This window comes from Notamacropus eugenii, chromosome 4 (assembly GCF_028372415.1).
Source record: "Notamacropus eugenii isolate mMacEug1 chromosome 4, mMacEug1.pri_v2, whole genome shotgun sequence".
Classification (NCBI taxonomy): Eukaryota; Metazoa; Chordata; class Mammalia; order Diprotodontia; family Macropodidae; genus Notamacropus; species Notamacropus eugenii.
The window spans coordinates 336,810,616-336,882,704 of NC_092875.1; positions in this window are offsets into that span (position 1 = coordinate 336,810,616).

Consider the following 72,089-nt stretch of genomic DNA (forward strand, 5'->3'; position numbering starts at 1 on the left):
CCTCGTCAAGCCTGACTGATATTCTACATTTTTCTTTTTTTTTTTGTCTTTCTCCCTATTTTTTTCTTCTGCAGAATCATGATGATGATGATGATGATGATGATGATGATGATGATGATGGTGATGGTGATGATTCATAATAATAATAATAATAATAATAATAATAATAATAATAATAGCATTTGGGAAAAGATCAGATGCATTTACTAGTACATGATGCCAAGAGGAAAGGTGGAAGAGAAAGGTCAGGTTTTTTACATCTGAATATAAATTAAAATAATAAAATCTCTCCATGAGCTCATCGTATATGATGCAATCAGTAGATTTTTTTAATAGGCTGGGTTTTTTTTTTTTTTGGTTTTTTTTTTTGGTTTTTATATTTGAAAGTAAAAAGTGCCAGTGAGTTGATAGCTTTGGAGACTAATATTCCCTATAAATTCATATAAACGTCAGAATTATGTAGGGTTCTCTCTGATTAATACAGACTTCATCTTCAAGGCACTTTCTGAGGACATGAGAATACATTTTAGTTTCTTTTGCTTTTGTTTGTTTTTAAGATAAAGCCTATCACAGTGACATGCATCCAGTAGGCAATATCTCTTGATGACCATGACAACGTGAGACTCCTTTACTCATAAGGTCTTTTTTTTTTTCGGTTGCTGTTGTTGCTCCTTTGTTTTTAACTATGTTTGGTCCTCTGGCCCATCAGATAAGGGAATCCAGTCAATAAGTTCTTGTTTTTTCCCTCCACAAACAAGACACTGGGCAGCTTTCTGACTGGAATAACTTCCAGTCACAACCAATTTATATCAGATTCGACCTGCTGAACTGGAAATCAAATGAGATGTGCCCCATTCCTGAAACCCAGAGTCCTACTCCAGGCCTGGGCAGAGGGTGAGAAATGAATTGATGAAATACAATGGTGTAGACAGGCCCTCTAGAAAACTAACAAATTATAATGCCTACTACATGTAATAAAGACATACTTTGCAATATAAGAGATATGATGGTTATTTTTAAAAGGTATCTGCTGCAAAGGATTTAAAACTATCTGGTTAGCTACAGTCAAAATATATTTTTAAAAGATAAATTAATAATACAAAGTTAAACCTATATATTGCACAGAGGACAGGGTGTTGGACTTGGTGTTGGGAAGACATTATTTCAAATTCCACTTCATTTATTAGCTGTGGGACTTTGGGTGAGTCATTTAACTTTACTGATCCCCACTTTCCTCATATGTAAAATTTAGGTGATGATATCACCTAACATAATGATTTGTTTTAAAGATCAAATATGATTATCTATCCACCTATCTCCCTCTCTCTCTCTCTTTCTCTCTCTCTCTCTCTCCCTCTCTCTCTCTCTCTCTCTCTCTCTCTCTCTGTCTGTCTGTCTATCTATCTATCTATACAGAGAGATAGATAACCACCCTCTGAGATTATCTCTCCATTGCATTGACTAGATTTCTAAAATAGTGATATCAAAGACAGATAGCAACAGGGCCACTAAACTTCACACAAAGACTGAATATTTACTTAGAAAACCACATATTAACATTATCCATACTCCAAGATGTTTTTCTTTATTTGGTCAAATATTTCCCAATTTTATTTTAATCTAGTTCCGGATGCAGGGGAGTGTTAGGCTGCTACATAGTTGTTGGATGCATGTTTGACACCTTTGCTCTCAAGGACAGTTACTACCATCATTTACATGTATACTTTGGCTCTCTCTATTATAATCATAGCTCATGAGGCCCTAATTGGTTTATTTACCTTTAACAGTTAGATAATAGATGTAATTAGCTCAAAGGAAAGGCACTTCCTTAGGTGGACAGTAAGATAAGTAGCTACAAAATATTTCTTCCATAACATGGGTTCTATGCTCTTACACATATTCCATTTGTAATAGGGAAGAGTGTTCAGTCTTTAGAGTACCATCTTACAAATGAGACATACTTCTAGGGAAAATAGGAGGCCAAGAAAATGTAAACCTCCACCACTGCACATGACCAAATGATGTCTATTCTCTCTTTATGGTATCTGTACCATATGGTGGATGCAATATTTCTGTAAGGCCAGTTGTTTATCTGGCCTTTCTGAATTTTCTCTTCTCCAAAATTCTACTCTTGACCATCAAGTCTCTCTTGCATCCATATTTGGTTTTCTCAATCTTCAGTCATAGTTGATCAGTTCCTCAATCTTCCCACTCAGGATCAATGCCCTTTGGGAAAGACAGAAATTAATTTTGAGTGGTAGTTTTAGTCAAAGGTAGAGTTGGGGAAATCTTGAAAAACAGGGACAATAAATGAAGGGATTGTGAAAACCTAAAGAGAACATCAGGAAAAAAAATCACGGGATGTCAAGTATGTAATCTTTCATACTATACTATCTCCCAATCTGCCAGCAGAGCCCATGACCCCAGATGTGGCTGTATGAAAGGGAAGAAGAAAGAGTGGCATTCAAAAATCACATTGCTGAGACAAAACAGTTGGGAGGGAGAGGGCGAGGAAGAAAAATTTGCCACATAAAACAACAAACTTCTGAGTTTAGACTTTAAAGCCCCCATAGTTGGAAGTGTTCTAGACTTCAATTGGCAACGTATTCCAAAGAACACTCTTTGCTGCCTTTGATGAATGTGTAGAATTGTCTTCTCTTCCACTCATTACCACTTAAAAAAAACAAAAACAGGAAGATCTGACAATCCAAGCAATCGTCTTTAGCTTCTGTTGTATTCCATTAGCAACGGGAGCATATTCTTTTAGTAAAACACAAAAGCTGGTATAGTGGGCTACCGCTGCGCTGTGCACCACTCAAGACTGATTCCCACATTTGGAGAGGAGCTCCAAAAGGTGATTAGAGACTGTTTTAGCACTTTATTTTTCCCAATTATCTACTCCTGCCTATTAGGGTGAATGGAACATCATGACATTGTTTATCACATGCTTTCTATTCTCTAATAACACTGTTGTTTATTACTACAAACATGCTGTATGCAGTTACCTCTGCTTCTGTAAGGCCTTCTCTATTAATCCCTACTGCTGTCCCATTCTGCCTTCGTGTTTGCCTTATGTTTATTTTGCTTTATAATCTATTTTTTTTTTTGTACACAACAAAGTAGATTCCACTGAACCAAGCCATAGTATAATGTTTGAAAGATGCTTTCTCAAATCAGCCTTCAGGTTGGGTACTGCTAGGTGGACGACTAAGGAAGATATCATATGGAGGTGATACTTGTGGGAAGAAATTACCTTCCAATTATAATACAAATGCAAGTATGTGCCTGTGTGTTTCTTTCTGGGCTCTTCATGATGGAACTGAAGGAATGTTATAATCTTTCTAGATAAGGGCAGGAAGTGGTTATCCGTCAGATTTATCTAGACTCCCCTAAGTTTTCTTTTTCACATATCCTACCTGAATACATCTAAAGATACCACATACAGCTAAATTGTCCTGCCATTGAGGCTATAGAAAAGATAAGATAAAAACGATAAAAAGAAAAGATAACATTATTTTGCTATTTTCTCAGGCTGAGATGGACTGATAGGTTCACACTGTATTCTCATATTAAGCATACACAGCATTCATATACAATTAAAAGACAATTATCTCCCTTTTGACACTTGAAAATCTGTAATAAAAACCTAATCAGACATAGACTAATCTAAGCTTACATACAATAATGCCTTGAAGATTCAGAGAATCACAGAGTTTTGTAAATAGAATGTTCCTTAGAACATATAGTTCATTTCTCTTATATAGATAAGAAACTCAAGGGCCGAAGAAGTCAAATGACTTCTTGCTCATTGATCACACATTTTCTTGCTTCAAATGTTCTCCCCAAGATCACTAACAATTGCGCACAGTTAGAAAGAAAACTCAGCTCTCTGTACTATGTCTAATGGGGTACTATGATACCATGCTGTTTTCCATCTTCTTCTTTCTCCCCTTCAAACACAGAAGAAAATATATTCTACTATTCTATATTATAAAACCAATTAGTCATTTTAAAGGGGAGGGAAAGGAGCAGGCTACCAGTACCATTCATTTTATTGTTGGATCAAGAGGGTCCAGAGAAGTCAAAAGATAAAAATCAGGTTACACAGACCATCAATGAAAAAGTAAATTCAGAAAAGTCAATGACTATTAAGGTTAGAGTTTGGAGTGGCAATATCCCTCGATCTAATTTACCCATGGAGAATAAAGATATTCTCTGCATTGGATCTAGGTTGTATTGAGGATTTCACTGCCATAGTGAGCTCCCCAAAGAGGAAATTCTCTTTACTAATTCAAGTCAGCATCTACTCTGAAGTTTATAGTCATAGAGGGTGACAAGATCATGATCACACAGCCTGGATGTATCAGAAGCAGGAACAAAATCCAGGACCTCCTGGCTCTGAAGTCAGTTTTTGATTTACTAAATGATACTTCCTCTCATTCTTTGCAAAACAAAAAACAAAAAACAAAAAAACTTTATGGAGTTCATTTTCATAATTCTCTGGTTTGTCTCTTCCAGTGACTATTCTGGGTGGATGGGTTTACTGGGGCCCTTTAGTTCAATAGCTTCATTCTCCTAATTATTTGAATATTCAAAGACAGCATGTCCAACACAATCCATGAACCACACTGCTGCAAAGAATGAAATGTTTTCTTTAGTCTTTCTGCATGTGTGTGAAGTATAGGTGGAAGACCATAGGGCATAGGGGAAGTGAAGCCCTGAAAGGGGTTCAGGAAAATGATTCCAGTATATACAATGTTTTCTTCACAACAATAATGTGAGCTGGGAGTGCAAGATTACTATATTCACTTTAAAGATGAGGAAACTCTGAGATACAGGGAGTTTGTGTCTTCACCAAGATCACATAAAAAGTAAATGCCATCTATGCGATTCTAACCAAGACCTCTTGCCTATGACTCTTATTGTCTCACTGCTACATCACCTTGTTCTGTCAAGTTATCAAATAAAGTCAAGATCCTACCATGCACCAGCCAATTTTGCTAAGGGCTGGACATACAAAGAAAGGAAAAAGACAATCCCTGTTCACAAGGAGCTTAAAGTCTAATGGGGAAGACAACATGCAAACAATTATGTAGAAATAATATATGCATATACATATATATATGTGTGTGTGTGTATATATATATGTGTGTGTGTATATGTGTATGTATGTATATATACATATATAGGAGATAATCACAGAGGAAAGGAACTAGCAATAAGGAGGAACAAGTTGGGTTAAATTATTAGGCCTGAAGGGGTTGGACTAGGTTATTACTAATATCTATTTTAGTTCTTTAAAAAAAGTAGTTTAATGAAAAGTTGCCCTAGAGGTTGGAATTTTGGAAGGATTTTACAGCACAGCGTGGCACTGGAAAAGATGCTGATAATAGGTGAAGTTCAGAGACTCAGTTTCCACATCTATAAAATGGGGTTAATTACATTTGTTCTATTTATCTCCTGCAGCAGTGAGGAAAATATTTTCTTCATTACAAAACACTTTATAGTTTGTTTTGTTTTGTTTTTTTCCCAAAAAGCTTTCATCTATTTTTAAATTTGGCCACACATAGCACTAGCCTATGCAGAAAGGGGTATATTATGTCCTATGTACATAGGCAGGGTTCAAAATTTAATCAATTCCTGATTTACTGAGTGACTGTGGTGAGGTAGTTAGGAAAGACACTGTTGTAAATATTCCTGGATGGGATAATTAAGATGAATAGAAGCTAAATTGTCTTATAGCCACTCAGTGATAGTTAAAGGTATTTTAAAGTTAAAAAGTAGTACCTTTCCAGGAACAGAAATTTAGGAATCATCACTTTAGGAAACTCCACATTAAAATTTAGAAATAGTGATCCCTGTGGTTGTAAATATATTGTGTTGTTTGTTTCTTTCTTATTAGCAATTTGGTCACAGATTTATAGTTAGAATATACCTTTGAAAGCAACTAACCTAACCCTCTCATTATACAGGACAAGAAACTGAGGCCCAGGAAGGTAAAAAAAATAATATTGTCTCAAGAAACACAAATAGAAAGTGGTATAGCTCCAAAATTAACCCAGCCCCTATCAAACACACTTTTCATTTTATCTAACACTATTAAGGTGTGTAAATTGAGCCAAAAGATCTGTGGGTTATGAGACCACCCAAGAGGTTTTCCATCTTTTCATGCCCTCAGAAGAGAAAAATTTCATCAAGGTGGGGGTATTTTAAGGGGCTAAATCACAAAGTTCTTAAGGTAAATGTGTGAATTAATTTATCAGGTCCATTCCTGTGAGAAGATTTTCATAGTGTGCTGAGATCATGACTACTTACCTGAGGGAGAGGAGAAGTCCACCATTAAGAGTAAGGAAGTTTCTGATTAATAATTTTTTAGCTATTAGACGCCAATTTTAGGCCTTCCTAATTTTTAATTTGGCCAGCTAAATAGCACAGTGTGCAGTCTGAAGTAAGGAGGAACTGGGTTTAGATTTGACATTACATACCATCTGGGTGACCTTGGGCAAGGCAATGAACTTTGTTTGCCTCAGTTTCCTTGTCTTCAAAATGAGCTGGAGGAGGAAATGACAAACTAGTATTTTTGCCAAGGCCTCAAAGAGTTCACAAAGAGTTGGACAGGACTGAAAAACAACTAAACACTTTTTTCTTAGGTCTAGCACTGTCAAGTATAGTTATGTTATAAATATAAACTCTACATCTATTTATAAAGGACTGAAAGATAAATGTAGACAGGCTACTAGGCTATGGGTAATAATACATTTATCTTTCCTTAACGAGTGCCTTACAAGGTGTCAGTAGATAGGACCCTAAGCCTGGAAACAGAAAGACCTCTCTTCAAATTATACTTCCCATTTTTACTAGCTGGGTGACCCTGTAAATGTCACTTATATTAATATTACCTTAGTTTCATCAACTATAAAATGGGAATAATAGTAGTACCCAATTCCCAGGGTTGTTCTGAGAATCAAATGAGATATTATTTATAAAAACTCTCAGCATAGTTCTTGGGATGAAGTAGTTGTTATATAAATCACTTATTCCTTCCCTTCATTACCTTCATCGCTTCACTTGAACAAAGACATTTCCCCTGTCCCAGCTTTTGATCTATCATAACAATGAAGATGACTTCTCTGCTAGAAGAAAGTAGTATATCTAAAATCATTTTAATAGGTAAATTAATATTATATGAGATTTTGTCTCCATTTGTATCCTACAGTCATGCTGGTGACCCAGAAAGCCTAAACCTGGGTTTGGTGAAGAGCAGTTCTGTCATCACTACCTGTGTGACCTTAGGCAAGCTACTTAATCAATTTGGGTCTCACTTGCTGTATCTATGATATGAAGGGAGTGGAATAGATGACTCTCTGAGGAGACTTCTGGCTACAAATCTAAGCTCTCATGTTATGATCCAATGAGAAAGCAACAGAGACATAGAATTTGGGAAACACACACACACACAATGAAAGGGGAGATAAAGGACTTGGGTATTTTTGTTGTTGTTTTGTTTTTTGTTTGTTAATTTAATAATAAGAACAAAGAGAGATAAGTCTGCAAAGAAGCCTAGCTCCACTTTCATTTCAAGGAAGGTCAGGAAGTTGTATCTCAAGCTTGTTAAGATTTCTTAAAGATACTTTATGATCCTGCTCCCTTCCCTTTTTTTAATTTTAAAATCTGACCTGAAATAATGATTCTACCTAAATTAGTTTACCAATCAAACTACCAGAAAATTATTTTCTAGAGCTAGAAAAAATAATATCAAAACTCATCTGGAAGAACAAATGGTCCAAAATGTCAAGGGAATTAATGAAAAGAAATGCTAGGGAAGAGGGCCTAGCCATACCAGATCTCATATTGTATTATAAAACAGCAATCCTCAAAACCACTTAGCCCTGGATAAGAAATAGAAGGGTAGATCAGTGGAATATGTTAGGTACTTAAGACATAGTAGTCAATGAACATGGCAGTCTACTGTTTGATAAACCAAAGGAAACTCCAGCTTCTAGGAGAAGAAATCACTGTTTATCAAAAACTGCTGGGAAAAATGGATAACAGTGTGATAGAAACTGGGCATAGACCAATGCCTGACAACGTACCCAAGAATAAAGTCCAAATGGGTACATGATCTAGGTATAAAAGCTGATAGTGTAAAAAAATTATGGGAGCAAGGCATAGTCTATTTGTCAGGTTTATGGAGAATGGAGAAATTTATGATCCAACAAGATGTAGAGAATGGATAATTTTGATTACATTAAATTGAAAATATTTTGCTGAAACAAAGCCAATGCAACCAAGATTAGGAGAGAAATGAATAACTAGAAAAGAAACTTTACAATTAGTGTCTGTGATAAAGGCCTCATCTCTAAAATGTATGGAGAACTGAGTCAGATTTACAACAATATAAGTCATTCCCCAATTGACAAATGGTCAAAGGATATGAACAGGGAGCTTTCAGAGGAAGTTATCTAAAGTCATATGAAAAAATGCTCTAAATCACTATTGATGAGAGAGATGCAAATCAGCACTACTCTGATGTACCACATCACACCTATCAGATTGAATAACATGACAAAAGAGGAAAATGATAAATGTTAGAGAAGATGTGGGAGACTTAGAACACTAATTCATTGTTGGTAGAGCTGTGAGCTGATCCAATCATTATGGAGAGTAATTTGGAACTATGCTCATAGGGCTACAAAAATGTTCATACATTTAATTCAGCAATACTACTTCTAGGGCTATATCCCAAAGAGATCATAAAAATATGAAAAGATCTCACATGTACAGAAATTAAGTGGTAATAGAGGGAATATCCATCAATTGGGGAATGGCTGAACAAGTTGTGGTATATGAATGTAATGGAATACTATTGTACTATCAGAAAAGGTATACTTCAGAAAAACCTGAAAGACTTATATGAACTAATTCTGAGTGTAATGAGCAGAACCAGGAGAACATTATATATAATAACACCCACAGTGATTGCTTCTGATGGACTTAGCCCTTCACAGCAATGCAAGAACCTGACACATTCCCAAAAGACTCTTGAGGCAAAATGTCATCCACATCCAGAGAAAGAACTATGGAATCACAACGCAGAATGAAACAGACTATTTTCTCTTCTGTTATGTTTTGGTTTGGTCTGATTTTTCTCATGTTTTTTCCCATTCATTTTAATTCTTCTATGCAATATCACTAGTGTGAAAATGTGTTTAATAAAAATGTAAAGGTATTATCCATATAAGACTGCATGCTGTCTTGGAGAGGGAGGGGTAGAAAATTTAAAACTTATGGAAGTTATTGTTGAAAACTGAAAACAAATTAAGAACATTTAAAAAATGAAATCTGGCCTATTTCCCTATAGCTAATTATAAATTCTAGAAAGTCCTAAGAATCTAAACAAAGTTTGTATTCTATTTTCAAACACATCTGAAAGTGTTAAGGATATTCTGGTTCTTCACTGGACCTGTATGAGCAGAATTCAGGTGAAACAATCACTGCGGTCTTTCTCAGGCTATGAAAGAGAAATAATAAAGTTCACATTTGCATGCTGTCTTACTCCAAAAATAGTTACACCCTTGAAGGCTTTGACTGACTTACTAGTACCTGATCCTCAGTTTCCTCATCCCTGAAATAAGGAGATTATTACTTTATCTTTAAACTATGATCCAACAAAAGTTTTCATTAATTAATGGCTGAATGCATAAATTTCTCATTTTGATTGAGTGATGCAGATCTAGCCTTCTACATCTTAAAAACCAGGAACAAACCTAGAAAAACCCAACTTCTCTGGTCTTTTCAACTTTTATATCATCCACCAGCTGGGTCTCCATTTTCATTCTGGGAGATTCTAATTTTACTGAATTGCCATTTTGAGTTGCTTAATTCAGCACAATTATCAATTAATTTACTAAAAAGGTTCTTTGTATCATCTTTTACCTTAAATACAATAACATTCAAATGTAGATTGTATGCACTACCCAAAGGAAAATAGCCCAGATAACAATGATTATTCATCAAGTTACCATGAAATATGGAGTAGATTTTACAATTACTAATGTAACTCCATTTATCTACATGGTAATTCTCAGCAATGCTAAGTTCTATTGACCATTTTTAGGTTGATACAGTTATATAGTACTAACAGATGTTAAATTAGTTTATAAAAAAAACACCTAGGAACAACTGTAGCAGCAGATTGTTTGTAAGTAATAGGCAAGATTATAACATTCAGATAACACAAAATGTAATAGGTTTACCAACAGACAAAGAAGAAATACATATAAATAACCAAGACAAGGCAGGAAATGGATCAAATTAAGATAATACTGCAACAAATGGATTCAGTATAATGTTAATAACACTAATAATGAAGAACTTTCCAGTTCTGTTTTCTTCTCAGGGACTTTTATGCATATTCCATCTATTCTGGGAGCCCTTAATGTTACAGGTTCCTTGAAAACTGGAGATAAGGTTTTATATATGTATGTTCCATGCAAATGCCATATGGATAGATATAGATATTCAATATATATCATACATACACACATACCTATCTATCTATCTATAGATAGATAGAGACAGACAAAAATAGAGAGACAGAGACAGATAGAGAGACAGACAGAAATACAGATATCATTATTTGTTCCATAAGCATTCCATATATAAGTGGAAAAAATCAATAATGGGGTGACTGTGTCACTTTTGTCTAGACTAGTAAGAGCAAAATATAAAACCCCCAAATTTATCCTAAATTCTTTTAATAAGCAGGCAACTGAAATCAGTAAAATGGAGAGGTTCTATTATGATGGAAACATAGATTTACCCTTAACTACATCTGCACCAGCCTGTGGTAAATAATGAGGCTTGATTCACTCATTGCTTTTCTTTTCTTTAGGGATTGGATTATGTAACAAAAACAAAAATCTCCCCCCCCAAATTTGAGAAAATGGAAATCCCCTTTAAAGGCTTCTTTCAATTCAAGTTAGCCCCAAATCAGACCAGAACAAGCTTCGCTCATGATCAACAGCCTATTGAGGATATAGACTCTAACAGGTTTTTGGAAGAGGAGCTAAATGATATTCTATTGAAAGGAAACATCAGACTTCTGAACAGGAAGAAATAAATCCTTACTGAAACAAGTGATTAATGAGAAGTTCTAAAGCTAGAATTTACAGCAGAAATGGGGGACTGTGCTTTTGGGGGACCTTGTAAAAATATACATAGAATTGATTTTAAACAGCATCTTAACTCAGGCTTGTAAAATCACTTATTACCACAGCTACAAAAGAACTAGCCCTGTTGACTCCCAGGGCTTTTAATGCATTGTGACTAGCATTACAATGAGTGACGCAACCCAATGAACAAGGGGAAAAACTACTTTTTTCTTTCTCTCTCTCTCTCTCTCCCACCAACTAATCAATATGCTTGAAGAAAATGTCACAGACTCCATTGAAGGTAATAGGTTTAGATCACCATTACACTTTCCATTCAATGAGCTGAGTCTGTTTGGGCCATTTCTGCTGGAAAATTCACCTGTTTGAAAAGATTCATTTTCTTCAATGCAGTTGAACAAAACAGCAGGGCAGTGATGCCTGTTATACCTCGGGCTCTCCTCTGCCTTCGCCCTGCTGCACCTCCCTGGCAGTCCCAGCCATGAAGCCAACACTAATTGAAATATATGGAAACCTTAGAACCAGGGCCCTTGGCAAAACAGTGAAATAGGTAAAGTTCTGCTTTATAGTATCAAAAGCTGGAAGGAAATTTAGAGAATCAGTCCAACCTCATTTCAATGGAAAGGACTGAGACTCAGAAGGGGACTTCTGCAAGATCAAATAAAAAAATGCATTACTCCGGATTTGAATTCAGGTCTTCTGACTCCAAATTCCTTGCATTTCATGAGGCCCTGCCTTTCTAACTTTCGTGGTATACTTCTTTCTTCCATTTTATAATCACACCAACTCCCCAATCACTCTTTACAACTAGATACACAAAGTCTGTACACCTTTACCTAGATACCAGTATATAAGGCCTTATCTGGATCTGCTCTCCATGGACATGTCCAAAGCTGGTCATATCCCTTATTTCATTCAAATAAAGTGCTTCTTGGGACCCTGTTAGGTTCTAACAGTCTAATAATGACTAAGAGAAAAGGTTTGAATTTCCCCAGGTCCCTCCTGTATGGTATAGATTTAGGGGTACCAGGAAAATAGCTCCATATTTTGTTTTCTTGTCTCAAGCTTAAACTTCTTCCATGAGTTGTTAATCCCTTCAGATTTAACATTAATTTTGTATTAAAATGGAATTACCCTCAGGAAGGATAACAGTTTGTCATTTATACCTTAGCCATTTTTGAGGCAACATATTCTTCAATACTTTAGGAAGATAAGACAACTAGAGAATAGGGAACAGAAGGGGGATGTTAAATCCTTAGGAAGAATAAAGTGGAAAGTCCAGTTTCCTGTCTCCCCCTCAACCCCAGGAGTGGAACACAAGGTTATTTTTCTACTAAACATGAAACTTAACTTGAGAGCTGGTTATAAAAACAACTTTGGCTTTATCATCAGGTATGTGATGTGTATGGTAGTTAAAGGATCAAGGAAAGTTAGAATTCCAAGGGTAGGGACAGAATTGGGGCCTTAAGTCATTTAGACCTGCAAAGAGAATTCTCATGCTAATGAGGGCTAAAAATTGGATTCCCCAGTTTACAGAGGATACCAAACTGAACAAAATTGTCAGCATAACATTTAAATTACTTTTTTGATAAGCTTGGCTATTTACAAATCATCAGACAATTACATCTTCCAAAAACTATTTAGCATCAATTCACTCTGCTTTTTCAACAGTGCACTTGACTAATTCCAAATAAATTGAAAAAAATTACCTTGCCGATTGCAAGAAACTGACCAAAAACAATCCCTGGAGTTTTAAATTGTATATTTTTAAGCTTACTCTGCAAAAGAGTTTTCCTTTGCTTTATCTTCCATGCATATTAAGCCACTGTAAATGTGAGATGCAAGCAATGAAAAGGGCCCTTGTAAAAATGAACCTCAGTCCTAATAAATATTTCCAGGGATCTGAGTTACTGAAAGCAATGGAGGGTGCTCAGTCCATTGATTTGGTCTGAATCCATCCTCTCTCATGCCTCTAATCCAAAAGACCAAGTCTTTACTGTAGTTCCTTAGAAGACTCAATAAGTTCATTAAATGTAAAGAAATAAAGTATAAGCCAATCGTAAATTTGAAGGTGCCCTTTGACCTTCTCCCCAGTTCTATCCCAATTCTCTTCTTAGAGGAGCCCTTTCCCACGGTACTCAGGCACATAGCATCCATGTATTCCTTCATATTTTCCTTCTCCACCTGTTCATTAAGATAATATTAGGACAGGATTTATTCAAACCATTCTTAATAATATTTACATAATTGAAATGGTTTATTATACTGCTACTTCTAAAGGTTCAAAAGAGGCCAAAGCAATGGTTCTTTACTGGTCAAAATTTCCCATGATTCAAACAGGGAAGGTAGCAATTTAGTGTTGCTAGGATATCAGATAGGCAGGCATCATTCAGGTGAAAACTTTACTCAAAAAGTGAAGAGTTCACAGGAGTCTTGTCTCCATGGCACCACGGAGCAATCAAATTTCTCAAGCAGCCTCACATGTTCTATGTGTGGCACATTTGTTAACCAAAACTATGTTTACTCCTGCTACCCAGTTTTGTGAGTTACATCCACATCCCAGCTCCCCACACTCAATAGCCTACTTGTGTCCAAAGAAAGTAAACTTTAAAAATATATATAAACTACACCTGTGCTTAATACAGAAGATAAAGATGGTAGAAAAAATACAAAAAAAAAAAATACAGGAACAGTGAGAAGTATCAGTTTTACTTATGTTTAGTAAGGAAGATAAAATTTGCTTCCCAAAATACAACCCAAAATATGAATTAGTTTTGAATTACCTATTATTTTTGGATTCTTACTTCTACCATCATTTGTATGCATGTGGTGGCGGGGGCGGGGGGGGAAGAGGGAAAGAGAGGGAGAAAATTCAATATACATGAAAGCTGAGATACCTAGACTGACCTGAAACAACCAAGTAAAGCCCCTCTTTATTTATGCACCAGGAGAAAGCAGTGCTCAGGAAAAGAAAAATACTTTTTATTCTAAATTCTTATATTTTTTGGTTTTGTTGCTCTTCTAAAGGAAAAAAAAAAGTGTTTGAACAGGGAGCAATTGGTCTTGACCATTCTGACACATGATTTGACCCTGTAAATAGTTGTCTACTGTGGAGTGTGACAGAAGGTGAAAAGATTGCACTTCCCCCATTTCACCTCTTTCATCTGGGGGAAAATATTATAGGACAGTGATTAAGTAAAGAGGTATTAACAGTCCAGTGACCAAAAAATTCTCCACAGAGGATTTTTTTTTTTTGGGGGCAAAAGTAATTAGTTTGATTTACAACAGCTACTAGTCCTGGAATCCACTTGAGTCTCCTGTCTCTACATTACTGTTAAAAGAACTGAAGATAGGGATGGACAAAAAGAGACAGTAAGAAGCTGAGGGAGATATTCATTCACTACTTATGTTACTTAAGAGGATAGTCACTTGTGCTATCCCAGGGCAATTTCTGACCATAAATGATCCCATGTTCAATCTCATTCGAAAATCGTAATTATCTCAGCAAAAATAGCTTATTATTGATCATTAATTCCATATGGAGACAGGAAGTAAAGATACCAACTAAATTTCAGTTGGTTACTTTTCTTAAACTAGAAATAATAAAATCTGAATTTCAAATTTAATGAACCAAGAAGAAGGGGAAGGGTTGCATTTTACTACTAATCTCCATGCTTTTGATCTTATGCATGCTATACTGTCTTCCCTTTAGACTCCACCTTCTACCTGACCACATTCTCCTGTCCCTGAGGCCCTACTCTCCAGAACAAAGACTCCCTTGTGTCCTTTCCAACTCTAGCTCCAACAGCATCAGTCAAATAAAAAGTAAGATTCCAGTAAGGGGACATTCCAATTTTTTGTGCTACGACTTCAGTCATCGTACCTGCTCATTCCACTGTCCCATACACTTTTCCCTGACCACTGCTTTCTTATGTTCGTCATTAGAATCTAAATTCTCTGAAGGTAGAGATTGTCTTGCTTATATTTGTATGTCAAGTCATTAGCACAATTCTCAGTAACATTTCTTTTCCTTCTTTCCTTCCTTCCTTCCTTCCTTCCTTCCTTCCTTCCTTCCTTCCTTCCTTCCTTCCTTCCTTCCTTCCTTCCTTCCTTCCTTCCTTCTTTCCTTCCTTCCTTCCTTCCTTCCTTATTTCCCTTTCTCTCTTTCACATATAGTCGAAGATTTCACTTTGGTTAAACAGATAAAAAGAGTTAACAGGAATGATGAAGAATCTAATAGCTAATATCCCTCCTGACATCCACAGTATCAAAAATTGCAATTTGTTTTGTAATGACCACACCCACCATAGAACGTCTTTGTTTCTTGCCGTTTTCCCATAATGTCCTGTCTCTCCTGTCCAATGTGAGCCACAGGTCAAGTCTATAGATTGATTCACCTAGAATATAAGAGAATCCTTTCTTACAATGAGAACTATTCAAAAGGAAAATGGGCTTACTGAAGGTGAGTTCTATCCACTAGAGAGAGAACACTAAAAAGCCAGCTGAGAGAATGAAGGCTCTTTAAAGTCAGTCCTCAGAGGGCTCGATGATCGCCTGCTGGCAATGTTTTAAAATAGATTCCTGATCAGTTATAGTTGACTAGATGGCGTATGAAGCCCTTTCAGAGTCAGAGATGCTGTGAGTTCAGTGTTAATGATTTATAATCTCAAAGATTTAAAAAAATCCTTTATTTTACATAGCCACTTTTCTGTAGCCTGAGAGTCTTCATTCTGATAAATTATTTACCAGAGCCAGATGTGAAGTTTAGACTTCAAGAAAATTAATTGAGTGCATATGATATGACAAATATGCCCTAGGTGATAGAAGGGAATTGACCCTATGATAGAAAAGAATGACCCTAATCTTAAGAAGTTTATGACATTATAGGAGAGAAAATGAATATGCATGTGAAATAACACAAGGTTAAAGGATGACTTGTTGCAAAGACCCCAGCCTTGTGGGTAAACTTTGAAATCCTAACTCTCATATTGCCTAGCCATGTATATATTGGCACATTTCTTTTCTATGAGGATCTACATCATCATCTGTAAATGAAAAGCTGTAAAACATCATAAAGTGTTGGGTTTCATTAAGATCATATATGATGGAATGTAAAAAAAAAATAGGCCATCAGGTCTAATAGAATTTTGCAAAATGAAAAATTAAAGAAAGCTAGAACATCTGGGATGAGTATCCTCAAAGATGTAGTTTAGGATGCGAGATCAAGAGGCATTTGTGTCCATTTCTTTTTCTTTTTGATATCTGTAAAAGAGTACAATGATTTGAACAATGGTTCTCTTATTCAGCTTTAATTAACCTTTCCTCATTTTTATCCTATTACAATACATTGTGCTAAACCTGTATCTCTTCCTGATTTTCTCACCTTTCAGATATTAAAATATGTTATTATATTCCCTCTTAATTATCATTTTTGCTGAGATGATCCTATTTAGTTTTCTTAATCCTCTATCATATTCCTTTAATAATTTGTGCAAGACTTCCTCAAATATACTGCCATTTTTCTACTCCTTCTCTGCCCCAGCCAATTGAAGGATCTTAGAAACTGCATAATAAGGGCATTATCATTTTCCACAGAAGTTCTACCCTAAGTCTCTTCTGCAGGAAATGCTACTGGGTCCAAGAATCCCCATGTCAACTAGCTGTGGCTTATTCCTAGCTGCCATTTTGTATTTAAACTTCCCTCATTTGTATGCTGAGCAGGTAGCTTATTCTCACCATGGTCTTTTAATTAAAGACAATTAAAAGTTCCCAAGTATCCATGGGGATAACTGATTACCCATCGGGATTCCATTTGAGAAGATGGGACCTGGTTATTGCTCTTGCATAAGAAACAAGAGCCTCAGGTTTTGCTATTCCACTCTCACAGTACTGGCATTTCCTGGGGATGAAAATCAAGGCCCAGCTCCTTGGAAGAGTTTTCTAAAATCATTAAAGAAAATTTCCTCAATATTGTTCTTTATATTCCCCTTCAATGATTGGCTATAATATCACTAAACTTAGTTGCCACTTGAGTTACACTGTTAACTTGTCTTGAGTTATGTTCTTAACACATTCTCACTTCTACTCTACCTCCCAAATATATGCGATTTAAGATACAGCAGGCTCTGTTTGGCCTGTACTCTGATCTGTGTCTAGGGTTTGATGCCTAGGAAAGAAAGAGATGCTAAACCTTCGCTTTTATATTACCTGTCCCTAGACTAGGTATAGGTACTTGTTCTATGCCAGTGGTTCTGAAAGTGGCTTGGGAAACCCAGAGGATAACTAGATTCTTTCAGAGAATCATCAAGATCAATTTGTTTTTCATAAAACACTAAGATCTTTTCATTTCTAATATGGTGAATTTTGATAGTTATAGATTATATAATTTTGCCTTGAAATTCTGGAGATTGAATAGGGTAAATATAAGAGAAAAGCAAAGTTGAGAGAGGTTATCTAAACCAGTCTATATCATTATGCTTGACCTAAATCCATTCCCAGTCCCTGAATCATGTTTGGTGATTCTGCTACACTGCTGTACAGTAGATTATTTTCAAAACCCACCCCTCACCCTGCTAAGTTTCCTGAGAAGGTAATGGAGGAAGGGAAGGAAAGAGAAGGAAATATTTATCTAGTACCTACTATGTTTTCCAACTATTGTGCTAAGCACTTCTCTCAAATAATATCTCATTTGACTCTCTTCACAACCCTGGGAGGTAGGCACCATTCTTCTTCGTGTTTTAGAGATCTCCATATTTTACCCAAGCTGAAAGTAAAATGGCCACTCATGGACCTCATTCCAACTATGATCAGCACGGAGACTTAAATCTGCTATTTTTTTCCAAATTGTTTCAGTTCATCTCTCCTTAGGCTACCTAGTGGCTCTCAAGTGTCAAATATTCATCATTTTGGATTCTGACTCACTGTGAAACTGATCAGCTCTAGTTCAACTGCAACTCAGAACTCCCAAACTGAAGTGATACAACAACCTCAATCTGTGCTAAGTGTGCACCACCAAACCTGATTCCGCTTTATACATCTTTGATGGATCTTGCTTGTCTAATCCCATGCTTATAAGGATCCATCATTTCAGAGTTGGAAAGCACCTTAAAAACCCTCTATCTCCTTTAGGAATTGAAAAATCCTCCAAAACTTAGACCCATCCTACCAAGTTTAATGCAGCTGCCATTGTCCTCTATCACAAACCTTCCACACCAATAAGATAGATCTGGCCACTGTTCTAAATATGATACACTCCTGGAAATGAGCTTATTAATCAAAACATCATTCCCCTCTCTTCAATATCTTAGCACTGTATCCATTAATTGTGAACAGAGCAGACACAGTGGGTGTCTTGAATGGCATTTCCAACATTAGTTAGTGGTTTATTTTAATTGCTATAAGCCAACTCATAGTTCTAGGTACTTCCAATATATGAATTTCAACTTTATCATATTGAAGCTAAATAATGGATTCAATCAGTATTATTATTGCTCTTGGTTGGTTTTTTTATTATTACTTCTTATCTACTTTACCTTAAATACATTTTGAAAAACTTCTTTCCTGAGTAAAATAAGTTTTGTATTTTGTATGATTTATTGTAATCCTTTTTGCTTTCTGGGTAAGAGTAATTTTATTTAAGCATAACCATGTGTAGCCTCAAAAATGTTCTCATCAAAAATGCTAGATTTTTTTCTTATTATTTCTACATAAGGTCTTCTCTCCATCTCTCCCATGTACTCTTTAGGCTAGGACCTCTCAAAATTACTCATGCCTTCTGGACATTGTCACCAACTCATAAAATCACTAACTGATCATGATTTTGTAGTGCCAATACAATATTCACAGTGTCTATGGTGGCCATGGATATCCCGACAAAATTCTGAATAGCACAATATAACCGACTCTCCACATGGAAGACAGAACCAAAATATTTACTCAGAATCCAGAAAACCAAATCCATCATAGTAACAAATATCTATATACAATATCAATGTAGAAAACAACACCATCCCCAAGCCTTCCCACTGTGAGGATTCTCACAAACCAGTTCCATTTAACAAATCACAAACTAACTTTTTCACTCATAGCTGCCTGCATCCTTCCTAGCTCTGACTGCTCTCTCCCTAATTTCCTCTCAGCTCTGTGCTAGCTCTGCGTCTTCCTGTTCCACCCTTCCTGTTCCACCCTTTCAACAAACTCTTCACACCACAGGCTCCATGTGACTCAGACTCATGTGACTTAGGCTTCCATATGACTTGAGCAAGTCACATGGGCCTAGTAATGAATATAAAAGATCTCCCCATTTAAATTACCATTCGATGTGTCCCCAAGATCTTTCATATTCATTGCATAGGTCAGTGGTGCAACTGGTATCAATAGAACTTAAACAGGGATAACAGAAAAATGAGCATACCAATGAGAGTATCTTAGGTAGCTGCTGTCAACAAAACTTTACGACAATGTAACAGGGATCACACAAAATTAGCACACAAAACAATATCCCAGGTTGGGGCATGAGCACAAGCACTGCATCATCCCCTTCTTGATAAGTGGGAAAGGTGCAAAGGTCTCTTCTTCCGTAGCTACTTCTGCTGAGATGGGACATAGAGCTGTCCCTGCCCCAAGAAGTCTCATTTGAGGGGTTCAGTTGTTTAGCTGGCTTTCAGAGCTTGGTCAATGCCAGGTCCAGAGGTGACACATCACAGTCATGGGCAGGGGGTGCCATCTGACTTAAGCAATCAGGCATCTGCAGGTGGAAACAAGTCTGACAAACAAGGTGAACAGACAAAAAGCCAAAAAGAAACAAGGTGACAGTAACCAAAAGCGGGTAGACATAAGGTCAGCCATGCTTCTAGAGTCCATGAACCCACTATCATAGCCTTACTCACTGTTGTTTACTCTTTTCTAATTTGCAGTTTTGGGGTCATCATTTTGGTTAGAGGGGTACTTTCTTTCATCTGAGCTGGGGGGGCACAATCCCTCATTCTCCCTGCAGGTGTGACACACCTGGATAAAATGTTTCAGGAGGATCTGCAGGGGCAGTTCTTATCTCCCTGCTCAGGCTAAAATCAAGTCTCTTTCCTTGATGCATTTTATATAGTTCACTAGTTGGAATGCCATCTATTCTTCCAAAATATACCCATCCTCTCAATATAGCACTAAACAATTATTTTCTTGTCAATCTATTCTAACTTTGTATCCCCTTGTTATTTATTCTTTTCTCTTGAGAAAATTTATCTTTTTCACTGATTCTCACCATCCAAGATACCAATGATTCTCCTGTTCTTTGGGTGAACCAACTCAAAATATCTGTGACCTCCTATTGAGTGAAATCCTCAATTACCCCCCCCAACACTGTGGGGGCCCCTGATTCTCCTGTTTCCTTCTTAATACTGGCCAATCCTCAATGTCCTCATTTGTTTCATTCTCCTCCCACACAACCTCCTGGCCTGTGCAAGGGCTGCCTTCACTTTCCTATTGTTAACTTTTCACTTCCTGTGAGACAAACCAACAACAACTTTTTCTTTCACCACCTGAAACATTCTAGCTTCCTCTCCTAAAAGACAGTTTGAATGCTGCTGGGTAAAAAGTTTCTCATGCAAACCAGCCAACTCCCTTCCTTCTGAGCATTCTCCTCCAACAGCTTGTCTCTGTTTTCACACAATTCAGTAGCTTGTTAGCAAGGCCCAACCTCTCCTACACATTCCAGACATTTCCTTCCCTGGTTCTATTGGTATTCCTTGCAAACATCTTCCTACATCTTTGAGTTCTCTCTTCTGAAGCCTTGGTTCTCAGGTTTCAGAAAACCCTATGCTTTCAGCCCATTCTTTTACCAAGAAGGAATAAAGCAAATCATCCCACCCTAGGACATTCATTTCTTCCTCTGTCTCCTCTGCCTTTTTGTCTCCAAATAGAAGTCTTATATTTCATGATCCCATCCCTGTTGCCATTTGTAGTGCCAATATAATGTTCACAGCATCTATGGCAGTCATGAATATCTTGGTGCAATTCTGAATCATGAAATACCACAGACTCTCCACATGGAAGGCAGAACCAGAGCATTGATTCAGACCGCAGAAAGCCAAATCCATCATAGTAAGAAAAATCTATATGCAATAACAATGCAGGGAACAACGTCCCCAAGCCTTTCCCCTACTGGGCTTCCCACAAACCAGCTCCATTAACAAAATCACAAATGATCACAAAATCACTCACGCCAGCCAGCAGCCTGCAGCCTTCCTAGCTCTGAACACTCTCAAGACGAACTTCCTCTCAGTTCTGCTCTAACTCTGCCTCTCTCTGTTCCACCCCTTCAGCAAACTCCTCCCACCACAAGCTTCCATGTGACCCAGGCAGGTCACATGGGTCTATTAATGAATGTAAAAGATCTCCCCATTTAAATTACCATTACAGATTTTGGGGGGGAGTTAATTATGAGAACCAGTACCTCAGAGGTTCCCTGAATCATGAGGCATTTATATCTAAGTCTACTGGGAATCAGGAGTATGTGCTAAGGCAAAAGACAAAATATGAGGATGGAAAAACTGCCCGTGAGCTCAGGCAAAGTTTAGCCCATTTAAATCTCTGAGGACATTTGATAAGTAGAGCATCACTGATAAACATTGCCATTCAACACAGAACTATTTTTCACTGTATAGGAAGAGACAATCTAGCTTTGAAAGCCATTGCTGAAAGACTCATTTTGTGGCATTTTCATGGATGCTGATACTTGTATATATGTGGGAAGGAGCATAAAAATGTGTAAGGGTTTGGAGGAGTATACCTTTCTTCTGCAAGTACTTGAGGGATCTGTGGACAACATTAGTAATCCCAGATCTTGCTAATCATCTGAGATTCATCTGGCTATAATTCATCACTGTAATGACAAATATACTTCAACAAATACCACCAAAATAGAATGAATTTTGCTTTTACTTTTAAGTGTTGGGGGAGTAATTTTTACTGCATAACTGTTCATTTAGAGAAAATTGCCTCCTAAATTCTGTGAAAAGTGCAGGGGAGTCCAATCACCTCTCTGACCCTTAGAATAAAATGTAAAATATTAGGGAACCAAAACAGCTGACTAAAAAGAGCCATACTCCCCTGGTCCCCTGGAATGCTTACTAGCCACGGTACACCTCAGAAAATAGTAGAAGTGGCTAAAAACTTGATTCTTACCTACAAACACTTTGATCATTTCTTCTTGTCCCCTTTCCCCAATTTTCCAGTTTAGGACTTGAATATTAAATTGATATTCTAGTTTCATTGTTGCCTGTCTTGACTCTTGATTCTGCATTTCCAGCCTATAGCTATGAGGTATTGGATTCTGATTTGAGAAAAATGTTTTCTATCCAAATAGCCTCTTAACTAATTCATTCTAAGAGATCCCTCACTTGCTATTTAATAGGTCCTGGATAATGCTTCCTGCACCTCACCCCCAAATGTCTAACAAGGAAGAATTCTTTGAGTATTAAAGTTATAGTTCCTTAAGTTTCAGACTTTGACAAATCTTTCATTCTTGCCTAGAGTATTCCATTCTCTAACCACCGATAGCCTCCTTTTCTCTCACTTGACTTTGCCTATTTTATCAAGAAGATATCAACCATTTTTTATCTCATCTTTCTTGCTTTGCACGCAGCTGATTTGCCTTTTACAGGCACAAAAATATAGATTTTATTTTCCATTCCAAAATTATAATCTATTTAGGATATTTGTGTGCCTATCACACGAGCTCAATTTAAAGCCTAGCCTTCTCTCAGAACTGAGATTCACTTGTTAGAGCCTTGACTGAAAAAATAATTAAAAATAAAATTAAAATGGAGAGACTTGTTTTAAAAGCTTTCTTCTTATGTATTAAATTCTGGACACCACAGATAAAATTTTCCTCATGTGATGGGAATATAATAGGTGTGGAAAGATAGCCATTTGGATTTTGTTTATGGTAAAGAAAGGGTCACCTCTGGAACCACCTATCCTGCACACATCCATGCAACAGCCATGTCGCAGGCAGTCCCGCAGTAAGGTTTTTCACACTGTGCTCTCAGCATGGTGCCAACCTGACCCAGAGAGACCACCTCTGAGAGAGTGTATTAGTTCACTCTCCCAGATCAGTTCTGTCCTTGATCTTGATGCTGTGACTGACATCAAGGTGGCCAATTAGTGGGGACTGTGATGGTATTTTCTGTGATGTTGTAAGAGCACAGGGGTCATAGGCAATCCAAAGCCCAGCTGAATCCCACAAGGCTACACAAATCCATGCCTCAGAAGTCTGACTTCAACATGACATTCTACAAATGAAGGTAGGTCTCTGCCATTGAACTTCCTTGGGAGCCTGCTAACTGAGCACTAGCGTGAAATGCAGGTGCCAGGGGATTTTTTAAAGCTGGGGCATGCATTGATAGATAACTGAAAACTCCAATTTGCACTTGGACAAGGTAAACCAGGTTGGTCTCAGCAGGAAGAAAAGTTCAGGACTAGGTAGCACATCAAGGCAGCTCTTATCTAGGGTCATAGGTCCCATGAGGACAAGTCCATAAATTGTTCTCAAATCTCATTTATTGTAGTAGAGTTGTGGACGAGGAGTCAGGAAGCCCTGAGTTTAAATCGTGCCTCAAATACTTACTAGATCTGTGACTGAAATCTCTTAATGCATCATATGTTCTCTTTTTTGTCAGAAGTTGGCCACTCTGAGGTTTTTAGGCTAACTTTGTTCCTAAATGAGGCCTGGTATAGGAAAGGCAGGGAACTATTTATTAGTCCTGACCCACAAGGACCACACATAGACTTAGAGTAGAAAGGAAATGGACATTTAATCTGAACCTCTCCTTTACAGATCAACAAACTAAGGCTAAAGTAGTTAAATGACTTCTCCAAGGCCAGTCGTGCTAATTGATAAAGAGTGGATACAATTTCAGAATTTTAATTCCTTTGTTTTCCTTTTCATTAAAAAGTATTCTATAATCATTTTCCCTCTGAACTCTTTCCCTCAATTGAACAATAAAAGAAAAGAGAAGATAAAGAAAAAAGGAAGAAAAAGAAAGACCTTATCACAAATATTCATGATCTAGCAAAACAAATTCCAACACTGTCATTTGTGTTCAGTTTTTTAGTCATGGTTGACACTTTATGACATCATTGACCAGAGCATACCAGGCCCTTCTGTCCTCTGTTATCTCTCAAAGTCTGTCCAAGTTCATTCTTGTTATTTTCATGACTATTTATCCATCTCAGTCTCTACCATCCCCTTTGTCTTTTGCCTTTACTCTTTCCCATTAAGGTCTTTTCCAATGAGGCCTGTCTTTTCATTATATGACCAAAGTATTTAAGCTTCCATTTCAGTATCTGACCTTTTTGTGAATAGCCTGGTTTAATTTCTTTAAATATTGATTGATTTGACTTTGTTTTCCAAGGGACTCTCAAAAATTTACAACACCACAGTGCAAAATTGTTGATTCTGCAGTGCTCAGCTTAATTTAAAATATAACCCTTAGGGTCATACATTGCTACTGGAAAAAGAAAACAAACAAACAAATGAACAAAAATACAACTTTGACTATGTGGAATTTTGTTGGCAAGGTGATGTCTCTGCTTTTTAGTATGCAATCCAGATTTACCATAGCTTTCTTTCCAAGGAGCAAGGATGTTTTAATTTCATGGCTGCAGTCACTATGTGCAGTGATCTTCAAGTTCAAGAATTTAAATGTGACACTGCTTCCATTTCTTCTCCCTCCATTTGCCTGGAAGTAACAGGACCAGTTGCCAAGATCTTGGTTTTTTAAAAATATTAATCTTCAAGCCAGCTTTTACACTCTTCTTTTCCCCTCGTCAAGGGTCTTCTTATTCTTCTTCACTTTCTCCCATGAGAGTAGTATCTTCTACATATCCAAGATTATAAGTATGTCTTCTGCAACTTCAATTTGAGCTTTTGATCCATTCAACCTGATATTTCACAAGGTGTACTCTGCATATAACTCAAATGAGATGACAATATACAGTCTTGCTATACTCTTTTTGAGTCTTAAAATAATTGATTTTTCTATGGTCTGTTCTAACTGTTGCTTCTAGGCCCACATGTAGGTTCCTCAGGAGACAAGTAGGAAGATTTGGAACTCCCATCACATTGTGGACTTCACTACATTTTGTGGTGATCCACACAGACAAAGGCTTTAATGTAGGCAATGAACCAGAAGTATTTTTTTTTTTTCTGGAATTCCTTTGCTTTCTTCAAAATAGAGTGAATATTGGCAATTTGATCTTCAGGTTTCTCTACTTCTTTGAAAAGCAGCTACTCTTCTAGTAATTTTCAGGTCACATATTGCCAAAGCCTAACTTAATAGAATCTTAAGTATAACCTTGTTGGTATATGAAATGAGCACAATTGTTTGATTATTTGAGCATCCCTTAGCATTTCCCTTCTTTAAGACTGAAATGTAAACTCATCTTTTCTAATCCAATAACCATTCTTGTGTCTTCCAAATTTACTGGCATATTAAATGGAACATTTTAACAGCATCATCTCTTAGTGTTTTAAATAGCTCAGTTGGAATTATATTACCTCCACTAGCTTTATTGTTAACAATGCTTCCTAGGACTCACTTGACTTTACTCTTCAAGAAGTCTGGCGCTAGGTCAGCAAACACACCACTGTGGTTACTGGTGATACAAAGGTCTTTCTTGTATAGTTATTTTGGGTATTCTTGCCTCTTGTTCCTAATCTCTTTGACTTCTGTTAAGTTCCTACCATTTTTGTCTTTTATCATGCCCATTTTTTGTTCATGCTCCCAAATATCTCATTTTGCATTTTTAATTCGTCAGCTCACTGTCAGGAGATGAATAGAGTGTTTACTCTTCAGTCCTTTTGATGAACAATTCATCATTGTATTAAACAGAGCTCGAAAGTCCTTCAAAGTTTTTGTTTTTTCTTCTTATGATGCTGTTATTGAGTGCATTGTTTCCCCAGTTTTGCTCATTTAACACAGCACCAGTTCATGGATATATTTCCAGTTGACTTTAAAATTATCCATTTAATAATTTCTTAGGCACAGTTATATTACATCATTCAAATATACCACTCATTATTTAGCCATTTCTCAGTAGGCACACATTCCCTTACTTTCCCTTACTATGCAAATCTGCTAAGATGTTTTTCGTATATATGCTTCTGTTTTTCTTTCACAGCTTACCTAGTACTGGTATATCTTCTACAAAAGGAATACGCAATTTACTAGTTTTCAGAGCCTAAAAAAAAAGCTCAAGCATATCAGAATGAGTTAATTTGCTTCTATCTGCTGTACACATGAACCTCTTTATTTTTTTAAGTAGTAGCAAATCATTTTAATTATTACCAGTTTAAACAATAGTTTGATATCTGGTATTGATTAGACTTTTTATTTTCCCCTTTTCCCATCATGTTTCTCAAGAGTGTTTTTTTTTTAAAATATGAATACTATTGAGTTCTTTTTCCCTTACTATGAAAACAATCTTTTGATTGTATGATGTAAACAAACTGAATATATTAATTAATGTGCTCTTGTCATATTTCATATATTATTTCAACATACCAATTAACTATTAATATGTATGCAATTATTTGCATTTATTTATTATTGCAGCAATGTTTTATACTTGAATTTACACAGTTTCTAGAAGTATCTTTGTAGATATACTCCAAATGTTTCATAGATTTTTAGTTATTTTGAATGGCATTTCTTTTTCTAGGTCATTCTGCTTGGTTCTAACAGTAGTATACAGAGGTGCTGATGGTTTGTATGTGTTTATTTTTATTTTCAAACTGTTGAATTTAATAATTGTTTCAATTAATTTTTACTTGGTCCTTTAGGGTTTTCTAAGTAAATCAACACATCATCCGTAAAACACAAGAATTTTATTTTTTCTTTGCCTAAACTAATTCTCTCATTTTTATTTCTTATCTCATTGCTATTAAGTTAGCATTTCTACCTATGTTTAATGAGTAGCCATTATAATGGGCATTCTTGATTTACCATTGATCTTACTGTAAAATCCACTAACTTTTCTCAGTTTCATATAATGTATCTTTTTTGATTTACTTAGATATTATTTAATATATTAAAGAATGGTCCATTTTCTGCCATTCTTTCCAGTGTTCTTAAGGGAAACAAGCCAGATTTTGACAAAAGTCGTTTAGGATAAAATTGTCCTAATCATATGGCTTGAGTGTTTATATTATCAATATTATATTATAGCTGTAGTCCTTCCTTCTATTTTACCAATCCAGTATTTATTGTATAAATCCAATCTGTTATGGGGTATAATCATTCTAGCATATTGTTTTAGCCCATTTGCTAATTTAAAAAAAATGCATCATTATTTATTAGGTAGGGATAATGGTCTCTAGTTTACTTTCTCTATTTTGTCACTCTTTCTCTTTAGTAAATGATATTTTTTTTCCAATTACACATAAAGATAGTTTTCAACATTTATTTTTATGAGATGTTGAGTTCCAAATATTTCTTCCTTCCTCTCTTTTTTAAACCTTCCAAAGATGCCAAGCAATCTCATATAATTTATATATGTTCATCATGTAACATTTCCACATTAGTCATGCTGTGAAATAAGAAATAGAGCAAAATGGAAAAGTCACAAAAAAGTGAAAATTTTATTCTTTGATCTGCATTCAGACCCCATAGTTCTTTCTCTGGATGTGGATAGTATTTTCTGTCTTGGGTCTTTTGGAATTGTTTTGGATCATTGTATTGCTGAGAAGAGCTAAATCTTTTATAGTTCATCATCGCACTTTGTTGCTATTAATGTTCTCCTGGTTCTGCTCACTTCACTCAGCATCAATTCATGTAAGTCTTTCCATTTTTTTCTCCTGAAATATACCTGTTCATTATTTCTTATAAGCACAATTTCTTTCAAGTATTATGTTACTGTGATAAACCACAACTTGTTTATACTTTGTCTCTTCTTGATCAAGATAAGAAGAATGTATTATTATGATGGAAAGAGAATGGACAAGTACTTCATTTTCCCATTCAGTAATAGCCAGACATTTATAATTTCTAACTTTTCCAAATTTCTATACAGGTCCTTAACTTCCTTCCTGATTAACTTTTGTTTTGATTTGTCCAAATTTGAAAGAGGAACAATGAGGTCACCTAATATTATGCATTTACTATCCATCTCTCTTCCTATTTGATTAACTTTTTCTTTGAATGTTTAAATGATATGTAATGTTATGTAGGGTTTTGATATTAATTTATTATCTATGCTATCTGTAAGCATAAATTTCTCTGTTTAATTTCATTGTGTTCATATTTACCATAGCCTTATTTGATATCATGTTTGTTCCCCTTGCTTTCTTTGAGTTCAGTTAAAGTATAATTCATTTTTTTTCCAGCCCTTCTTTTAATTCCCTGTGATTCTTTGCTTCAAGTTATTATTGCTATTGTTGTTATTATTATTATAGACAAGTAATTATTGCATAATGTTTTCTCTTTTGATTTTGGATGAAGTTATCCCCTTCGTATATTTAGCTAATTGCATATTCTCCTTCATCATGTTTCCCTGTAATTTTTCCCATCTTTACTCCTATACTCTTGTATAAAAATAGGATCATGATAAAAGAGAATGAATTTGTCTGACTCTTATGATTTAAAAACTGAATGAACCTCTTTCATTTTACTGTATTTGTATTCCACTTGCCGCACCAAAAATTGGAGTTTTTCTTATTTCTACCTTTTATTTTAACCTCTGCTCTAAATTCTCTTCAGTGCTAGAGTTTGTTTTGTTTATAACAATTCCATTACCTTTTCTGTGATGCACCTTAAACTACTCTCTCTCTCTCTCTCTCTCTCTCTCTCTCTCTCTCTCTCTCTCTCTCTCTTTCTCTCTCTCTCTCTCTCTCTCTCCCCCCCCCTCTGTCTGCCTGTCTCTCTCTCTCTCTCTCTCTCTCTCATCCTTGTCCCAGCTTATTTTCTTTTTGAGTTTCATGCATTTCCACACTAAGATTTTTGTGTATGTGTATATTATTCTGTTGAATCTTCCTTTATCCAGTTCAAATAAATGTTAGGTTCATGAGATGAAATTCTCTCTCCTCTATGAATAAATACCATTCATCTTATTATGACATATTATGACAGTAATTTTTCTTTGTCCCTCTTTCTTCCCTAGTATCATATCCTGTCTATCTCATTTTTATCTTCTAAGACCATCAAATATAGCTAGATGGCTCAGTGAATAGAGCACTGGGTTTCGAGTCAAGACCTGAGTTCAAATCTGGCTTCAGAAATTTACTGTGTGTCTCTGGGCTGGTCACTTAACCAGTGTTCTTAATCCACTGGAAAAGGAAATGGAAAGTCACTCCAGAATCTTTGCTAAGAAAACCCTTTACAAAGTTACAAAGAGTTAGACATGAGTGAACAAGAACATCACCAAAAAAAGATAATAATGACCCAAAGGTCCCTTGCTACATTAAATTTTCTGTATGACTAAAAATATTGAGGTTCTAAGCAGGAATCTTTTTCTTTATCTTGCTAATAGCATGCACCTAATTTATTCTTTCATATTCTTTTCTAATTAATCAAATGTATACCTTTCTATGTCTTTCATGTATTCCCATTTTTAAATCTCTACCAAGTCCTGGCACTTTTATGAGGAGTGTGTAGAAAAACCTCTCTTTCAATAAAGCTCCATTTTTCTATCTTTTACAAACATATTATTTTTGCCTAATAGGTTATTCTTGATTGTAAGTGATTTATTGTTAGCCTTTTGGTTTATTTTATCCCATGCTCACCCTTCCTTTACAGTGGCAAATGCCAAGACTCCTTTAATTCTTCTTGTGGCTCTTGAATACTTTCTTTTTGCCCAATTTAAACCTTTTCCCCACTTCTAGATAGAAATTTAGAATTTTTGTTCTGGATATTCTGGGAATTCTCGTTTTGTATTTTACTTCTGTAGATGACTAGAATTCTTTTTTTCTCCCCAATTAGTTTCCTGTCCTTAGAGTTCTGTTAGTTTTAATTTGCAAGTTATTGAAAAATGTTATCCAGAGAATTTCTCTATTGATTTTCTCTGATTTTTAAAATATTTCTTGTAAATTCTTCTATTTGTCCATTATTTGTATTTTGTTTTATTATTTTATTGTCTCAATTAGGCCATTACTTTCTGTTTGGTCTATTTAAATTTTCAAGGAGTTCATTCCTTGGGTGGATTTTCCATCATCTATTCTAAGATGTGAATTATCTTTACCATTTTTTCCTCCCTACCTGTTCCATTGTGAATCTCTTGTTCTATTTTGTTTTGTTTTTCAGTCAGTATTGTAATCCTTGTGAGTAGGACACTTCTCCCTTTGGACATTTCATAAAGATCACTGTTCTTTGGGACTTAGGCCCAAGGAACATCCGAATTCAATAAATTTCTTCATGTTAGTATACATTTTTCTTGGTTTGCTAAACTCAGTGACTTCAATAACTACACTGAAAGGGGTGAGGTTGTGCTACCTCTCTCTTGCATTCCTGTTTGGTTCTGAGTGTAAAGGTGAACAAAAGTTCCCTCCTTCAAGAGACTCTCGGCCTACTTTGGTTCTAGGCTTTTCCCAAGAATTTCTATTAATTCCCAAAGGATACCTATTATCAAGAACTCTAGTTCATATCCCCTTATTAGGCTTTACCTAGGACCCTTCTTTTTTGTTGATAGGTTCAGGGACTGCTCTTACAATTTTCTTTAGCCACAGGTCTTTGTTTATGATCTGTCTCTTGTCACGGTACTTGGAACTCAACCAGCTGGGTTCAATGCTGGATCTATTCCATTTTCTTAGGGCTACTTTGTTTCTTGCTTTCTTTCTACCCTGGTTTGTCGTTAGGGCCTCTGGAGGATTCTGGCAGTCTTTCTGTATATGCCCAGGATGAGGGGTAGTCTATATATGACTATCCTTATTTTTTCTTACTTTTTACTGGTATATTTTTAAGTTTTGCTGGTAGGGGTGATTGTGGAGGATCTTACTTCCTGTAGACCCTAGCATAACACCATTTTCCTATAATGCCCCTGTAGCTTCTAATTACAAAGCCAGCATTGCTTCCCTCTCACAATGGTATATCTGTCAGTTGACTACTTGACTCCTCTTCTCTCTGTCCTTGGCAAAATAAATATCAGTGAAGTCATCAAAATTTAGTCACTAGTAGGAAAATAAATAAAACAAACATCCTGATTAATTTAAGAAGTGCATAGTTAGTAGTTGTGTGATATAATGAAGAACATCTTGAATTCAAAGTCTGGGGTCCTGTATGCATATGCTGTATCTGCAACTTAAATTCTGGGTGAACTTAGATAAAATTCAACCTCTCTAGGTCTTGTTTTGCTAAAGCTTATAGACTCTAGAGCATTTTGACTAGATGACCTCTCAAATCCTTGCAGACTAAAATCTACTCTTTTAGTCTATGAATAATTGTATGTTTTTTTGTTTGTTTGTTCAAAATGCTGTTTGTCAAGCTGTCACCTGCCTAGTAATATCATCGAGTAAAATATAGTCAAACCTCAATCAATAAAAATGAAGTAATATTGTTACCAGCTAACTTCCTTAGGAATAGAAGTTTATTCTCTGAAGTCACCCTTGGTCTTTATTTCTCTAGTTGCTCCTCATTTATCTAGGCAATTTTCACTTGACTTCCATTCTGTGACGAGTGCACTTATAACATTACTAAGGGTGAAGCCCCTCCTCTACCCCTATCTGACAACACTCCAACCAGAGGAGCAGTAATCAGACTGGTGATAATATGAAAGTTACTTCATGCTTTTCCTATGAGAGGGGCTATAAAATGTGTAAATGCCAAGTGTCATTATCATCACAGAGCTCGTCTTTATAATGAAGCCCATAATTTCTCAGACATTTAAGCAGGTCTTCCTATGCGCTCCCCCCCCCCATTCCCTTCCCCATGGAGATAAGTTATAATTAGATGCAACCATTGACCATGTTCCCTGAGCCAGACTCAAAGGCAGCATAGATAGATAAAGAGATGTTTGATAGACAGATAGACAGACAGATAGATAGATAGATAGATAGAGAGATAGAGAGAGATGGATAGATGTATGGATGGATAGGTATAGATAGATGAATATCTATGTTTCTCTACATATACATAACTAAATATGAAAGAAAGAAAGAAAGCAGCATTAGTCATTTTTCTCTTCTTTCTGGTCATAATTGGGGCATGGGACATAAAATAAATGTCTCATGTTACTGTATGTAACTTTGGTGATGTGACATTTGAATCTAGCTGTGGAGAGGCTCCCTGATTAGCTGTTGTTAAGACAAAGGAATAACACTTTGGAACTAAGATTTTCTTTTTTTTTTTAACTCCCCCCTTCTTTTTTCTCCCTTTTCCCTTTATTCCAGTCTGCCTTCTTTTCTCATTAACCTGTCTTTTCTCTCCACTTCTTCCCCCATCATCTTTCTCCCCTCCTTACCCATTTCTTTATTCTTTTTACTCCCTACTTTTTTGTTTTCTCTCTCTCTCTCTCTGTCTCTGTCTCTGTCTGTCTCTCTCTCTGTCACTCTCTGTCTCTCTGTCTCTGTCTGTCTCTGTCTCTCTGTGTCTCTGTCTCTCTCTTTCTCCGTCTCTCTCTGTCTCTCTCTCTCTGTCTCTCTGTCTCTGTCTCTCTGTCTCTCTGTCTCTCTCTGTCTCTCTCTGTCTCTCTCTGTCTCTCTCTGTCTCTCTCTCTCTCTCTCTCTCTCTCTCTCTCTCTCTCCTGTATTTTTCAATGGCATCATAATCATAGGGTCAGATGGGGTGGCTCATTGAGAGAGAAAAATGGCATTGTAAGTTTTCCAAGCTGTAGTTTATTTTCAGTCAAGGCTATCTTTGGAAGATTTTCAAATTGTATTTACAAAAAGGGGCAAAACTAGCCCATTAATCTCTATTGTCTTCCCATCCCAGCCTGCTTCTAACTCTATTTCTTCAAACTTATTCTTTCCTTAATCCCAGACTCCCACTTCATTCATTTTCTAAAATAGACTTTGGTGCCAATGAAAGGAATCTGAACTAGGCTTTGTCCACTGAAATCCTTTAACATTAAGAGGACTGGTATGATTCCTGCCCTGTTTGACTCCCTTTCAAGACCTATGGCCTTGGATGGAACTCCTTTGTAGGTGACTCGAAAACTTAGCACTGAAATACCAGTCTGAAAGTTAACATCTAGAAACTACTGGATTTCATTTTTTGAATTCAGGAAAACTCTCATAAGAGGAGAAAAGAATTTATTAATTACTGCATGTTCTTCTCCCCTCATCCAAAGTAAATTTCAATGCTAATGCATTACCATGAAGTAGAACTGACTTCAGTTTCTCAAAAACTATGCCAGCATTGTTAGATAACTTGACCTAGTGGATAGACAGAGAGCCTAATACAGAGTTTGGAAGTCGTGCTTTTGATATAGTCTAGGTGTGTGAGTAAAGATATGTCACTTAGCCTCTCAGTGTCCCAGGCATATCCCTAAGTCTGTAAGTTCTGTAAGTTCAAGTTGGTGAAGGTTGTGACACCAGGCAAGGTACTTAATCTCTTTTATCTAATTTAAAGTGGAATAATAATAAACCTGTCTCACAGAGTTGGTTGAGAATCAAATGATATAACACACATAAAACAGTTAGCAAAACTCAAGGCAATATATAAATGTTATCTTTTACTTTTATTATTAGTAGCAGTTTACAAAGACCAAAAACTAAATCAACATAGCCATTGAAGTTTTGAAGTAACTATTTGCTTAGGCCTCTAATAGGCAAGTCAGAACTACAAAGAAAATTAAGACATAATCCCTGCTTTCAATATACATGGAGTAAGATAACTCACAAAATGAATAATAAAATGAGGTATAGGAAGAATAGATTTAATAACAGTTGGTTAATGCAGCAATATGGTGCAATAGGATACGATCAAAACAAACTTTCTGATAACAGGTTAACCCTTTTTCTCACCCACCCTCATGTTTAAAAGACAAAACATTTTATTTTATGATTTAATTTTTTTAATGGGAATCTTAGTAAAATCTAATACATGGATTCCTAATCTATGAATCAGAGGACACAGATTATGGAAAAAACAAAAACAAAAATCTTCTCTTGTTTTCTCAGGTCCATTATTAGAAAGATCAATTATTATAACTGTTTTCTTTCATTGCAACAAAGTGATACTCCCCAAAATTGTTAAGAGCCCCTAGGGTTGACTGTCCTTGCAATAAAAGGATCCAATGGTTCCTAATTCTTTGTTTCCACTTAAAAAAATGTTTAGATGCTCAGGCTTTCCACTGTTACTGGTTGCTGTTTTCAGCATGCTTTATGTCAGTAGCAAATTTGCTTCTAGCATGTTGCTTCTACTCTGCAGTGGTCTAGGAAGCAAGATAATCAAGCTTGTAAAAATTGTGCATAAAATTAGAGCAAACAGACAAAATTAGAGCAAAGGATTCAGATTCTCCCCTGTGACCTATCTTCCATGCTTTTTGGTGGGTTATGAGCTTTTGCAAAACCTAAAATACTGTGTAAATATCAATAATGGCTGCCATTGCAACTATTGCTACTACCACCACTGCTAAGTTCTCAACAGTGTTAGAGAAAATTGAAGTTTCAAGGGAAGTGAACTGAAAAAAAAAAAAAAAGTAGAGTTGGTAATATGGGAAAGACGATTTTGAATTGGAATTAAAGGCTACAAAGCCTAGGGTTCCCATATCATCTTGGTAACAATGGGATATTGGGCAAATCATTTCACCTTTTGGGACCTCAGTTTCCCCTTCTGTTTGGATTAGAGGACATTAGGGTCCCTAACAATTCTAAAACCTGTGATTCTAAAGCATGAGCATGCACAGAGAGGGGCTGGACATGCCCAGGCCTCCTAGTATACCCAGCCCAATCACTATGCATGCCCAAGATTCTAAGTGCTAGTGTGTATCATTCCCTTTCCTCCTCTGCCTCAATTGTCCCACAAAGTCTCTTAAACGGATGCCAGCAAATTACTTACTCTTGCAGGTCTCACCAAGTTGGAAAGGCTTTGATTACATTACTCAATTAGAATAATTCAATTTCAGTTGAGTTCAATTCATACTTATTAAGCTTTTATATATGCAAGACATTGTGCTAGGTCTAGAAGAAATAAAGAGAAATGAGAAAAAAACCCTGTCTTCCAAGACATTTCAGTATACAATATAGCTGTTATGCTGGTTGTCTAAGGACCAGTCTAACTGCCTCTGAAGAAGTTTGACACCAACTACCTGCCATCCATTTAAGAGACCTTTTGGTAATTTAGTTTTATTATTTTAATTATATGCAATTTAATAATTATGCAATTTAATTAATTATACAATATATATTTTATGGAATGGAGGGAAGTGCTACTTAAGTCAGTGAAAAAAGTGTCCACCCACTAGAATTAAAAGAATCATGCTTATACTAACAGTGTATGGGCGCAGAGCATCTAGAATGACTGAGTGCTGGGACAACAATACTCATAGGAGAAACCATTCCATTATTGCCTAATTTTCCATCTCTTCATCCCTTTTCCCTTCTCTCAGAGGTGGCCAAACAGGAACCATGAAGGTGGGTGAACCAAGTCAGTTCAATAGCTACAATGCTATATTATTTCTTCATTTGTTATGATAATTTTGGCAAAGCTTTTCCATATTTTTGATTTATTGACCTTTACCCATTTTAAACTTTCAGTGCCCTTAGGATAGCTTTCCTTAGTTGGGTGACCTGTCACGATTTCTTTAAACTGTTTTTGTCTTTCTGCTTTTCTTTGATCTTTGAGAAGATACTGCTCATAATCCTTCATTATTTTAGATCTTATATATGAGTATGCATTCTAAACCAGTGCTATTTTTTGCAGCCATCTCTCAACATTCAGCAAGTAGACCAGATATTAACTGATCAAGGTACTTTCTGGGCTCTCTTGACTTCTTTGTTGTGACAATTAAATTTCTATTCAAGATAATCATAACTACGTTCAGAGCTATTTCTCTTGTCTACTTACATTTTTATTGCCAATTATTCATTCAAATAGTTTAGGATTTAGTTGATTCAAATGTAGTCTATATATTCATTTTATTGTTATACTCTTTCTTGTTTTTCTTTTTTTTTTTTTTTTTACTAAGTCTGATATCTGCTCTGGCACTGTGATAGAATGATTATCTACAGAAAATATATTCTTTTCCATGAAAATATACTTTAATGTTATATAATAACAACCAGGTGCTTTATTGAAGAAAACATTTGTGTTATGAAGACTTTTTTGTAATCAACCAGTCTTTGGTTATACTTTTTTCTATACTTTGCCATATTTTTTTCTCAGCTTCACAGTTTCCTATCTTTGCATTTAGATGACTAAATATCAGAATTAATGTTGACAATTTCCAAGTTATTATTCAGTTCATCATAGCATTTTTTTACTTCATCCTTAGCAAACAATATTGACATATAAAATGAAACTATTTTCATAATGGTCTTTCTAAGGAAATGATTGTGATGACTATTGTGATATATAGTGACTAGATATTCATTTAAATATTATTTCTTGTGACCTTTTGGACAACCCTTTAAAGAAAGAAAAATAATCTTAAAATATTATTTTTCTTAATTTTATTTTTTTTATATTTCAAGATATAGACCAAGGACAATCTTTTATTTATCATTTATCATGAATGTCAATTTCCTCAGAGCAACAAATCCTCAGATTATTGTTTGATACTTGCTTCATTATTCTATAAGTAAATACTTCAAGGTAATATCCTCCTCTGGTTCAGACATCTGTAAATTAGTCAAATGCTTTTGAAGAAGATTAGCATCTATCTCTTGGATTAGACTGTGAGCTTCCTGAGAGCAGGTACCTTAATTGCATACTTATAAATATGTGTGTGTGTGTGTGTGTGTATCTGGTGTTGTTGCTGCTAAAAGTAATACAAAGAATGATGAATATAAAAAAAAGAAAAAAGCAGCACCTGTATACCCTTTACCCTATAAATAAACCCTCTACCCTAGAACAATAAATGGATGAATGAAGAGATTAGATAAAAAGGAGTGCTCATTCCTGATTACTTTGTGTTCTTATTTGGCTCTGAGAATAAATGGGACATTTCTAATGAGTGCTCATCATTTTGGCAGCCAAATAGTGCACAGATGATGGCAGCCGCTAACCACAAGGGATAATGTTTGCCCAGATGTGACTCTATTTTATTCTACAAAGCATTGTAAATGTCAAACCCCTGGTTGGTCTGCGTTTCTCCATTTACCATCCAAAAAGCCTGCTGGGGAACAAAAGTTGCCAGATACGGATGTGTAAATCATTATAATGGGACCAACTGATCAGCAGCATCCCCTCTCAGCAATAGGATAGCCTCAGGTCATGCGTTTTGAATCATCAAACTCTTTTGAAAAGGCCCCTCTCTGAACACTTTTTTTTATATATATTTTTTGTTTGTTTTTCTTCAGGCACATGGGCTCTTTTGTAATTAAAATTCTATTGATTTTGTATTTTGGGGGGAGAAAAAGATTATTAAAAGATAAGTCTAGGCCACAACAAAGGCATAAGTGTGGTAAACTGTAAGAGAAGTAACAGTTCAGTGATGTTTCTATAATGATTTTCACGTTGCTGGGCTCCAAAGATGAAATGCACCTAGTTTCATTTAAAATATTGCTTTTACAGAAGAGCTATTTTTTTATGTTTACTTTCTTTGTGTGGCTGGGCCATTGGTTCTAGCAGTCATGATTACATTGGTTAAAACTTTCAGTATTCAAATCACAATGTATATAATGTGTTTTTCATTGTCTGTAATCCTTTGCGACCACAGCTCTCTAATCATGGCTTCACAGAGAGTTGCTCCAGGTCCATCAACTCCATGGTAAATGATAATCAAGGGGAACAAAGGCAGAAAAGCGTATTACTTCTTCTTCAGTAATATACTTTTCTGCCTTTGTTCCTCTTGATTATATACTGAAGAAGAAGAAGAAGAAGAAGAAGAAGAAGAAGAAGAAGAAGAAGAAGAAGAAGAAGAAGAAAATGATATACAGTATTTCAAGGTTTACAAAGTTTTTCATAAGATATTTAATCCTGATAACAACTTTATGAGGTAGATGCTATTTCTTCCTTTATAGATGAGGAAACAGAGATAGGTGGAAGATGGCTTATTCAGAGTCATAAAAATAGTTAGTGCTACAGGACAGTTTTGAACTCAGGTCTTCTGGACTTCAGGACTAGCATTCTATTAAATGTACCACCTAGATGACTCTGTTGAGACAGCAACATAGTGATATATATGATGACTTTATTATCATTTTTATATTGATGACTGTCTTTATAGTGGTTGGGGAGTAAAGGGTGAACATTTGAGGCTCCCTATTATTCCTAGTGGCCATCTTTTTCCTTCTCCTTCTTTCACACTTTTGCCTAAACTTTCCATTCCATTCCAAGGGATTCAGCACTACTGACCACTAAAATAATCATTACAAGGTCCTTGGAGACAGGGATTCTTTAAGAAAAAAGCTTTTTTGTCTATTTTTCAACTCCATAAACATTTATTAAGTGCTTCTTATATACTAGGAACTATCTATGCACTGGAGATACAAAGACAAAAATGAAAGAGCTCCTGACCTCAAGGAGCTTACATTTTAAATAACCAACCAACTCATAAATAAGCATTTATTAAGCACTTGCTATTTGTCATGCATTCAAGTGTTTGGGATAAAAAGTAAAAGTAAAACAACCCCTACTCTCCAATAACTTACATTGTGATGGGGAATATAGAATTACTAGACTGCCAGATTTTGAGTCAAGAACACCTGGACTGATAGCCTTCTTTGACATTTAGTCACTGTATGACCATGGACAGGTCACCTATAACTCTCTGAACCTCATTTTCCTTATTTGTAAAATGAGGAGCTTGAACTGCAATGACTTCTATGATCTCCAAGTTTATTTGATGATATGTATCTGAGCATATATGAACAAGATACATATAGTATAGTAGGAAGGTAACCTTAGGGGAAGAGATACTAATGGGGAACTTGGAAAGGTCTTCTGGCATTATCTTTGTCTTTACATCCCATATGGGTACCACAGTACCTTATAGTAGCTTCATTTAATAGACATTTAGTGAATTAAATTGTTAAAGTGACTTGAATAGTGGGACTAGGGAGAAGAAAAAAAATAGGATATGGGCAATAGAGATAATCACTCTATCTTGGTCTTTCTTTCTCTTGTTAAAATAAGATATTAGAAGAAGTTTAAATCACATTCTAAATAGTATTTCCCCTTATAACATCTGCAAATTGCAGGGAAATGTATTTCAGGAATGTCATAGAAGGAATTTTTATTCAGGTATGGATTGTACTTAATGGTTTCTGAAGTCTCTTCCAGTCCTGGAATTCAAAAATTTGCTACAAGAGTAGCAGTAGTAGTGACAACAAAAATGACAATGGTTTAGAGTACTTAATATATGTCATGCATAGTGCTAAGTGTTATACAAATATTTTTCATTAGATCATCACAACAACCGGGGATATGTGTACAGATATTGTCCCCAATTTACAGATGAGGAAAAAGAGGCAGATATAGGTTAAGTGACTTGCCCTAGGTGACACAGCTAATAAATATCTGAGGTTAGATCTGAATGCAGTTCTTTCTGACTTTAAGGTCAGCACTCCATCCACTGAGTAATCTAGATGGGTTATTTATGGGAGTAGGTTTCCACTTTTGCTTTTGTATGAAGATGCCTTTTTGTACGTTTAATAATTTTGCAGACTCCTCCATGATACTAGCTGTATTATTAGTACTCACTAATAAAGAAACTACAGTAAGACAAAAAGCTTCATCAAATCAGTAACACTTTTAAATGATTGTGTGTTGTAGACATCATATCAGCACTCACATATATTTAAAAATAGCAGTATATATGATGGAAAAGGAAATAGCAAACTACTCCAGCATTTTGACCAAGAAAACCCCAAATGTGATCACAAAGAATTAGACATGACTGAAACGAATAAATAACAAAAGTATAGATATGTGAGATGTATCATTTAATCAGTCTACCTAAAGGATGTTTTATTATGATATCATGATGAGTTGTTCTGCATATTTTGGGGAACTAAAGCTCAAAATAAGAATATCTGGTACTCATTGAGTACATCATAATAATATCAGAGTCACCTGGGTTACTCAGACCCTGAGTAAAGGTTGTGAACCACTGATCTATGGTTTTCATGTGTCTATGTAACATGAGGTAGCCTGGATAATTTAGATGTGGCTGTTCTGACTGAACAAATAAGTGAAATAAGTAAACCAAAATAAGAAATATCGACTTAGTAAAGAGAACACTGATTTTGGAATCTGGAGACTTGAGTTGCACTCTGAATTCTGCCTCTCCTTGGATGTGTGTACATAAGAAAATCACTTTACCTTTCTGGGCCTATCTTTTTCATTTGTAAAATGTGAGATTTGAACAAAATGAAGCATTTCCCCCGCCAGATTGATGTTTCCATGATCCTAAGAATTCTTCAAATATTTTCTGTTATCCTCTAAGGGTACATTTCCAGTGATAACCATGATCCCCTCCTGCTAAACATCCTGCCACAGCCTTAATAAAAATAACATAACAACTAAACCAATACTCAAATGTTTATTGAATACCTACTATGAATAAAGCACTGTGTTATATGTTTTAGGAAATCAAAATAGTATATTAATTCACATTTCTATAGAATTTTAATTCTGTAAAATGTGTTTTCTTTGACAACAACTTTATGATATAGATAGTGGTAACATTATCCCCATTTTATATATAAAGTCAGTGAGTCCCAGAGAAGGGAAGGACTTGCTTAGCCATGGGGACACAGCTAACATGAGAAGCGAGGGACCAAGTGAAGAATAAACCGCTTTTTTTCTACACAAATTTATGATCTGCTTGAGGATATGATTCATACATGTATGAACACTTAAATAATAATATAGTTGAATAGATGTTTCAAACAATCCCTGACCTAACCAAATTCAAAGGTAATTAGGAAATATTTAACAAAACAAATAAAAACATAATAAAATATAGATAGCATTATATTTAATATGTGGCCTGCAGAGATGCATATGCATATATTACTGACCCTCAATTCCATATGAGTTTGATTCCACTGTAGTGAAGTATATAATAGAAGCCACCTCCAAATATTTGGAAAAGTGAGTGGTCATTTTTTGCGCTTGATTGGTCATGGAAGACCTAACATAGAGAGTAAAACTTTAAATGGGATGTGAAAGATGGATAAAGTTTAGTGGAGTGAGAAAGACGAGAAGATGAAACCAATTGAGGGAAAAGAGCAGACAAAGCTGTGGGATCTGCAAGGGATTTGACAAGTGGCAAACAGATTATTCTGGTTGGAGTAGAGAGGAAAGCTTAAGAAAATGAGAAAATTTACTTTGGAGAAATTAGTTGTCACTAGATTGTGGAGAGCTTTGAATGAAAAGCTGATATACTTTAACTTTGTTCTACAGACAATGGGTAACCTCTGGAAGTATTTTTTAAACAAATGATGAGATCCTTTCTGAGTAGCTGTACTTAGAAGGCAAAGGTTTTCCCCCGAAGTCCATTTATGATTAGCCTTTAAACTTGGAGAGAATCTTCTAAAATATGACCACAAACACAGAGGAATGATATAATCAGAATATTTGCAAACAATATCACTGAATGCATGTTTAGGAAACTTCATGGGGGGCCTCTTCTCTGGCAGAGGGAGACTAAGAAACAAACATGAACATAAACTCTGCATTCAGTTTGTGCCTTTAAGCCATTGGCATTAATTAAGATTCTATGGCTTCCAAACAATTATGACATAATTAAAGTAAGATTCTTTCTACAGTAAAACGATAAGAAATGACTTTTAGAAACCGTGGGAACCATTAAAACTGCACATCAGTATCAAAATGAGCAATATTTACTAGTATTAACACTATTAAAATGCCTTTTGAAGACAAACTTGGGCAATTATTACTCAGAAAAACCTCACATTTGGAGATATAGAGCAGTGATAATTAAATCCCAGTCTCTATATATCTCTCTTTTTGGTGTTTGACAGAACGCAGTCTTTAAGAGAATCTATTTTAATGGTACTGAATTAGCAAGATTCTAACAGAGTGAGGGCACTTAGCAGGAGGTTGATACTCTGGGAACTACTGTTAACATTATTATTATTGCTATTTTTATTATTTTTCCTACTCTTTCAAAAATGCCATGGTGTCATTTAAAAAGTCAGGAGATAAACAGATAAGTTATACTAACCCATAAGCTTTCTCTAGTGGGTGAATCATCCCCTTAATTAAAATAGACAATGAGTGCCTAAGCTGGATGATTATGTGCATTTAATGGATGAAGCACTTAATGGGCTCTGGTCATTGATTTGAATTATATGGTGATACTGAATCTGCTTGATCAAAATTCTTTCTGTGAACTAAGTCCAGGGCCTCAGGTGAGTTTCTCTGCTCAGGGGGTTGATGTAGCATGAATATCATTTCTTTTAAAGAAAGTCTTAGCAGAGGCCAAGGACTTCTTGTTTCCTTCTAGCAGGTGTGAATCTGAGCAAATAGAGGGGAAAAAATAGAAAAGTTTGATTCAAGAGGGAATTAGAAAGGATAAATTTAGGATTAGATGGTCTCCACTTAAACAGATTAGGGGCTGAACTGCAGGATTCAATCATGGTGGTCCTCCTTAGGAAGGATTTAACAGAAAAGAAAGGGGATGACTAGGTTAGACTCAAATCGTGCAGCCTTCAATGCTAGCAGATAAAATAAAGGTAAATATGGGATGTTCTGAAACAGAAAATTCAGTTCCTTTAAAAATGCTGATAGACTAAAGCAGATGCAAAACACAAGAAATAAGCAAGAAGGCTGAGAAGGGACCAGAAAGAAGAATCATATAATAAAATTTGAGGTAGATCCTAAAAGAAAAAAACAATAAGCAGAAAATCTAAGTTGAGATTGTTTCAATGCCACTTGGGATTTCAGATTTTAAGGTGGTATAAGCTTAAAAGACTAGTATGCATATTGCCTATTTCAAATGGTTATGCATATAAAAATATGATAGAAGACATAAGCAACATGGTGGGAAGGGTGCTGGAATGGAACTCAATGTACCTAGGTTCTAGTACCTGGAGATGATCTAGATCCACCTCCTTAGTTTACAAATGAGGTAACTGAGGCTTACAAAGATTAAGTAACTTGTCCAAATTCACACAGTGAGATGTAGCATAGCCAAATCCTTTGACTTCAAACCAAGAGCTCATTCTAGTTCAACAGAGTTCTTATGTAAGTGACTTTAAAAAGTTTATGTTGTTTTCTTCTAGGTCTTAGCATCTGCAACTATAAGACTTGAGGGCAAGGAACTGTTTCATATGTGTCTTTATATCTTTTAGCAGTAAGCACATTGTCTACAATATAATACTTGGTTAAACATTTATTGCATGGAATTAAATTGTCATATGTATTACACCTTTCATAGAGTATCAACTCATTTTTTTAAATTTTTGGTGTTTAGCTCAGTATTTTACTAATATATACAAAAATTTGTCTCTGCATGAGTCCTAAATGATATTTGTTATGCTTATCCATATGGGCTAGATTTTATGATTTTATGATCAACTTGGTCATCTCTCAAAGTAGTGTGTATATGACTTAAGTCATGTGAATGGTATAGGTCTAACATGAATATTATTCATTTAAAAGAAAATTTTAGCAGAGGCCAAGTACTTCTTGTTTCCTTCTAGCAGATGTGAATCTGAGGAAACAGAAAGGGAAAAATAGAAAAAGAATTCAAGTGGTGATTAGAAAGGATAAATTCAGGATTAGATGTCTCCACTTAAATTTTTACAACCCTGTTTTTTCTAATGCTTTTCCCCTCTTTTATTCTATAGCCTTGTTTTGTTTTTCCTGCTCCTGTTTAGTTCAATTCTTACTATGCTCACTATACACACTATATTTATCTGTGTACAGTAATCATGTCTATGTGGGTGGGTATTGATAATGTATTTTTGTTTTAGTATAATCAAGTGCCTCTGATTGAATAATGTGATTAAAGAAGATCTTCCCCACCCTGGGAAGATTTGTAGGAAGGCCCACACCATTTGCTAATGAGGCACTGATTCTCAGGGGTTGTGATGCTCTCTGACTTTGAAAAATGTATAAATACTTGGAGGTAAGGTTTTACACTGGGCTTAGTTTTTCGAAGAAGGGTTGTATGCTAGATGAGACTCTGGGAGGCTGCTAAGGAGTCCCCCAACTTTGAAAAATTCAGATGTTGGTGCTTCTCTCTCTGGTAACTATGTATGTATGGTCAGAAAGTTATCTGTCTGTTGATTTATGATGTATGCATTGCTTACTGTCAGACAGTTAGAAGTCCTGTGAATTGATTTTGATTCCTCTGTATTTTCTCTGAAGCTCAGGATGCTGATTTGTTCCCCTGAATTGAGTGAATGATACATGTGCTTGATTAAAGTGATTGGTGACCCCCTCAAAAGTTGCCTTTCCTTTTAGAAAAGCAGATCAAAGAAACTGTGTATGTCAGGGTGCTTGCTTTTACAGGGGATTAGAATACATGTTTACAACAGCCCACCACATTATTCTATACCTTGCTTTGGGACATGAGTAACCAACCCATTACCTCAATTATCCTTAGTAGGAAAGAAATGAGGGCTTCATTATAATTTGAAATAGCTTGTAATAGATTAGTTGATGGGTATAAGGATTCCAAGCAATGTTGTAATAATTATACTTCAAAGATTATTAATAAAACTACTAACTACAGTTCTACTAGTAACTATTAGTAATAAATACCATACCACCACAAATACTACCACTACTACTATTACCACTAGGGTGTGTGTGTGTGTGTGTGTGTGTGTGTGTGTATGTGTGTGTTTGTCCTTTGTTGTTGAAGAAGATCATGCCATCAGAGAAATAATGACATGACATGCACTTGACTTTGTTTTGAGTGAAGGAGAGCAGTGCAGGCCACCAACTTCACTTCTCCTCCAGAGCCATCTAAATCCAGTGACCAGATATTCATCAGGATGACTGGAGATAACCCAGGATGACGCAATTGGGGTTAAGTGACTTGCCCAAGGTCACACAGCTAGTGAGTGTCAAGTGTCTGAGGTGAGATTTGAACTCTGTTCCTCCTGACTCCTGCACTGGTGCACTATCCACTACACCACCTATTACTACTACCTTGGAGAGCCAATATATTTGGGATCTCAAATAGTTTTACAAACCAAATCCAGAGCCTTCTATCACTCATTTTGACTCTTGGGAAAGATGCAATTTCACTCCTCAGATTATTTCTTCTTCCTGAGGCTTCTTAATGGTAATCTTTATCATAACCATCTCCTATTTAACTAACCTTGATCTATATTTTCTCTGACTAAATTTTCCAAATGGGAAGAAAATTTTGAAAATTAGTGGTCTCCTTGGTAATTTGGGTAAGGATTGCCCTCCCTGTATCATTGCCAAATTGAAATCTACTACTCTCAATTGAAAGACTACTGTTAAAAATGCAATGCTATTATTCTTTGGAATTATATCTTTATACCATTTCTTCCTATCAAATCTATATTCCTTCATTCTAAGTATTTTCACTAAAAAAATCTTTGGGTTGTTATTTCACTGCATTGAGCCAGTGTCTCTTCTTCTGGGCAATTATTGGGATCATGCATTTGAACAAAGGACTGAAGTATGTTTTTGTTTCTCTAGATTTGGTAATAGGTTCCAAAAAATATATATATATATCAGGTAAGCATCTATGAATTTCAAGCAAAAGAAAAAGAACTGGAAAATTTCTTTCCCTTCCCCATCTCAATACCACTCTATACTCAGGAATGCCTGATGAGAGTAATGGTATTAGTCATCATAATTCATTTGTGGTTCTCTTGCTAGTATGAAAGTAATTAGTTTTGAAAAGAGAAAGAATTGTTGCAACATCATCAAAATTTCTTTGCCAGACCAAGACCTAAAGTCACAAAATGGGCTATCATAATTTTAACAGGACAAAACTTTCTCAGCTCTTGATTTTTGTTAAATGCCATATATGCTACTATTGCACATATCAGAACTCAACATTCTCAAGTGGTCTCATATCCTACCATGTGAGTAAGGAACCTTCTGTTGAGAAACAGTACAAACTAGTTACTTAGTCAAGAGGTACATGTGCTTACTTTTATGGAGATATTTACTCAATCTTCCCAGAAATTTCCATCCACCTGCCTGGTACTAAAATTCGGAGACATAAAGCAGCATACCTTGACATCATCTCTTAGTGTCTTCTCCTGAATTATTGATTTAGCAGCTATAATATACTTTTTACTTGGATTCAAACTCAGATCAAATAAAAATTCTAGTCACAAGAAATTCTACCTCATACAGCTAGTTCTATTACTTATAACTTAAAGCAGTGTACTGTTATTTTTGTAGACTATGTTCCCCATCAGTTGCATAATTCACTACATTTATTGAAAACAATCATCTTTTACATACATTTACCTCACCAAAGAAAATTTCTAAAAACTTGCAGCTCCTTTCCTCTCTACTTTAACACATTCTGGTTTAAACATCAATGGTCATATAAATAAAACAATCACATTTTATGATTTTACATTGAAAGTGAATATGTGGCAATCCTCCCAACAATAGAACAGCATTGGATACAGTAAGCCTAGTTGGCTTAATGTAATACATATCAATTTCTGGGGGAAAAGTCTTTAAATTGGGCTCTGTGGCTCAATAGATAAAAATCCTGATATGTAGCAGCCATGCACATTCATGGTCTAGGGTCTCCAGTGAGACCTTTTCCTTAGCAAACTTCAGGGCTATTTCTCTCCTTGATGCCCTGAAGTGATGAGTAATTCTGGGAATGAGAACCTTTTTACAGAACATCAAAGTCTTACAGTAACTGAAAAACTCATCATATTCACACTATTGTGAATGGTCAGCTATTTCTTTACATTGCCCGTTTTACACATTATATAACATAGCTATAGCAGTAAGAAACTCAAATGTATAACAGTTTATAATCAGTCCAGGTTTTGGCCATTCATTGCACAATAATAAGCAATTCATATAATCAGTAGTAAGAAAATGAACCATATAAAAATTTCAATACTATAAAAGCAAACTTTCCAAGTCATTCCCTAAAAGAATTGTGACAGAATTATCATCCTTTCATTAGGTAGAGGTAGGAGGATCTGTGAATGTGTGTGCATGTATCCAAGCATGTGTGTGTGACCTTATATCCTCTGTAAGACAATTTCTTAATGACTTTGGTTTTAGGTAAAAGATTCACAAAGGTTTTCCTTACATACATTCCTATATTTTTTTCTTTCACGGAGCTGATAAAGTTTTGAGAACTATCCAGTGTTGAAAATTTAGAGATGTTGGACAAGTCTGAAGGACTTTGATGCTTGTCCATATAACCAAGTTAATTTTAATGCATAAAAGGCTAGATATATGGATAGATAAATAGATACATAGATAAATCAATAGATAGAATTGTATTTTTTTCTTGAAGACTAGGTCTCTCTATCTTGCCCAAATGGTAAGAACAGAAGCCATTCACAGGGTGATCCTAATGATAATTGGCATAGAAAATCAGTCTGCTATTTTTTTGTTTGTTTGTTTTTGGTCTGGGCTGTTTCACTTCTGTGTAGACAGCTTGACGATCCTCTGCTCCACGGGTTCACCATATGGGTACCAGACAGTGCTAACACACAATCATCTTTAGTCCTAACTTCAGGTATCGAGATGATGAAAGTGACTGACGTCACATAAACAAAGGTATATGAAAATCAAACAAACAAAAAGGGTTTACTTAGTTGGTAAGGTTATAGTTGCCAAAATGTAGAGCAATGATCCACAGACAATTATAACCAGAGGATGGACTCCCTGTGTCTGTCTCTCTCTGTTCCCCTCAGTGAGGTTCATAGGTCCCTATTGCAGTATCTAGTATGAGGTGAAGGGCATTACTAAGTAAGAGAAGTAAAGAACCCATTCTCAGTGTTTGCTTTTATCTGTATATGCTGTATTTTGCATCAGCCAAGGAGTTTCTTTGGCAATTTAAAGAAAGGTAAGGAAACATATTTGTTTTACCTCTCGCAGCCTTGCTTTTCTTTCTTTCCCCACTGACTGTCTACTTTACAATCTTGTTTTCCATGGTACTACATGGCTAAATTCTTACTACACCTACCAATCTCAAAATACTTACTTTTGCACATCAATCAGTCTAGGAAGCAGGGTGTGGCCCAAACCAATCACACCTCCTCTCATGTTCCCATTGCTTTTCAGTATAGTTATCCATATGTCCCCCATTCACAATATTCTGATTCTTACTTAAGAGAATTATCTTTCAGTATACAATGCTATTATCCATTTTCTTCAAATCAAACCTCCCCACTATTCAATATCATGGTCAAGTCTCATATTCTCCATGATGCCTTCTAGTCTACACGGATCTCTCATTTTTCCTAAATTCCTACAGTCACACAAATTGTAACTTGATCATGTTCTTTTTTGATCTTTCTTCTAATAGGCTCATATGTTGATGTTTTATCTAATTGATAGAAACATAAGATCTTTGAAAGAGGAAATATCTTTACTTCTTGTATTTAAAATATTACAATATTGTAAGGTCTGTAAATAAAAAAACACTAAATGCATAATTGATGATTTATCTTTTGGTAACTGTTTTTAAGCAATATTTGCACGTATAGAAAGTTATACCAAACAATGGAAGACAATTTACATCCACTGAATGACATGAGTCACAGAATCTTAGAGTTGGGAGGACAGATAGCCATCCAATCTGATGTGTAACTGACCAAAAATCCATTCTACAATATTCCCAACAAGTGATCATGTTCCAGTGAATGGGAAACCGCTCTTTCCTGAGCTAACCATTCATGAATGTATAGTTCAAAGTGCTTGGATTTTTGTTTATGCCAGAGCAGGTGAGAAGATCACAAAGAAAGAGGGAAATGGAGAATCACTACATTGAATTAGTATATTGAAATACAATGCTAGGAGAGACTATATAAATTATTTAGTCCAACTTTTTTTCCCCAATGGAAGAATTCTTCTACTGTAGCTCTGCTATGAGAAGTGAAACTTTCTAGCTTCTGAAAGGACAGGTGGAAGATAAAGAAGAAAACACTGTAGATTAGAACATGTCCTTCAACAAAGACAAATAAAAACAAATTGCTGGTTCAGACAAGGTTCATTGGAAAAGGATAGAGGCAGGGAGGCTATAATGAGATCATAGATAATAATTTAGGGAGCACATGGATGATATGATAAATAAGAAATTAAGTATGACAAAAAACTAAACTTATATAAAATTAAATTCATATTTGAAAACTATTTTAGAGGGAAAAAGTAAAGAAAAAATAAGAAAAGTAGTTAATTAGATGATAATGTAAACTAGGTTAGCATCTGACAAATAGCATCTGACAAGAAAAGATAAGCAAACACCTTGAATTATTGAATGTGTACAAATCAGCAGGTCTCACCTCGCTGCTGTCAAGGTTACTAGGGAGCCAGACTCAGAAATAAGTTTTAAAAAATTGGAATTACTGCTACATCCATTCTTCCATTCTCAAGACATCAGCTGTTTATAGGTTGATGTTCAAATAATCAGTTAGATCGTGTAACATATGAAGGTGTTTTGCCTTAAATGTCTGAAAACATTGGACTGTGAGAATGTCAATTTAGTTATTATAAATATACGAATACTGACTCAAATTAAGGATCTAATTTTCCGATGGATTGCCTAGCAGTTCCCTTGGCAAAAATATCCTTTTTAAAAAAAATAAAATTCTTGTCAACCATTGACCCTTCTTCCTACTGCCAGGTACAGGTTATTTTGTACTGTACTGTCATTTTTTGATTAGATGACTTCTAACTCCCATTAAAGCAAAAGTTCCTTAAGGAAATAGACTACTTTTTTGCCCATTGTTATAGCCCTAAAGTTCTTTCTTCATAATTAGTGTTTGATTGACACCTAGACATTGTGGCAAAGGGGTTTTATTTTGGTGAACTAGCCAGTTAATTAAAAAGCCTCTATTAAGTGCTTACTTTGTGTTAGATATCATGCAAAACACTGAGGATATCATGAAAGGCAAAATAATGGTCTACCCTCTCAATAACTTATATTTTTATATGAGAAGATAAAATTAAAATAACCATTGTACTTTTTAAAACAAAGAGTTACATGAAGGCAGATGTCACCTCACTTTTAGGAGCAGGATGTTCCAAGAATGTATTAATCACCTCCTGAAGTCTCTGCTGGTGGAAATGTCGAAGTAGTGGGTTGTGGGGTGTGGATCACTAACTTCCAAAGATGATGTGGAAAGAATTCTTGCTTTGGGAATTTGGTTGCTGAGTACTTTCCTGAGTAGGATAGTAGAAAAAAAGAACCTGACTTAGAAAAATACTTTTACTAATATTGGCACCTCTGATAATTATAGTCTATGTCACATCTAATCTTTCTGTGTTTCAATTTCCTCATATGTTAAATCAAGACTATAATTCCTCCAGTACTTATCTCACAAAGTAGTTGTGTGCAACAAATAAAACGCGGTACTAAAAGTATTATTTAAGGGCTGGTGATCATGATAGTGAGGGTGACAAAGGTGACATCATGGTGGATGATGTTGAGTAATGATGTGTTTAATAATAATAATAATAATGATAGCACTTATGTAATGTTTTATGAATAGTATCTCATTTCAACCTCACAACAATCCTGGGAGGTAGGTACTTTTGTTATATCCCTTTTATGGGTAAGGAACAGAAACAGATAGATATTAAATGACCTGTCCCAACATCACACAATTATTAAGTATCTAAGGCTAGATATGAACACGTCTTTCTGATTTCAGCAGAAATCCAGCATTGCTTTGGATCAGAGCAATGGTTCAGAACTATTGATCAGAAGCAAGGTTTCTAGGGAAAGAAGTCCTTTGTGGTTTTTGCAAAAGAGGTAAGAATTCTTTGGGAATCTCCAGGAATCCAGAGATAACACAGAGTTTATGGGTTTCTTTGTTTTGTTATGGGTTTCTTTTTGCTACATCATTTGTTTAAATATTTATTTTCCTCCTTGTTTTCTTCCTTTTTTCCCTCCATTCTTCTTGCTTTCCCTCCATTCTTACTTTCTCCTATCTTTCCTTCCTACCTTTGTACCTTTACCCTTCTTTCTTTCCTTCTCTCTTTCCTTTCTCTTTTTCTTTCTCTCTTCTATCCTTCTACTTGAATTACCTCCCTAATTTTCAACCTGGCTTCCAAATCAAATATGGAGGATGTTTTGATATTTATTAATAAATTAGTAGAAACACACTAATTCTTATTATTTAATTGTGCTTGATTGAGCAACCAGTTTAAGAAATGAACCAGAGAAAACACTTTTTTTCATGCCTTTTGTTCTTCTCTTTCACTATTAGCCCCCATGATTTTTTTGTTATTGTAATTAATTCATATTTTATTTTTTCCAGTTTCATGAAAAACCAATTTTAACTTAAAAAAATGAGTTCCAAAGATTCTCCCTCTTTTGCCTCTCATTGAGAAAGCAATCCATTTGATACAGGTTATATGTGTGCAGTCATGTGAAACATATTTCCATAATAGTCATGTTGTGAAAGAAAACACAGAGAAGAAAAAGTCCCAAGAAAAATAAAGTTAAAAAAGAAATATGCTTCAATCTGAATCCAGAGTACATCAGCTCTTTCTCTGGAGACTGATAGCATTTTTCATCATTAGTTCTTCAGAATTGTCTTGGATCATTATATAGCTGAGAACAACTAACCCATTCTCAATTAATCATCAAATTATATTGTTATGTCATACAAAGTTCTCCCTAGTTCTGCTTACTTCATTTCCATCAGTTCACACATGTTTTCCAAGATTTTCTGAGAACATCCTGTTTGTCATTTCTTTTAGCACATAATCACATACCATAACTTATTCATCCATTCCTCAATTGATGGACATTCACTCAATTTTCAAATCTTAGCTCACACAAAAAGACCTCATATAAATACTTGTGTGCATATAAGTCCTTTTATTTTTTTTTTTAATCTTTTGGGGATACAGTCCTAGTAGTGATATTACTGGGTTAAAGGGTATATAAGATTTTATTGCCCTTTATGCATAATTCGAAATTGCTCTTCAGAATGGTCAAATCAGTTCACCAATAGAGCATTAATGTTTCAATTTTCCAACATCCCCTCCAACATTTGTCATATTTCTTTTCTGTCATATTAGCCAAACTGAGAGGTATGAAGTGGTACCTCAGAGTATTTTAATTTGCATTTTTCAAATAAATAGTAATTTAGAGCATTTTATATGCCTATAGATAATTTTGATTATGTTGATAACTGCCTGTTCATATTATTTGACCATTTACCAAATAAAGAAGGGTTCTTATGTTTGTTTTTAATAAATTAGACTCAGTTCTTTACATATTTGAGAAACAAGGCCTTTATCAGAGACAACTGCTGCAAAAAAAGTAAACAGTTATGATTACTAAATGTATATGTCCCTCCATCCCATTCCCTCCCCGTCCCATGCATCCTACTCTTTCTCCTTTCACCTTGCTTATCCTCAAAAGTGTTTAGCTCAGGGGGTGGGGAGCCTGTGGTCTTGAGGACAAATGTGACCCTCCAGGTCCTCAAGAGCAACCCTTTGACAGACCCCCTCCCCTCCTCTTATTCCCTTTTACTTCTACTTCCCTGAAGAGTAAGATAGATTTCTATATCTAATTGAGCATTACCTCCGTCATTTGCCTCCATTGTGAAAGTTCTTTTGTGTTTCTTTTACGTACGGCAATTCCCCCCATTCTGCCTCTTCTTCCCCCCTTTTTCCAATTCATCCCTCCTTCTCATCCGTTCATTTAATATTTTTTAGATGTGATCCCTTCATATTCAACTCACAACCATGCCCTCTTTCTATGTATACTCTTTCTACCTGCCCTAGAAATGAGAAAGTTCTTAGGAGTTACAAGTATCATATCCCCATATAGGAATGTAAACAGTTTAACCTTATTGAATCTTATTTCCCTTTCCTGTATACCTTTTTATGCTTCTATTTAGTCATGTATTTGAAAGTCAAATTTTCTATTCATCTCTGGTCTTTTCATCAGAGTGCTTGGAAGTCCTTTATTTCGTTGAATGTCCATTTCCTCCCCTAAAGGATAATGCTCAGTTTTGTTGAGTAAAGTGATTCTTGGTTATAATCCTATGTAGTTCTTTTTACCTCTAGAATATCACATTCAAAGCCCTCTAATTATTTAATGTAGAAGATGTGTTATCCTGACTATAGCACTGCAATACTTGAATAGTTTCTTTCAGGCTGCTTGCAATATTTTCTCCTTGAACTAGGAGCTCTGGAATCTGGCTATAATATTCTAGGGAGTTTTGAATTTGGGATCTCTTTTAGGAGGTGCCAGTGGATTCATTCCATTTCCATTTTACCTTTTGGTTCTAGAATATCAAGGTACTTTTCCTTTTACTTTCTTGAAAGATGATATCTAGTAGTTTTCTTTTTGTTGTTGTTGATCATGGCTTTCAAGTAGTCCACTAATTCTTAAATTATATCCCCTCAATTTGTTTCTAATTTTGGTCATCTCCTGGGGTGGAGTGATTTATATGATAATATTGTACATTTAAAAGGACTAGCAAGTTTTACATAGTAGATTTTCACTTTCATGTGCAATTATATTTTTTTTTATTATACTATGTTATGGAAATGCTTGCTTTATTCCATAATTTAAAAATGAAATACATTTTTAAAAGTTTCCTCTCTTCACTCTATTTTCCACGTCTTTTCTCCTATTTTTTCATTCTTTTCCCTTTGTTTCATTGCCAGTTGATATCTATAAAAGGCATTAGCTTTCACTTGCCCAATTCTATTTTTAAATTAGTATTTTACTCAGTGAGCTTTTGTACCTCCTTTTCTAGTTGACAAATTCTCCTTTTTATGGTGCTATTTTCTTTGACATTTTAAAAAATTTTCTAAATTTTCTATTTATTTATTTTTAGATTTCAACATTCATTTCCACAAGATTTTGAGCTCCAAATTTTCTCTCTATCTCTCCCCTCCCTCCAACCCATAATACCTTGCATTTTGATTGCACCTTCCCTGCATGTACCTTCCCTTCTATCTTTCCTTCTCCTACTCTCCCTTTTCTTGTAGGGCAAGATAAATTTCTATACCCCATTACCTGTACTTCTTATTTCCCAGTTATATGCAATAATAATTCTCAGCATTCATTTCTAATACTTTGAATTCCAACTTCTCTCCCTCCCTGCCTCCCTCCCCATCCCCATTGAGAAGGCAGGGAATTCAATACAGGCTATATATGTGTTATTTTTCAAAAGACTTCCATAATAGTAATGCTGAGTAATACTAACTCTATTGCCCTCTATCCTACCCTGTCCCCCCCGCCTTTTTTTATTATCTCATTTGGCCTTGGCCCTTCCCAAAAGTGTTTACTCTTAGTTATTCCCTTCTCCCATTTACCATCCCTTCTATCATCCCCCTCACCCCACTTGTCCCTTCTTCCACTACTTTCCTGTAGTGTAAGGCAGATTTTCATATCAAATTTAGTGAACATGTTCTTCCTTCCTTAAGCCCTATGTGAAGAGAGTAAGCTTCACTTTTCCCTTCTCACCTTCTTCCTTTTCTCCTCCATTGAACAAAATTTTTCTTATCTCTTTTATGTGTTATAGCCTGCCCTATTTCATTTCTCCCTTTCTCCTCTCAGTATTTTCCTCACTCAGCCCTTAGTTTTTATTTTATTTTTTACGGATATCATCTCTTCTGATACAACACAACCTGCACTATCTCTGTGTGTGTATGTGTGTGTGTGTGTGTGTGTGTATAATCCCTCAAATCTACCTAAAATATCTACCAAATATTGAGAAAAGTCTCAAGAGTTAAAAATATTATCTTTCCATGTAGGAATGTAAATAATTCAGCTTTAGAAAGTCCTTTATGATTTCTCTTTCCTGTTTACCTTTTCACACTTCTCTTGATTCTTGTGTTTGAAAGTCAAATTTTCTCTTCTTTTCTGATCTTTTCATCAAGAATACTTGAAAATCCTCTATATCATTGAATGACCATTTATTCCCTTGAAGTATTATACTTAGTTTTGCTGGGTAGATGATTCTTGGTTTTAATCTCAGTTCCTTTCAGTTCTGGAATATCCTATTCCAAGCCCTTTGATCCTTTAATGTAGAAACTGCCAGATCCTATCTTGTCCTGATTGTATTTCCACAATACTCAAATTGTTTTTTTCTAGCTGCTTGCAGTATTTTCTCCTTGACCTTGGAACTCTGAAATTTGGCCACAATATTCCTAGAGTTTCTCTTTTCGAGTCTCTTTCAGGAGGTGATTGGTGGATTCTTTAAATATTTATTTTGCCCCCTGGTTCTAGAATATCAGGGCAGTTTTTCTTGGTAATTTCATGAAAGATGATGGGTAGGCTCTTTTTTTGATCACAGCTTTCAGATACTCCCATAATTTAAAAAATGTCTCTCCTGGATCTATTTTCCTGGTCAGTTGTTTCTCTGATGAGATGTTTCACATTGTCTTCTATTTTTTCAATCTTTTGGTTTTGTTTTCTAACCTCTTGGGTTATCTCAGAGTCATTAGCTTCTCTGAACTCGATTCTCTGTTTTAAAATACTATTTTGTTCAGTGAGCTTTTGAACCTTCTTTTCCATTTGGCTAATTCTGTTTTTTAAAGCCTTCTTCTCCTCATTGGCTTTTTGGGCCTCTTTTTCCAATTGATTTGGCCTCTTTTTAAAGATGTTATTTTCCTCAGCATTTTTTTTTGATTCTCCTTTAGCTTGCTGCTGATACACTTTTCAAGCTCTTCTATGGCCTCAGCCCATTTCATATTCATTTTGGATTTACTGGAGGCAGAGGCCTTGACTTTCTCTGACAGTATGCTGTGTTCTTCCTCATCCTGAAAGGATGGAAGGAGATACCTGTTCACCAAGAAAGTAACCTTCCATAGTCTTATTTTTTTTTCCTTTTTTGGGCATTTTCCCAGCCATTTACTTGACTTCTGAATCCTTTGTCAGGAGGAGGGTCCTAGTGCTTCTACTCTCCCCAGTACAGTGTTCAAGGCTGAGATTCAGATCAGCTGCTCGACTCCCCCAGGGGCTTTGATTGGGCATGGGGACCACAACTGAGGGCTGAGGTTCAGATCAGCTGCTCAATTCCACTAGAGGCTTTAAGCTGAGCTTTCTGGACAATGGGCCCAGTTTGCTTATGCGTAGCTGCCCACCACCTGCTGCTGCTTCTGCTGCCTCTGCCTGGGGCCAGTGCTGTGGGAACCCCATTTCCCTCTCACCCAGCTGGGAAAGCCCTCCCACACAGAACCTTGAAGCTTTCTTTGTATCTTGTGGGTTAAGGGATCTGGGACCAGCCCTGCTGGGAATTCTATCCTAGAGGTCTGTTCAGGTCCTGTTCCTCCCAGTGCTGTGAGGCCAGGGCTAGGCTCCACTCAGCTTCCCATGAGATAAATCTTTCCTGTCAGCCTTCCAGGTTACCTTTGGCTGAAAACCTCTTTCACTCTGTTGTTCTGTGGCTTCTGTTGCTCTAGAATTTCCTGAGAGTCATTTTTTGCAGGTATTTTGTTGGCTATGAGTGAAGTGCTAGAGTATATGCATCTTTCTACCCAGCCATCTTGTCTCTGCCCCACATTTGACATTTTTAATCTGTTTAACTAAGTTGTTGACTTTTTAAAAAATGATTTGCTTGTATCATCATTTCTTTTCCCAGTTTTTTTCCTCTACCTCCCTTCTTTGACTTTTAAAATCTATTTAGAGCTTTCCAAATAATCATTTTCTTTGGTCTGAGATCCATTAAAATTTTTCTTTGAGGCTTTAGATGTAGAAATTTTGACTCTTGTTTCCTTCTGAGTCTGTGTTTTGATTTTCTCTGTCAATGTGGTAACTTTCTTTGTCCAGTTTTTCTTTTGTTGTTGCTTTCTCATTTTCCAGCCTATTCTCGACTTTTAATTTTAAGTTAAATTTGGTCTCTACTCTGGGTTTTAATGGGTCCTGTCTGAAGTGTCAGGATTTTTGTGCAGTTATTTTGAGAGCTACTTCTGAGAATCTGTAAGTTTTCAGTTCTTCCAAGGTGTTGTTGTATAAGGATAGGTATGTTTACTACTCTCCTGACCTATGCTCTGGTCTTTGAATGACCACAAATACTCTTTTGTACCCTGGAACTCTGAGAAGGGTCCTTGTTCCCCTGTGGTCTCAAGCTCTGGCGTTCTAGTGCTCCTCCTCATCCTGGGATTGTGTCTCAGAACTTCAACCAGAATCCAAGTATGGGATATGTAACAGAGATCTACAACCTATGCTAGTCTGTAGAATGAAAGCTTTGGAGTCAGCAGTTTCAGTTACTCACAAGATCAGTTGCTGGCTCTCCAGGGGGATGGACCGAGAGCTAAACTGTGCTCCACTCTCACCTCAGTGCAACAGACTTTCCCTGCCAATCTCTTAAGTCATGTGGTACTGGAAAATTTTTTCACACTGTTCTTTTGTGGGCTTTGTCCCTCCAGAATTAATTTTAGGTGTTATTTAAAGTTTTTTGGAGTACATTTTGAAAGGACACAGGTGAGTTCCAGCCTCTACTCCACCGTCTGGACTCTGCCCCCTGTTCATTTTATTGTTAACTCCCACTTCTTATAAGTTTATGGAAAAAAATAATGTTACTGGCTATATAATTAATTGCCTTTGTCAGAGTCAATCAGTCAATAAATCTTTACTATGCGCCTCCTATTTTCCAAGAAAAGTCACTAATATTACAGCAATGTGTTGCAATGAGAAATATCACAACCAGAATCAACTTTTGGAGTAAATTGCAACTACTAATTTCTCTTACATTCTGGAAACATAATGCTACCACTCAGTTTTCTCAGAATGGCAAATTCTTTCAAGATTTTTCAAACTATCTTCACTACAAAATGAGTAATTCAGTCTCTCAGGAAGGAAGTTTCCTGATATCATTCTCTGCCCTCAAACTATCTCTCTCTCTCTCTCTCTCTCTCTCTCTCTCTCTCTCTCTCTCTCTCTCTCTCTCTCTCTCAACTGAACAGTTAAACTGTTCTCTTTGATGTCTCAAAGATGAAAGTTAAAATATAACTTTTCTTAATTTTATTCCCTCTTAAAGATAAAATGATAGTATCAATATGCTCTTTTAGAGGGGGCTATTGAAACAAGAGTCACACTTACATTTCTTTTCTCCCATGATAGAGTGTAAAATTCTTGAAATTAGGATCTTTTTTTATTTCTGATTGTTTTCATCACTAATTCTTAAAACGTTGTCTGGCATGTGATAGGCATTTAACTAATGTTTTTGGATTGAGACATAACTAGTATTTATTTGCAAATCTCACATTGATGCAGGGCTTTACATTAGCAAGAATGTTTTCTTCCCCATTATTTCATTTGGTCACCTTAACATTCTTATGTAATCAGTATTGTTAATATTGTTATGTCCATTTTGTAGATGATGAGATACCAGGTTAGTTTTCTGAGATGAGTGATGGTCTGTTAACACCTTGCCTATTCCAAGCCATGAAAAATAAAATGGGGTTGATAGTTAACTGCAGGAGAATGGTTTTAGAGAACTTATTGATGAAACTATTTCTTATTTCGAATATCTTCTACTATCAAATAAATGAGAATTATTGGCATCTTAGATATCTTATACTACTCCCTCTCACTGGACCCAACTTTAAAACTGAGGAAAAATTACCCCGCCCTCTCCATCATTCTGTATCTTTTGTTTTTGTTGTCTCTGTGACATATGTAACCTCAAGAGACAGAAGAAAATTCTCCAACTGCCACAAATAAACAAATGAACAATTCTCACTTCCCTCTATGCTTATTCCCTACATACATTGTTTTTATTTTTATTCTATAGAGTGAGTACCCCACAAAGACTCTAAACATTGTGTAACTTTTAATGAGTAATGCTTCATATGAAAAAGACTCTGGGAATAAAACAAAAATAATGACATATCTTTTCAGTTAGGGTCACCAGTTTCCTGGAATCATAGGTTGTTTCTGGTATCAGCTACCTCATATGTTTGTTCTTCATACCATTGCAGTTTGTCACATAATATAGAGGCTCTTTATTTTCAATGATATTAGCTGTCTTCAGGGAGAGAGAAGCAGAAGACCTCTTCAGGACCTGAGAGTCTTATAAATAAATGAGTTTTTTAACCTCTGTTGTAATACTGATATCTTTTCAATATAATATGAAGACCCTTTGTGACAGGATCTTTCATTATTTTAAATTTTTTAATATTGCTTCATAGTTTTATTCAAGTTGACAATAATTTATTAGGCACCTACAATGTTTTAGACGCTGTTCCAGGCAATGAGGTTGCAAAGACAAAATGAAACAGCCCCTTCATTACATTTTATTCATGGAAGAAAAAAAAACCAAGAACAACATACACACAGATAAGGAAACTGAAAAACTAAAGCCTTCTTCTCTTCTAGGAGAAAACTGGTTTAACAAAAGTTCTGTGAGAGTTCCAAGTAAGCAAAATCATCTACAAGGTTTTTCAAAAATAACACTGGAAAGAGTGCAGATATAAAGAAAAATGGAGAGGTGGAGTCAAGATGGCTGAGAAAAGGCAGTGACTCACTGAGCTCTCCCAAAATCCCTCTGGACACTTTAAAATAATGCCATAAAACAATTGCTGGAGTGGTAGAACCCACACAAAACAGGGTGAAATAATTTTCCAGCCAAAGATCATTTAGAAGCTCAACAGGAAAGATCTATCACATGGAAGCCCAAGCTGTGCCAGCACTGACCTCAAGCCACAGCAAAGCAGGAGCAGATCTTGGTAGCTACTGAATCTGCAGCAATGGAAGCTACTTCCAGAGCTCTCAGCCCACAGACAGTAAAGGGGTCAAACAACTGATCAGAAGGAAATTACAGGGGTCTCTGTGCTGGCACTGGGTGCAGGACACTGTTGCTTTTCCTATATTCAGATTTGGGTCGCAGTCCAGGATGGCAGTCCCAGGGCAAGCAGGAGCACTAACAGACCAGAACTTGCAGCGGCAGTGGAGCAGGAAGGAACCTTCTTCACAGTTTCAGGACAGAAAAGGGTGTTTGTGGTTCCTCACAGATCAGAGTTCACACTAAGAGTGTAGTAAACGCACCCTCTTCTTAGATCATACCACCTTGAAAACTGAAAACTTACAGGTCTCTAGAAGAAAACAGCTGCACACAATTCCTGTAGCTTGGGACTATGTGTCCTCTACCCTGGAAGCAGAGCCTCATGTAAAGAGTGTATTAAAAACTGAGAAATAGACTAGAAAAATGAACAAACAATACTAAAAAGTTCTGACCATAGACATTTACTATGGTGACAAGGAAGATCAAAACACACATTCAGAAGAAGATAAAATTCAAAGCTGCTACATCCAGAACCTCCAGAAAAAAAAATTAATTGGATTCAGGCCATGGAAGGGCTCAAAAATTACTTTTTCTTTTGTGAGTTTTGGAGGAGGTGTCTATATTTTCTTTCACCATGTGACTAACATGGAAATATGTTTTGGATGAATACACTTGCATAACCTATATCAAATTGTTTGCTTTCTCAATGAAGAGGTTGGGGAGGAAAGCAGAGAGAGAATTTGAAGCTCAGAGTTTTCAAAGACAAATATTAAAAATTATTTTTTACATATACATCTATTGTGAATAGCACAGTGCCTGACACATAAGTGCTTAATAAATGCTTGTGAATGTGAAAAAGAAAAAGAAAAATGGAAAAGATCTGCAAAGGCTTTACATTATTTTCTTGATAATTAATAATTATTTTGTTTTTAATAGTATTTTTCCCAGTTACTTGTCAAGGTAATTTTTGGCATTCATTTTTACAAGAAGTTGAGTTACAAATTTTTCTCCCTCCCTCCCTCTCCTCCTTTCTTTCTAAAATGGAATGCAATTCAACATGGATTCTACATATGCTATCATGTAAAATATATTTCCATTTCAGTCACAGTTGTGAAAGAAGAAACAAAAGGGGAAAAAAAACATAATAAAGAATAAAGCGGAGGACAAATTATGCTTTGATCTGCATTTAGTATCCATTCATCTTCACTCTGTGTGTGTCTTTCTGCTTCAAATATTGTTTCTTAGAAACAGCAAATTGTAGGAGTTTGGTTTTTAATCTACTATGCTATCTACTTTTGCTTTATGAGAGAGCTCATTACATTCATATTAAGAGTTATGATTACTAATTGTGTATTTCCCTCCATTCTATTTTTCCTCTAGTTTATCCTCTCTTACCTTTCAACCTTTCCTTCCATTACAGTATTTTGCTAATTTCTACTGCCTCACTGGTCTTCCTTCTCTTCAATTGTTCAACATTTTTGTTCAATTCTGGTCTTTTCCTTATGAAAACTTGAAATTCTTCTATTTCATTGAATACCATATTTTTTTCCTTGAAGCAGTATGCTCAATTTCTCTTGGTAAGTAATTTTTGCTTGTTGTGCTAGCTCTTTTGCTTTCTGGAATATCATGTTCCATGACCTCAGTTCTTTAATGTTGCAGCTTCTAAATTCTTTGTAATCCTGATTGTGGCTCCCTCATGTTTGAATTGTTTCTTTCTGGACACCTGTAGCATTTTTTTTCCTTGACTTGATAATTGTAATATTTGGCTATAATGTTCCTTGGAGATTTTATTTTAGAATCTCTTTCCTGATATGATTGGTGGATTCTTTCAATACATATGTTGTCCTCTGTTTTCAGGATATCAGGGCAATTTTCCTTGACTTTCAGGTAGTCAAATGATTCTGACATTGGCTCTCCTGGATCTGTTTTCCAGGTTAGTAGTTTTTCCAATGAGGTATTTTACATTTTCTTCTATTTTTTTCATTGAATTTGTTTGATTGATTCTTGATGTATCATAAAGTTATTAGCTTCCGTTTGCCAAATTTTAACTTTTGAGGAGTTGTGTTCATAGTTTAGCATTAGTACTTCTTTTTCCATTTGGGCAATTTTATTTTTTAAACAATTGTTTTCTTTTCCCAAACTGTTGATTCTTTCTTTTTGTAATTCTCTTTTATCACTTTCATTTATTTTCCTAAATTTTCTTCTACTTCTTATATGATTTTCAAGCTCCCTTTTGAGCTCTTCTGTGAATTCTTTCTGGGCTTTATTCTGGGGGTTTTGTTAAAATATGTTTTGTTATTGTTTTCCTCTTCTGAGTTTGTGGCTTTATCTTCCCTGTCACCATAATAACTTCCTATGTTTGAATTCTTTTGTTGTGTTTTGCTCATCTTTTTTGACCTTTTGCTTTATAATTCTGAGTTCTGCACCTGGAATTGAAAAGATACTGACTCAGGCTTCTTGTGCCAGGGGTTGCAGGCTATGGCTATTTACCTGGTACTTCACTGATGTAGTCCTGAGGTTCACAGGAGACCCTCACATCTGATGCTGTGCAGAATGGGTGGAGTTTGGTGGTTGGCATTGTTGGAGGCTGTAGAGGTCTGGTAGCTTACCTGGTCTTTGCCTGTTGTCTGGCATGTTCTGAGACCAGTTGGGTTTTTCTGCATTTCTCTGGGGCTACAGTGAAGCAAGTGGCATTCTGGTCCCTAGAGCCTGTCTGTATGCCCAGTGCTATGCAGAAGCACATGGTATAGGCTGTCACTGGGGGTTCTCATATGCCTAAGAACTCATTGGATTTATATTTGACTGGGGCTATGATGAAGCACATGGTGATTCTCAGAGCTAAAGTCTGCCTATTTCTCTAGCCATGCTGAGGCATGTGTAGATCCTGGTACTGACATTTGCCTTTTCCATCACACTAGGGCCTGCTGGTTTGCTGAAGTGCGATTTACTACTGGCTTCCTTGGATACTTCTAACCTATACCTGTACTTCCCTTTTACCACACTGAGACAAACTTTTCCTGCCAATCTTCCAGGTTTCTAGGGCTAAAAGATTGTTTCATCCTATCTTTTCACTGGTCCTACTATTCCATGATTCATTTTCATGCACCATTTTATGGTTGTTTGGATATGAGTATTGGAAAGTTATGTCAATTTACCACTTACTCTGCCATCTTGCCTCCTCAAAGTCCAGCTGTCTTTGGTGTTTGTGAACTGAGAAGTCTGAAAACTGCTACAGCTGCCAGTGCTTCAGCACCCTGGGGCCTGCTTCAGTCTTGTCTGTGCTGGCACAGGCCATGACAGGTTGTGCTCTGATCTGATCCTGGTGCAACAGATTCTTTCTGTCAGCCTTCCAGATTGTGTTGTGCTGGAAATCTGTTTTGGTCTGTGATTTTGTGGCTTCTGCTGCTCTAGAATTTGTTTAGAGTCATTTTACAGGTATTTTGAGGTGTTTGGTGGGAGAGCTCAGGTAGGTCTCTGCTTCTACTCTGCCATCTTGGTTCCACTGCTCCACGGAGTGTCATTTTATGGAAGAACTGGGAAGCCAGTGTCAATGGATCAAACTAGTACGATGTAATATGACTAGGAAGACAGCAGCAGGCTACGATATGAAGGGTTTTGAGTGTCAGAGTATTTCTTATTTTCTCCTGGAGTTTATTAGGTAGGGAAGTGACATGATCATACTAATGTTTTAGGAAAATTACTTCAGCATCTGAATGGAGAGTGGATCAAAATGGAGAAAAATTTGAGATAGAAAGACCCACCATCATACTATTGTAATAATCTAGGAATGAAGACATAAGGGCCTACACTAGATTCCTGACAAAGGAAAGGTTCATACTCAAAGATTTACACAGGCTAAATCATCAGACCTTGGCCACAACTGGGATGTGATGAGGTGGGAGATAATAAGAAATCCAGAATGACTTCTAGGTTGCAAGCTTAAGGGACTTGGAGGATAGTGTTGCACTCCACAGTAATAGGGAAGATAGAAGTCTGGGAGGGTTTAGAGGAAGAGATAATGATTACTATTTTGGACATATTAAGCTTAAGATGTCTACGAGACATGTATTTTGAGTTTCATGAAAGACATTTGGTGACACAAGAGAGTTCAACATTATTTTTACTGTACCATGAAATTTCTCACCCAAAGCTACTAGAGAATCATAAGATGAGCTATGGAGGGTCAGTTATCACAAGAAAGGATCAATCAATCAATCATTCTATAAACACTTATGAAGCACGCACTATTTGTCAGACCTTGTGCTGAGCACTTTTTTTTATATTTGAAATATAAGTAGGTCCATGTAGGAGCAAGTTGCTTCCCCAGTATGGAGGTTAGCTAAAATATTGCATTTGGAAAGGCAGATTTGATAGTCATCAACATAGAAATAGTAATTAAATTCATGGGATTTAAGGAGATCACCAAATGAAATAGTGTGGTTGGAGAAGAGTGCCTGGGACAGAAACCTGATGGATGCCTACAGTTAGATTCTTGTTGCTGTGTTTTACCTTGGTTCTCAAACAGGACCATGACATCAAGATGATGCCATGACTTGCAGTTGACTTTGATTTGAGTGAAGGATGGTTGTGCGGGGTCATCAACCTCACTTTCTTCTCCTGAGCCATCACCTACTGTTAAAGGGCATGATCTGAAAGATGATCCAGCAAAGGAGACAGAGAAAGAGCAGTCAGATAGGTAGAAAGAGAATCAGGAGTGAGTAGTATCCAAAAGTCTATAAAGAAGATAGTTTCAATAAAGAGAGAATGGTCAGCTGTGTCAAAGGCTACAGAAAGTTCAAGGAGAATAAAGACAGAAAATGTCATTGGATTTATCAACTAAGAAATGATCAGTAATTTTGGAGAGAGCAGTTCTCATGGAATGATAAGGGTAGAAGCCATATTGTAAGGGGTTAAGAAAAGAGTAAGAGTAGAGAAAGTGGAGGCACATCACATACACTGCCTTTTCAAGGAATTTAGTCACAAAGATAAAGAGATATAGGATGAGAATTGGCAGCTCTTGAAGTGCCAAGTGAGGTTTTTTGTCTTGCTTTGTTTTTCAGGATAGGGGACACATAGTCATGTTTGTAGGCAGTATGAAATGAGCCAGTAGAGAGGGAGAAATTGAAAGTAAAGGAAAGAGTAGAGATGACAGAGGGGGCAATCTCTTGGAGGAGATAGGTTGGAAAGAGATCCCTTGAACAAGTAGAAGAGTTGGCCTTGGTAATAAGTAAGGACAATTCAACATATGAAACAGGTATTAAGGAAGAGAAGATGACAGAAAACACCAAAGTGAAGGGGAATGAGGAAGAAGGGAAAAGGACAGCCTGGCAAATGACATCACTTTTTTCCTGTAAAAGATGAGGCAAGTTTCTCAGCTGAAAAAGTGGTAGATTGGAGAGTCATGGGAAGTTTAAGGAAAGATGAAAAATTTTGGAAGAGTTGCTATGGACAGTGAGATTCTGAGTCAATGAGAGAGGTATAGGAGGACTGCCTAGCAGTAGTGAGAGCCAGTTGAAGTTAAGTAACAGATTTGTATTGGTCCCAGTCAGAATGTCTGCATGATTTTCTCCCTTTAGTCTGTATCACATGTATAGGAGTGAGGAGAACAAAAGGTGGGAGTTTTCCAAGGCTGAGGCCCAGTTGAGTATAATCAGCAGTATTATAAGAAGCTAGGGATTTAAGAGAAGAGAATAACATAGAACTGAATTGACAATTCACAAAAGAGTCAAGATGGGAGAAAAGGAGAGAGAGAGAGAGAGAGAGAGAGAGAGAGAGAGAGAGAGAGAGAGAGAGAGAGAGAGAGAGTTTAGTTCTGCAAAGAGAATGATGAGTCGAGAGATTGGATGCCATGGTTTAAATGAAGAGTAGAGCAACGTGAAGAAATGCAGGGAGAGGTGAAAATCCAAAAGATTATGGTCAGATAAGGGGATTTCAGAATTCTTGAATGTGGAAGTAGTATATTTATGGTGATGGCAAGATCAAAGATATGATCACTTTTGTGTGTGTATGATTTGGGGTGTAGGAGTACCTCATGGGAAGTTAGTATGTTGAATAACTGAGTGGTTAGAGTATTTGACAAAGAATAAATATTTATGTTGAAGTCCCCTATTATGAGGGTAGGAGTTGGGGTTGAGTGAAAAAATTTAAGCCAGTTATCACATTCATTGAGAAAATATGAGAATGACCTAGGGGGTTGTTGGCAACATCTGCTAGAATTTTGTGTGGTGGTAGATTTGAAAAGCATGAATCTCAAATAGAAGTCAGTGAGGAAGAGAAAGATCCAGAAAGTGGCAATGGGGAGTAAAGAGTATTTCAGCTCCCCTGCCTTAACCAATGATCTGTGGTGAAATGAGTCAAGGTGAAACCTGTAATGGAAAGAATGGTCAGGGAGCTTGCGCCATTCAGGGAAAGTCAGGTTTTAGTAAGAGCAAGTAGATGGAATGAATGAAAGAGGAACAGATTTTTTGATGAAGGGAAGTTTCTTGCTTATGGAAAAGACATTCCAGAGAACACAGTGGAAGGGTTGGGTGGATTAGGATGAATGAAACTTTGAGGTGGGAGGGTTAAGGAAGATGGAAATGAGAAATTAATTCATAAGAGGCATGCTTTTCTTTTTTTATCTCTGAGTCAATGATGTTATAAATTTACCCATAAATCTATCTGGGTGCTGCTGGTTGCACCCATGTAAGGAATGCTGGATCAGCTCTTCTCACTCACTGTGTCATCTTTAGCCCTTGCTATACTTCATTACCATTTTACTGTATTCAGTATTGCAGTATCCATTTGACTTTAAATGAGCATGCTGGGAAGTTGGAAAACAATTTCGATACCCAGTGTTTCTGATGAAGGCTTCATTTCTAAAATAAATTGAGTCAAATTTATAAGAATACAAGTCATTCCCCAATTGATAAATGGTCAAAGGATATGAATGAAAAGCTTATAGAGGAAGAAACTAAAGCTATCCATAATGAAATTGAAGAAAAGTGCTCTAAATCACTATTGATGACAAAAATGCAAATTAAAACAACTCTGAGGTGCCAGTTCACACCCATCAGATTGGATAATATGACAGAAAAGGAAAATGATAAATGTTGGAGAAGATGAGGGAAAAGTAGAACACTAATATATTGCTGGTGAAGTTGTGAACTGACTCAACCATTCTGGAGAACAATTTGAACTATGCCCAAAGGGCATAAACTTGGCATACTCTTTAACCCAGCAATACCACTCCTAGGTCTATATTCCAAAGAGATCATAAAAAAGGGAAAAGGATCCACATGGCCAAAAATATTTCTAGCAGATCTTTTTGTGGTGGGGAAGAAATGGAAATTGAGGCAATGCCCATCAATTGGGGAATGGATGAACAAGTTGTGGTATATGAATGTAATGGAATGCTATTGTGCAATAAAAAATGATAAGCAGGAGGATTTCAGAAAAATCTGAAAACCTTACATGAACTGATACTGTGATGAAGAATCAGGAGAACATTCTACATAGTAACAGCAATATTACATGATGATTAACCATGTTAGACTTATCTCTTCTCAGCAGTAAAATATCCAAGACAATTATAAAAGACTCATGATAGAAAATATATCCACATCTAAAGAAAGAACTATGGGGTCTGAATGCAGGTTGAAGCATACTATTTTCACTTGTTTCCCCTTTCTTGTGTTTTTTTTTTCCTTTTGTTCTAATTCTTCTTTCCACAACATGACTAATATGGAAATATATTTAATGTGATTATACATGTACAGCCTATATCAGATTGCTTACTGTCTTGGGAAGAGGGGAAGGAAGAAAGGAAGGGAAAAAACTAGATCTCAAAAATTTTTGGAAAATGAATACTGTAAACTATCTTTACATGTAATTGGAAAAAAAGTAAAATACTATTAAGGGGAAAATGAGTATGCTGGTAACCAATTTGAACTATTTCTGGCTTGGGTGGAAACAAACCATGTCAAAATTGAAAGTGTCAGAAGAGTTTTGCCACTGTGACTCTCCCAATTGTGGAACTCTAGCAAAGGGCAGATTATTGAGGGTTCTTGTCCCAAGGCATCTAGAAGAACTATCCAAGACATGGAAAAGGAATAGTATCTATTGTCCAAAGCAGTACCAATTCATTTTTTAACCAACTGTTGTAAACAAAGAACTATAAGGAACATAAATATACACACATACACACAAATAATGAAATTATAAGATTATATATGTAGAACAAGGAGAGACTTCAGAGATCATGAAGTTAAATCCTTCCCTAATTTTATAGATGAGGAACTTAAAGCATAGCAAACCTAGGTAACTTGTCAATGGTCACGCAGGTAGGAAATGCCATAAATGGGAATTAGATTCAGGTCCAAGAATCCTCATAACAAAATCATATAATTGGAAAGGATCTTAGTGATAACCAAAGTCAATGTTTCCAGTTTATAGAAGAGGAAACTGAGGCCCAGTGAGGAAATGTAATTTGCCCAATATCACCAAATGATACCTACTATTGAGGAGCTTGCAATCTAATTATAGCTAAACTAGACCTATATTAAAAAAACAGATAAACAACAAAAATGATAAGTAACTATACAAGACAACAAAAGATGTCCCAGTATATTATGGATTGCCAAATGTGTGGCTTAGGTAATAGATGTTATCAATTTAAAAAACATAAATTGAAACTCTAAATCAGGGAGAGTATGTTAAAGAGGATTTCTAGTTGCCCCTTCTAAGTTCAAATTCCCAGGCTTTGAGAAAATTTTTTGGTAACCTAAGTGATCTTTGAAAAGTTGTAGAAAATATAAGTAGGAGAATTGTTAAAAAAAAATAAAAACAAAACTGAAGATGGACAAAGATCTTCTTTCTCAATATAGGTAAGAAAACAGTTTCTGCAAATTATTTTCTGGCACCATTGATATTGGTTCCTAACAAAACTGTGAATTGCAATGATGAAAGCATGGTTTATTAGTATTTTGAATGGAAAGAACTGAATTTATTAAGAGCAGGTCATTCCTAATTAACTTAACTTCCTTTTTTTTCTTTTTTCTCTTTTTTGTGGACAAGTTATTGTGCTAATTCATCAGAGCGATTTTCTAGGCATAGAAGACCTGGATTTCAGCGAGGTATTGACAGAGTTTCTAATAGCTTTCAGAGATAGGATGCTAGCAGAGGGTTGTACTAAAATCTTAGAGTTGACAGAGAATGTAGAGGCTACTTGGTTGTTTCGTTCAAATCCTGCTTTTCTATAGCACTCTTGATATTTCACTAGCCTGTAACAGAATACGTGTAGTAAAAGGATGTGGACTACAAGCTTTGACATGAGATAGTAGAATTTGTTGGATTCAGAGCTAATTGGATGAATATAACCTGAGAGTGATGAAGAGAGGGCCTATTTCAATTTGGATTATGTTTGTCTAAAGTGGAATGTCCGAAAGATCTGTAGTTGGCCTATTGCATGTAATGTATTTACTATAGCATAGATTTTGCGGATCTGCAGATCAACTACAGCTGGAAGAAAGAGTTAAGCACATTGAATGAATCAGGATTCAAAGGAGATTTCTACCAGTTAAATTGTAAATTTGTCCTCAAATGATCAAACTTAATATGAACAAATAAAATGCCTTACATTTTATTTCATGAAATGAGAAGTGTGTAATAGAACCTCTCCCTCCTCCCCATAAAAATAAAAAGAATAATATAATCTTAGTTTGCACTCACCAAATAATAATTTTAAATAACAATAACTCCAAATACTTCTGTGCCTCCTCTCCTGCTCACGTTTTTATAATGGGCTAAGGTTACAAAGTATTCCTCCCTCTAAGTATTCTGAGAACTAGAATATAAGTAACTTTATCCCTATTTTATGTATGTGACTGAGGGTCAGAGTAACTAAATGATTTGCCAGTCATGAAAGAATTAATCAAAGCTTGGATGCAAAACCAGGTTACCTATTGTCTCCATATACCAGGATTATGTTGAGCTAGTTATGCATGCTTTTTCTGTATATGATTGTTGCTTACCAGTTCTGTCCGAGTGTAGCATTTTGTTTTCTCTAGGTCACATTTAACTACAGGTAGGTAATAACTTTATCCTTAAAGCAGGCTGGGTTAGATTAGAAAGTGCAAGCTAAAAGTAATCTCTCTGTCTCTCTCTCTCTCTGTCTCTCTGTCTCTGTCTCTCTGTCTCTCTGTCTCTGTCTCTCTGTCTCTCTCTCTGTGTCTCTCTCTGTCACTGTCTCTCTTTCTGTCTCTTTTTCTCTTTCTCTCCCCCCCTTTATAGCTTTCTGTACTCACTTCTCTCTCTCCTCTTTCTTCTCACTTTCTTTCTCTCCATTTTTCTCCCTTCCCCCCTCCCCACTAACAGCATATTGAGCAAGCCACTGTCTTTGCACGTTTCTTTGAAAGTTTCAGTAACCCACACTGCCATTTTCATTTACGCTAATGAGAAAAGCTCACAACAATGGTGCTTCACCACTTCCCTTCTTGTTGTTCTTGTTTGGAAATGGGCAATAAAACTTTACCACTATGCCATTATAGATCACTTTAAAAAATAAAATAAAATAAAATCTAATTTACATTTTGTTCCAACTGGTTTTTTTGACTGACAGTTGTCCACAGCTCAGTGGCTGCTCTGTTCAGTGTACTTTAATTTTGAGCTTTCAAGTATTTCGGAAGCCCATTCAGAAGTAAATTCTCAGAGAAAATTGAGCTCTGTCATGGATGGATTAGTACTATAATAGTTGGTCACATATCTTGCACGAAACCTTTCAGAAGCAAGGCAAATGAGAAGGAAATGAAATTCATTTCATACTTCTTCAAGCACGCTAAGAGACTTTCTCTCCAAGCAATCTGTGAAGTACCACTGGTTTATTGGAGGTTCGCATAACTACCATTACATTATACCTTGTCACAATCTTATGTATTGGGTGACTGCTTTTTCTGAACGGATCGTACCTGCAAAGTGCTCTCTGAAGGCACTGAACAGGGAGTGCCGTTTCTTTGATCAAAATGTATAGGTCTGGGAAATGGTATAAATAAAAGTGCTTGAAGAAAATTGGAACATTATAGGTCAAAGGTGAATGAAATCTAAAAAGCAGATATATGGTAGAGTCATCACATTTACTCTTTGATATATTAATGAACTGAGACAAAAGTATGTGTATGTGAGTGTGCATACATATGTGTGAGAGACAGAGAGAGAGGAGAGAGAGAGAGAGAGAGAGAGAGAGAGAAAGAGAGAGAGAGAGAGAGAGAGAGAAAAGAGAGAAAGATTTCTTCCCAAGAGGTAAATCACAAATTATATTGTTCTAAATTTCTGTCATGGAAACCAGTAAAGCTTTATTGCTTTCAATACTCTCATATTTGCTTACCATGTCATATGCAATAATGTCTGTATGTCAATTGGAAATACATTTAAGTACTTTGCATTAAGGGGCAGAGATATAAAATATCTCATGTAAATCTTATTTTTGGGGGGGTAGTAAAAAGTGGGAAGAAAGAGAAAAATAGCTATATTTCAAACTATTTTTTCCATTGATTTCCTTTTATTTTCTAGAATGTTCCTTTGTTAAGACCAATACAACCAATAGAATAAATGGAAAGTTTAGTTAATCAATGATTTTTATATGTATGCCTCAAATCAGAATGCCATGACCAATTTTTACCCCTGAATAGACTGACTAATTTAGGTGAAGCCAAAGTCACATGAAATAGACAAATAAACCATGATTGGAAGCTTAGACCTAACAGGTTGTATAAGGGAATGTAAGAAGCACTGTGAGTAAGAAGTAAAGCCATAGGCATCTCCATTTGTAACCAAACAAGCTTATAGAGCTATAGTGAATGTGGAGGGCAATACCTTTTTTCTTTTTTATCTGGTTTCATTCACTTGAATTCCAGAAGACAGTCCCAGTGGAAAACAGCAGACACTTCTTTAGAACAGTATTTAAACACAAGTATAGGAAT